The 72,089-nt window shown below is 39.6% G+C and overlaps 1 protein-coding gene across 2 annotated transcripts; it reads right to left on the minus strand.

Annotated features, from left to right (window-relative positions):
* Positions 1-10,018: 10,018 nt before the first annotated feature.
* LOC126416334 (ATP-dependent RNA helicase me31b) lies at positions 10,019-55,807 on the minus strand. Of its 2 annotated transcripts, none has more exons than XM_050084002.1 (11): positions 55,479-55,807; positions 54,761-54,926; positions 54,261-54,339; positions 53,953-54,187; positions 45,806-45,949; positions 45,622-45,716; positions 29,580-29,702; positions 18,246-18,374; positions 12,273-12,453; positions 11,983-12,194; positions 10,019-11,874 (listed from the first exon to the last, which is right to left on the minus strand). In XM_050084002.1, exons 2-11 carry the CDS (start codon positions 54,835-54,837, stop codon positions 11,797-11,799), a joined length of 1,353 nt encoding a protein of 450 aa, XP_049939959.1. In that variant the 5' UTR covers positions 54,838-54,926; positions 55,479-55,807; the 3' UTR covers positions 10,019-11,796. The 2 variants fall into 2 exon arrangements, with proteins under 2 accessions (XP_049939959.1, XP_049939958.1); XM_050084001.1 differs by having other exon boundaries at positions 54,761-54,931.
* Between the last annotated feature and the right edge of the window lie 16,282 nt (positions 55,808-72,089).

Below are 72,089 nucleotides of genomic sequence, written 5' to 3' on the forward strand. Positions count from 1 at the left end.
GTCACCTAGTGTCAGGTCAGAGTATTCGCACTGAGCAAGAGCGAACTAAGACCTTACAGACTTTGCCTCTGCCTACTGATAACTGTGGAATTGCTAGGTTCATAGGCATGGCGAACTATTTTAGGCGTTTTGTCCCCAATTTTTCTCAGTTCGCGGCGCCCTTGAACGAATTGCGCAGGAAGGGAGTGCGTTTCGAAGGGGACCTGCCCAGGCCACTTTTGAGCGTATTAAGGCAGCTATTACCAATCCTCCCATTCTCGGAGTACCAGTCTTTAATAAAAGGTTTATTGTCCAAACTGGCGCATCTAACGCTGGTATTTCAGCTGTCCTCCTCCAGGAGTTCGAAGGTCAGAGGCAGCCATTAGCTTACGCATCTCACTGGTTAACTGGTGTCGAACTTCAGAACTCCATCTATGAAAGCGAGGCGTTGGCCGTTTTGTTGGCATTAGAGAAGTACCGCTTCTACCTTGAACATCGGGTATTTCAGTCAGAAACCGACAATCAGGCTTTGAGCTGGGTGTTGACTAGGCCACGTAAAACTACCCGTATTGCCAAATGGGCGGTACGCATTTCCGCATTTCAATTTGAAATTAAACACGTGAAAGGCACTGAAAATGTCCTTGCGGATGTCCTCAGCTGGATGTTCGCCGAATTTACACCTAGTGAGGGTACCGGGGAGACAGATGGAGGCAGTCTAGGGTGTATCGTGTTGGGTGAAATTCCTCTTTTGTTTGATGACGTTGCGCAGCATCAGGATCAAGACCCTAAGTGGGGTCCGATTAAGCAAGACCTTTTGGCTGGGGAACTGTCGGTGAGTGTATTATTAAGAGTGGCATTCTGTGTAAAAGGGTGGGGCATGCGAAGCAGCTCAAGATCTGTTTACCAGTAACTCTGGTGCACCCGGTTTTTCGTTACTTTCACGATTCATTGGCGGTGGCCTCTTAGGAACTTATAAGACTCTGCAAAAAATCAAGGAGCATTTGACTTGGCCCTCCATGAACCGAGATGTCAGAGAGATAGTAGCCCAATGTCGGTTGTGTAATGTAGTCAAACGCGAGAATGAGATTTTCACTCTGCAGCGGAGTGTGCGCTGATATGAAACTTCCTGGCATAAAACTGTGAGCTGGACCGAGACTCAAACTCGGGACCTTTGCCTTTTGCAGGCAAGTGCTTGGGTAGCTCAGTTGGTAGAGCACTTGCCCACGAAAGGCTAACGTCCCAAGTTCAAGTCCCGGTCCAGCACACAGTTTTAATCTGCTAGGAAGTTTCAACCCAAGAATGCTCTTAAACAGGGTTTGTTGAGCTCCAAGTGTGAGTCCTGTCCTATTCACAAACTCTATATCTATTACCTAGGACCCTTACCTGGCATTAAGGAAGGTCACCGATACATGTTAGTTAGTATTGATGCATTCTCCAGATTTACTCGGCTCCTTCTGAGTCGTAACGTCACTCCCACTACCACTATTTCTCATTTAACTAATGTTTTCGGTGTTTTTCTCACCTAAGCAAGTTGTTAGTGATATTGCACCGGCCATTCTATCGGCTCCCTTTAAGGCATTCTGTTTTCAGAACTGTGTCAAGCATATCACAACTACGCCATATTATCTGCAGGGATCCTTTGCGAGAAGGTTAACCGAAATCTTGAATCTGCTTTGATTGTTTATCATCAGAAAATGCCTAGTAAGTCGGACTCTAGTCTTCCTTGGCTTGGTTTTGCCTTTAATACCGCCAATCATGAAGGCTTCAGAGCTACTCCCGCCTCTTTGATCTTTTCCTATCCTGTTAATTACCTTTTTTCGAACTTGTGGGGGATTCAAGATTTAATTTCGGTAGTTATTACTCCTCAAGTCATCAAGGAAAACTGGAACCGTGCCAGACATGATATACTCCTGGCTCATAATAAACAAGCTAAGCGTTACAATCGTAATTGATGAACCTTAACAGGAAGGCCAGGAGATCAGGTCTATGTCCATAATTTCCCCAGTAGGCAGGTGTGTGTCAGAAATCTGAGTAAATTTACTCCTCGTTTTCTCAAGCCATGCAACATTGTACGAATTTTAGGCCCAGTAAATCTGATGGTTAAGGATAACCAGCTCTGCTAAGCAATACCGGGTTCACCTTAGCCAGGTTAAATTCAGTTGGTCTGATGATTGAGTCACCCCTCCCTGGCATCGTGTTTGAGGGGGGGAGTCCTGTCATATCTTATTTCTTCTTCGGTTACCACCATAACCTTTCTGTCTTCTCCCCGTGAGTGGCAGCAGCAGTGTGTATCAATACTACTACTGTTGTATTATCTTTGAAGTGGCGAACATATATTTTGGGTGTGCGGTGTGTGGCAACCAGTCGGTTGGCGCAGAGTAGCAAGGAGGTCCCCATCGCGCAGAGTCGTGTAGGAGTCACTGTTGCCGAGCACATGCTGGTGGGGTTGTGAGGCACTTCTTGCGAGGGTTACAAAGTTTGTCATCCACCAATCTTGGACTCTGAAGTTGAGTACTAACTTAATCTACTATCAAGCCTCAACTGCTATCACTTCTCTTCATTTGCTCCTGGTTGTTGCTTTCTGCAAGATTCCCGCAAGCAACAATGTGTGTGCATCGAAGTCGGTTATAATGCAGCCGTTTTATTGGATGAGGTTTGACTTAAGTCACTCCTTCATTAATGAAGTGCACCAGTGGTATCTTCTGCCTTGTGGCCATTAATGTTATGGTTACCTGCCCTGAGTCTTGACAGTTTTTGGCAGTGTGTTTTCGTCGCCGTGTCGTTGCTGTCCAGCAAGGCGTGTAGTTCGACAGCTACTAGTTTCGGGCATTTATTCTGACTTGGCTGGATTGGGCACCAGTATCCAGAACATTGCGCTATTGACATCTTGTTGTCGTTTTGCACATTGGGTGGAGCAGAACTGATTTTGTTGGTCTGTTTGTCAGCTGGACTTCGGTTGGGTTGCCTTCCGATTAAGAGGTTGTCAGTCTGGCTGCCTGTCTCACCTAAATGTGCATTACTGTTACTTCGCAGGCCAACCCTTGGAACCTTCTGAGTGCCACTCATTGTGTTTTACATAGTGATTCCCTTGTAGTCTTAAGTACTCTGTGTGGCCTTCGGCTGAGTATTAGGTTATTAAAATTGTTAATTTCCTTCCTCTTTAGGCCTTAACCTGTGAAATTGTTTTCTCCATGGTGTGTGGCCTTCAGCCAAGTTTTAATCTCTCTCAAATTAAATTTAAAATATTTGTCTTGCCCTTAGGTCATAAGATTGGTATTCTTTAGTATGTGGCCTTCAGCTGAGTTTGCATGAAATGTTTTAAGCTAAGGCCCTCAGCCTGTTAAATTGAAAGCCCTTCTTCCTAGGCTTTAAGCTGTTAAATTGTTTGGTTGATATGCAGCCCTCAGCCTATTTAGAATTAACATTAAAAAAATCTTTGTTTTGGCCTTAAGCCATAACACTGTTCTTGCTTAATGTGTGGCCTTCAGTCTATTTTTATTGCAGTAAAAAAATGTTTTTTGAAAGAAGTGAAACTTCCAGAGCAACTCCTGTACCTCAGTTTGTTTAGGCCTTGGATTTTCGTATGTGGCTTTCAGCAGATTTAAATCAAATCTAAGGAGCTCTTTCATTAAAACCTTGAGAGATTTTAATTCTTGCTTATGGTATTGTGTGTTTTAACTAATAAAATTTATAAATTGAGCATAACTGACAGCAATTTATTTTGGCCCCTTTCCACAAATATAACCTCACTCGCTCTGTCCTGCTAGTCCAGGGATTTCAACACTATTCTCACCTCAGCCTTCACTGGACATAATTACACCACCAGCCTAGTTCAAAAGCAGATTTCCCAGGCCACCACATCCAATCCTGGTACTGCTGATCATTCCAAATAAAATCAGGAGTACACCACTTGCTACCCAGTATTATACTAGTCTTGAATGCTACTTCCTAAAATCATGCCCAGAAATGAGGTTCATTCTGTCAAACATTTTGCCCACCGCACCTAGAATAGTATTTCATCGCCCTTGCAATCTCTGCCAACTCCTCGTCAGTTCCTATGCCACTTCTGCACCCAACTTCCTACACTATGGCTCCTACCCCTTTGACTGTTCGCAATGTAAGACTTGCCCTATGCACCCTCCTACCACTGTATACAGTTCTGTTACTGATAACACACATACTATCCAACAGAGAGCTACCTGTGGATTGACACATCGTGTACCAGCTGTTATGTAAACACTGTTCAGTCTTTTATGTTGGCATGACTACCACAAAGAAGTAGTAGTAGCAGAAGCAGCAATCTTCAGTCCAGAGACTGGTTTGATGCAGCTCTCCATGCTACTCTGTCCTGTGCAAGCTTCTTCTTCTCCCAGTACCTACTGCAATCTACATCCTTCTGAATCTGCTTCGTGTATCCATCTCTTTGTCTCTCTCTGCAATTTTTACCCTCCAATACTAAATTGGTGATCCTTTGATGCCTCAGAACATGTCCTACCAACCGATCCCTTCTAGTCAAGCTGTGCCACAAATTTCTCCTCTCCCCAATTATATTCAATACCTCCTCATTAGTTATGTGATCTACTCATCTAATCTTCAGCGTTGTTCTGTAGCACCACATTTTGAAAGCTTCAAGTTTCTCTTCTTCAGAAACACTTTCCTTACCATTGCCAGTCTACATTTTACATCCTATCTACTTCGACATCATCAGTTATTTTGCTCCCCGAATAGCCAAACTCATCTACTACTTTAAGTGTCATTTCCTAATCTAATTCCCTTGGCATCACTTGGTTTAATTCTACTACATTCCAGTATCCTCATTTTACTCTTGTTGATGTTCATCTTATATCCTCCTCTCAAGACACTGTCCATTACATTCAACTGCTCCAAGTCCTTTGCTATGTCTGACAGAATTACAATGTCATCAGTGAACCTCAAAGTTTTTATTTCTTCTCCATGGATTTTAAATCCTACTCCGAATTTTTCTATTGTTTCCTTTACTGCTTGCTCAATATACAGATTGAATAACATCGGGGAGAGGCTACAACCTTGTCTCACTCCCTTCCCAACCACTGCTTCCCTTTCATGTCCCTCGACTCTTATAACTGCCATCTGGTTTCTGTACAAATTGTAAATAGCCTTTTGCTCCCTGTATTTTACCCCTGCCACCTTTAGAATTTGAAAGAGTATTCCCGTCAACATTGTCAAAAGCTTTCTCTAAGTCTACAAATGCTAGAAATGTTGGTTTGCCTTTCCTTAATCTATTTTCTAAGATAAGTCGTAGGGTCAGTATTGCCTCAAGTGTTCCAACACTTCTGCGGAATCCAAACTGATCTTTCCCGAGGTCGGCTTCTACCAGTTTCTCCATTCATCTGTATACAATTCGTGTTAGTTTTGCACCAGTGACTTATTAAACTTATAGTTCGGTAATTGTAACATCTGTCAACACCTGCTTCCTTAGGGATTGGAATAACTATAGTCTTCTTGAAGTCTGAGGGTATTTCGCCTGTCTCGTACATCTTGCTCACCAGATGGTTGAGTTTTTTCAGGGCGGGGTCTCCCAAGGTCTTCAGTAGTTCTAATGGAATGTTGTATACTCCTGGAGCCTTGTTTCGACTTAGGCCTTCCAGTGCTCTGTCAAACTCTTCACGCAGTATCATATCTCCCAATTCATCTTCATCTACATCCTCTTCCACTTCCATAATATTTTCCACAAGTACATCGCCCTTGTATAGATCCTCTATATACTCCTTTCACATTTCTGCTTTCCCTTCTTTGCTTGGAACTGGGTTTCCATCTGAGCTCTTGATATTCATACATGTGGATCTCTTATCTCCAAAGGTCTCTAATTTTCCTGTAGGCAGTATCTATCTTACCCCTAGTGAGATAAGCCTCTACATCCTTACATTTGCCCTCTAGCCATCCCTGCTTAGCCATTTTGCACTTCCTGTCGATCTCATTTTTGAGACGTTTGTATTCCTTTTTGCCTGCTTCATTTTTGTTATTTTCTCCTTTCATCAATTAAATTCAATATCTCTTCTGTTACCCAAGGATTTCTACTAACCCTCTTCTTTTTACCTACTTGATCGTCTGCTGCCTTCACTACTTCATCCCTCAGAGCTACCCATTCTTCTTCTACTGTATTTCTTTCCCCCATTCCTGTCAATCATTCCCCAATACTCTCCCTGAAATTCTCTATCACCTCTGGGTCTGTCGGTTTATCCAGGTCCCAGCTCCTTAAATTCCCACCTTTTTGCAGTTACTTCAATTTTAATCTACAGTTCATAACCAATAGATTGTTGTCAGAGTCCACATCTGCCCCTGGAAATGTCTTACAATTTAAAACCTGGTTCCTAAATCTCTGTCTTACCATTATATAATCTATATGAAACCTGTCAGTATCTCCAGGCTTCTTCCATGTATACAACCTTCTATCATGATTCTTGAACCAAGTGTTAGCTATGATTAAGTTATGCTCTGTGCAGAATTCTATCGGGCAGTTTCCTCTGATTCCTTACCCCTATTCCATATTCACCTGTGTTTCCTTCTCTTCCTTTTCCTACTATCAAATTCCAGTCACCCGTTACTATTAAATTTTCGTCTCCCTTCCCTATCTGAATAATTTCTTTTATCTCATCATACATTTCATCAATATCATCGGCGGAGCTAGTTGGCATATGAACTTTTACAACTGTGCAAGGTGTGGGCTTTTTATCTATCTTGGCCACAATAATGCTTTCACTGTGCTGTTCGTAGTAGCTTACCTGCACTCCTGTTTTTTTATTCATTATTAAACCTACTCCTGCATTACCTATATCTGATTTTGTATTTATAACCCTTTATCCGCCTGACCAGAAGTTTTTCCTACTGCCACCGAACTTCACTAATTCCCACTATAACTTTAACCTATCCATTTCCCGTTTGAAATTTTCTTACCTACCTGCCTGATTAAGGGATCTGACATTCCACACACTGATCTGTAGGACGTCAGTTTTTCCTCCACAAAGCTATCAGTTACAATGAACGTGCATAGGCAGAGGGTGTAAATTGGCAATGCACAATATCCTGTCACAGAGCATTCTTTACAAAATGACAGTCGTGACCTTGATGCCTGTTTCATCACACCTGCCAACTGAATACACCCCCCAGGACACCTGTTTCTCTGAACTCCATAGGTGGGAACTGGCACTACAATGTGTCCTTGGCTCTCGTCACTCATCTGGCCTTAATTTACATTACTTTCTAGTCTCTGCGTTTCTTCACAGTAACTATTCCTGCCTTTCAGTTTTCTACATTTTTTTTTCTGATCTGTATTTTTTGCTACCACCCTCCCACCTCTATCACATTCTATGCACTTAGTATTTGGTCCTATTAACTCATGCATTATTTGGCAGTAATGTGTCTCACATATTAAGCCTATCTTCCACCTTCAACCACTCATGTTTTCCAATCCATCCAGTGCAGTCTCCAAAAGTGTTTCCTTCCTGTCATGTGCAGTGTCTCCCCTGATCCCGAGGTCCTGGGCAATTTCCTGAAATTCACCAGTCCTTTTCCTTCGCCTTCAGTCCTGCCAGAAGGAACCACTGACTCCGAAAGTTTGCAAGCTTTAGTACCTTCTTTGCGTGTATTCTTCTCCCCCTACTTTCTTTTCTGTCCAGTTACATTACAGAACCACATTTCTGCAGCTTCAAAGTGAGCTTTCTCCTGCTTTGGTGATGTCAGTGTCACATCCATGTATCAGGACACTACTCATAGTTATAAAATCTTTTCTTCCTGTGGAAGCTGATGGGTTTGTTCAACATGTTCTTACTTTGTGTGACAGTGCCAGTGCTACTGTTCACTTAATTTCCTTGAAATATCCATTGCTTTCCTCCATATGCTACTTGGATAGTGAAATACACTCCTGGAAATTGAAATAAGAACACCGTGAATTCATTGTCCCAGGAAGGGGAAACTCTATTGGCACATTCCTGGGGTCAGATACATCACATGATCACACTGGCAGAACCACAGGCAACAGAGCATGCACAATGTCGGCACTAGTACAGTGTATATCCACCTTTCGCAGCAATGCAGGCTGCTATTCTCCCATGGAGACGATCGTAGAGATGCTGGATGTAGTCCTGTGGAACAGCTTGCCACGCCATTTCCACCTGGCGCCTCAGTTGGACCAGCGTTCGTGCTGGACGTGCAGACCGCGTGAGACGACGCTTCATCCAGTCCCAAACATGCTCAATGGGGGACAGATCCGGAGATCTTGCTGGCCAGGGTAGTTGACTTACACCTTCTAGAGCACGTTGGGTGGCACGGGATACATGCGGATGTGCATTGTCCTGTTGGAACATCAAGTTCCCTTGCCGGTCTAGGAATGGTAGAACGATGGGTTCAATGACGGTTTGGATGTACCGTGCACTATTCAGTGTCCCCTCGGCGATCACCAGTGGTGTACGGCCAGTGTAGGAGATCGCTCCCCACACCATGATGCCGGGTGTTGGCCCTGTGTGCCTCGGTCGTATGCAGTCCTGATTGTGGCACTCACCTGCACGGCGCCAAACACGCATACGACCATCATTGGCACCAAGGCAGAAGTGACTCATCGCTGAAGACGACACGTCTCCATTTGTCCCTCTATTCACGCCTGTCGCGACACCACTGGAGGCGGGCTGCACGATGTTGGGGCGTGAGCGGAAGACGGCCTAACGGTGTGCGGGACCGTAGCCCAGCTTGATGGAGATGGTTGCGAATGGTCCTCGCCGATACCCCAGGAGCAACAGTGTCCCTAATTTGCTGGGAAGTGGCGGTGCAGTCCCCTACGGCACTGCGTAGGATCCTACGGTCTTGGCGTGCATTGCTGCGGTCCGGTCCCAGGTCGACGGGCACGTGCACCTTCCGCCGACCACTGGCGACAACATCGATGTACTGTGGAGACCTCACGCCCCACGTGTTGAGCAATTCGGCGGTACGTCCACCCGGCCTCCCGCATGCCCACTATACGCCCTCGCTCAAAGTCCGTCAACTGCACATACGGTTCACGTCCACGCTGTCGCGGCATGCTACCAGTGTTAAAGACTGCGATGGAGCTCCGTATGCCACGGCAAACTGGCTGACACTGACGGCGGCGGTGCACAAATGCTGCGCAGCTAGCGCCATTCGACGGCCAACACCGCGGTTCCTGGTGTGTCTGCTGTGCCGTACGTGTGATCATTGCTTGTACAGCCCTCTCGCAGTGTCCGGAGCAAGTATGGTGGGTCTGACACACCGGTGTCAATGTGTTCTTTTTTCCATTTCCAGGAGTGTAGTAACTTTGAGCTCCTCATTGCCTGTTTGTCAGTCTTACCTCCACCTCATTTGTCTACTTTGCAACTTCTGTCATATTGGTATTTAGGTACCTCTACATGATTTTTCCTCTTCATCTGACCTACCATTGTCCTCAGCAAATCTGATGTGAACATTAATTTTGATTCCAGTGTTTTTCATTATTATTGGCAGATCTGAAAATAATAAGTAAGGTGACGGATGGGAGCCATCGCACCCCTTATTTTTTTGTTCCTTGCTACCATTAATATCCAATACGTAATGAAAATTAGCTGCCCATCCTTCCAGTCAGGTCCTATTCTGCACATTGCTTTGAATAATAACTAACCATATCAAATGAATTTTCTAGGTCACTGAATGCTATTTATGATTTTCTGTTTACTTATCCTCCCAAAATTTGACCTGTCAATATTTATTCTGGTTCCTTTCCCTGATCGGAAGCCCCAAACCTTTCATTGGCCAATTTCCTTTTCTTTTTAGTTTTCCTAATCTCTCACCAGAGATCATTTTTGTTCATGTGACAAAAGTAAGATTTCCTTTTTTAGTAACATAAGTATTTTCCATCTCAATGTTATCTTCCAGGCCTGAACATTGGATTTATCTGTTTTTGCATTACTGATGGATTGTTGCAATTACTACTTAAACACACACATGCACACGTATCAGTTACAAAGAAATGCACACTCATACAAATTGTGGGAGTTGGTAGATAATAAAAACTGCCAGGTTAGTGAAGGTATGTATATATTTTTTGTTTTTCTTATTTCAATTCACCTTCTGAGAAAACTGATTTTGAAATTTTTCATGATTTGACAAATAAAACAAACATTTTGAGAGAAATATCAGATTTGACAAAGAAAGTCATTTGTAACAAACAGAATAAATAAAATTTTAATTAAGATGCTATTTAATATGACAATTTTTCAGATTTCTTTCCACTAAAAATGCAGCCAATTGAATACCTTCACATTTTATGTATTTTAAAGTTTCTTTATGCCAATGTGCCAAAATGTAAAATTTTAAATTCCTGGCCAAAAAAGTAAATTTTGTTAATTTTTTTAAATGCCCTTTATTTGTGAAACCCATTTTTACCCAATGGCCATTTAACTGAAGAAGGAAAGCAATGTAATGCACATATACTGTAACCTCTGCAAAGTGATTTCTGATTTTTCTGAGGAGTTTTATGTAATTTTTTCTTTTCATACAAACCAAACCAATGACATGCAAAGGAAAGCTGTGGTGATAAAATCTGAAGAGGTAATTTTGGTATGTAGGCATTTGACACACAGTGTCTGAAGTATTAATCTTCAATTTTTTGTGTGCAGCTTATTGACAGAAATCCACTCCCCGGTCAGTAACTGGATTTCTAAGGCTTGCTGCACTGAAGCCTTGTTTGCTTTGGATCTCTACAGGTACTCATTACTCACACTTCAAGCTTCAGTATAGAACCTCCTATTTGCTTAGAGGCTCCAAGTTTCCCTGAATTCTTGAACAGCATTTTTCTTCACATACACAAATACTCACAGCACAATCACACATTCCAAACAATGCAGTATCTGTGCCATTTCTGACACTGAAGAACTTAACCGCTTTATAATAAACTAAATGAAAGAAACTCCTCCCAGCGACATTTTCACACACATTTGCATCTCCGTAATTTCAGACTATTACTTATTTACATGTCTCACACTACACGTTTCACAACAAGAAAATACAGTAGTCCTTCAAAATTAAAGATCTTCAGAAAGTGAAAGATCTTTGTTCTACAATAAAGACAATATTGCTTGCACTATGATTTGAGTTCTGATTTTTAACGGACAGATTATCCAGTCATTTCAAAATTTGCACTCAATATCTGGCTATGGAAAATTCTTCAAGTGTGCTTTCATTCAGAATGACTTTGCTGCACAGATGTTATGCATCGAGATCCAAAAGGTGTTATCGGGGTAAGATGTTACGTTACATGCATAGCAAAAAGCAGCTGTCATCTGGTGTGCTTCATTCTCCTGAAAGACTTTCCATAGCCAATCGACAATGTATATATAAAAATAAATTTACAAAACTATTCACTCTTTGTAGTTCTGGCAGTGGATCGAATTGGAAATTCCAGAATATATTTAGTTAAAATAAAAATTATGACTCATTATTCGTTAGAACGTTCAGCAATACAACTGATCCACTGTGAGAACAAAGCAAATAACAATCTAGAAATTTCTTCGGTCACTCCACGAGTGTAGATAGCGTCATACACTATATAAATCGTATAAAAAGTCTAAACAAAAATTCACACCGTCTATTCACATTCCACAAAAAGTGGAAAATATTCAAATGAAACTGTTTCCTCCACCAGGACGCAAGTTCATTTCGGCCTGCACTATGAGGAAGTAATGATTCTGTAGTATGTACAATGGGAAAAGACGAAACGAAACAAAAACTTCACTTTGTATCTAAGTGTCCAGCACTGTTACCACACTACTGGCACTGAAAATGAAATCAAAACTGAGTCTATTTGCTCACATTTGACTCATCAATTCCCTGAGTGTCTTCAATTTTCGTTGCAACATACAGCGAGGGATCAATCACCTGCAACAATAAGTTTTTTAAAATATTTTAAATGAATACTCACTCTGTGACTAAATTTATTTAAAATAGTGTACTCTTGTCACTAAGCTGTGATCACTGTTTTCTCACCTTGGGTATAGGTTTGATCTCTGTACCTAGTTCCTGTTCAATACGATGTAGTGCAAATCTATCTTCGTAAGTAATAAGATTTATTGCTATACCGAGATGGCCAAATCTTCCTGACCTACCGATTCGGTGCAAGTAAGTTTCGGCCATCTTTGGGAAATCAAAGTTTATTACTACATTCACAGCCTGAACATCTATACCTCTTGTGAACAGATCTGTAAAAAAGTAGAAAATACTTAGTTTATTCCATACATCTAACACTGACAAAGTCTGTCAATTTATAGAATGATTACCTGAACACACAAGATTTCTGCACAAGCCTGCTCTGAAATCGTGGAAAACACGATTGCGATGTGCTTGCGCCATTTTAGCATGAATGTAATAACAACAATAGCCCAATTCAGTTATTTTCTTGGCAAGCAACTCTACACGTTGTGTAGAATTGCAGAAAATTATGCTCTGGTTTATCTGCAACTAAATACAACAAAAAATTATGTATCAACAAGAAGTTCAAAAGCGAAAAATCTCTTAATTCTGAAAAGAGCTCTTTCACACAAGTTTTAAGTCTAATTTTTGTCAAGTACAACTTTCTATAAAAATCTGAAAAGCTGGTATCCGAATTATGAATTTATGCAAAAGAAATAATGAATAAATGAAATTTAGAGTTACTGGAAGTTCCAAAATTAAACTGTTACTAGAAATTTGGAACTACCACTTTTCTCAGTAACACTACCATTTATAGATGCTGAAGTAATAAACTTCTAAAAACAATATCTTAATTACCAAGTATCAGTCCATCAGTAAATGGAACTTTTACCATCAGTTAACTGGTTGCCAGATTAACAACTCTGCAATATGCTGCCTTTTATTTCATGGGAAACTTTATGAAAATAATGCCACATCTGTATAAACATCTATAAAACTTCAATGAAGAAGTGAATAAAAGTATCTTCAATCAGTGGATAAAAGGCTCTTTAATGCCCATTTTAGTCACATAGAAACAAGCAGTAGCTATGAATCAGCCATGACAACAATTGGAAGGTGGTATGGCTAGGACACAATGTCAAACTTAACCGGAAATGGATTGTGACCTTTTTGCACTTTGTTTTTGGGCAATTTTTGACTGCAGGGCTATCCAATTGTTCAGATGCATTCAAGATTGCATGTAGTTGACCTTCAACAAAATCAGTATTACTCATTTCGTTTTAGATCTGGTAAACAATCTTCTTCTGATGGTTTATGTGGCATATGTTTCCAATTTTTATTTTGAAACCTGGTAAGATGCATTCTGAATGTTGGAAAGGCAGTATTACCGACTTGGGAAAATTATTACAGATCTTTTAAAAAGACAGGAAAGAAGGACCAAGTGAAGGGACCTAAATAGGTCATATATATAATCTTTTTTATAAAATAGGATATCCACTTAGTCCCATTGCACAATATTTTGAAGAACTGATTTTGTCCTCAGGCCATTTTCAAATTCTATTGTTTGCATACTGAATTATGTGATCCCTCCCTAAGTCGTCGTCTGAAGCCGAACTGTAACATTTCAGTTCACCACGAGGATAAAAGCAGTGATGCAAAATTATAAACAACAATGTGGAGCAAACTTTCAAAAAATGGCTCTGAGCACTATGTGACTCAACTGCTGTGGTCATAAGTCCCCTAGAACTTAGAACTACTTAAACCTAACTAACCTAAGGACAGCACACAACACCCAGCCATCACGAGGCAGAGAAAATCCCTGACCCCACCGGGAATCGAACCCGGGAACCCGGGCGTGGGAAGCGAGAACGCTACCGCACGGCCACGAGATGCGGGCTGGAGCAAACTTTCTTCACATATTCACACTTACTGTTTTGATGTACTCTTTTTTTTCGTCAGTCTACTGACTGGTTTGATGCGGGCCACCACGAATTCCTTTCCTCTGCTAACCTCTTCATCTCAAGAGTAGCACTTGCAACCTACGTCCTCAATTATTTGCTCGATGTATTCCAATCTCTGTCTTCCTCTAGAGTTTTTGCCCTCTACAGCTCCCTCTAGTACCATGGAAGTCATTCCCTCATGTCTGAGCAGATGTCCTATCATCCTGTCCCTTCTCCTTATCAGTGTTTTCCACATATTCCTTTCCTCTCTGATTCTGCGTAGAACCTCCTCATTCCTTACCTTATCAGTCCACCTAATTTTCAACATTTGTCTATAGCACCACATCTCAAATGCTTCGATTCTCTTCTGTTCCATTTTTCCCACAGTCCATGTTTCACTACCATACAATGCTGTACTCCAGACGTACATCCTCAGAAATTTCTTCCTCAAATTAAGGCTCGTATTTGATATTAGTAGACTTCTCTTGGCCAGAAATGCCTGTTTTGCCACAGCGAGTCTGCTTTTTATGTCCTTGCTCCGTCCGTCATTGGTTATTTTACTGCCTAGGTAGCAGAATTCCTTAACTTCATTGACTTCGTGACCACCAATCCTGATGTTAATTTTCTCGTTGTTCTCATTTCTACTACTTCTCATTACCTTCGTCTTTCTCTGATTTACTCTCAAACCATACTGTGTTCTCATTAGACTGTTCATTCTGTTCAGCAGATCATTTAATTCTTCTTCACTTTCACTCAGGATAGCAATGTCATCAGCGAATCGTATCATTGATATCCTTTCACCTTGTATTTTAATTCCACTCTTGAACCTTTCTTTTATTTCCACCATTGCTTCCTCGATGTACAGATTGAAGAGTAGGGGCGAAAGGCTACAGTTAAGCTGATTGTGCGATAATTCTCGCACTTGTCAGCTCTTGCCGTCTTCGGAATTCTGTGGATGATGCTTTTCTGAAAGTCAGATGGTATATCGCCAGACTCATTCTACACACCAACGTGAATAGTCTTTTTGTTGCCACTTCCCCCAATGATTTTAGAAATTCTGATGGAATGTTATCTATCCCTTCTGCCTTATTTGACCGTAAGTCCTCCAAAGCTCTTTTAAATTCTGATTCTAATACTGGATCCGCTATCTCTTCTAAATCGACTCCTGTTTCTTCTTCTATCACATCAGACCAATCTTCACCCTCATAGAGGCTTTCATTGTATTCTTTCCACCCATCTGCTCTCTCCTCTGCATTTAACAGTGGAATTCCCGTTGCACTCTTAATGTTACCACCGTTGCTTTTAGTGTCACCAAAGGTTGTTTTGACTTTCCTGTATGCTGAGTCTGTCCTTCCAACAATCATATCTTTTTCGATGTCTTTACATTTTTCCTGCAGCCATTTCGTCTTAGCTTCCCTGCACTTCCTATTTATTTCATTCCTCAGCGACTTATTTCTGTATTCCTCATTTTCCTGGAACATGTTTGTACTTCCTCGTTTCATCAATCAACTGAAGTATTTCTTGTGTTACCCATGGTTTCTTCGCAGCTACCTTCTTTGTACCTATGTTTTCCTTCCCGACTTCTGTGATGGCCCTTTTTAGAGATGTCCATTCCTCTTCAACTGTACTGCCTACTGCGCTATTCCTTATTGCTGTATCTATAGCATTAGAGAACTTCAAACGTATCTCGTCATTACTTAGTACTTCCGTATCCCACTTCTTTGCGTATTGATTCTTCCTGACTAATGTCAGGAACTTCAGCCTACTCTTCATCACTACTATATTGCGATCTGAGTCTACATCTGCTCCTGGGTACGCCTTACAATCCAGTATCTGATTTCGGAATTTGACTGACCATGATGTAATCTAATTGAAATCTTCCCTTATCTCCCGGCCTTTTTCAAGTATACCTCCACCTCTTGTGATTCTTGAACAGGGTATTCGCTATTACTAGCTGAAACTTGTTACAGTACTCAATTAGTCTTTCTCCTCTTTTATTCCTTGTCCCAAGCCCATATTCTCCTGTAACCTTTTCTTCTACTCCTTCCCCTACAACTGCATTCCAGTCGCCCATGACTATTAGATTTTCGTCCCCTTTACATACTTCATTACCATTTCAATATCCTCATACAGTTTCTCTATCTGTTCATCTTCATCTTGCGACGTCGGCATGTATACCTGAACTATCATTGTCGGTGTTGGTCTGCTGTCGATTCCGATTAGAACAACCCGGTCACTGAACTGTTCACAGTAACACACCCTCTGCCCTACCTTCCTATTCATAACGAATCCTACACCTGTTATACCATTTTCTGCCGCTGTTGATATTACCCGATACTCATCTGACCAGAAATCCTTGTCTTCCTTCCACTTCACTTCACTGACCCCTACTATATCTAGATTGAGCCTTTGCGTTTCCCTTTTCAGATTTTCTAGTTTCCCTGCCACGTTCAAGCTTGTGACATTCTACGCCCCGACTCTTAGAACGTTATCCTTTCGTTGATTATTCAATCTTTTTCTCATGGTAACCCCCCCCTTGCCAGTCCCCTCCCGGAGATCCGAATGGGGGACTATTCCGGAATCTTTCGCCAATGGAGAGATCATCATGACACTTCTTCAATTACATGCCACATGTCCTGTGGATACACCTTACGTGTCTTTAATGCAGTGGTTTCCATTGCCTTCTGCATCATGTCGTTGATCATTGCTGATTCTTCCGCCTTTAGGGGAAATTTCCCACCCTTAGGACAAGAGAGTGCCCCGAACCTCTATCCACTCCTCCGCCCTCCTTGAGAAGGCCGTTGGCAGAATGAGGCTAACTTCTTATGCCGGAAGTCTTCGGCCGTCAATGCTTATCATTTATCAAAATTTAGGCAGTGGCGGGGATCGAACCCGGGACCGAAGACATTTTTTGATTATGAATCAAAGACGCTACCCCTAGACCACGGGTACATGTTGGTGATAAGTTTATGAATTAATTGTCTGAAGCAAGAGTGCCATGAAGTGCTCTTTACTTGTAATGGAGTCAGCTGGACGGATGGTTAACAAATTTCACAGAATGTTTAACTTTCAGGTGAACATATTGGACAGTTAAGGTTACAAAGCTCATAACTGAATAGATCTGATATCCACAATGAACACTGGGATTGAAAGAAAATGAACATTTGGGTGAAAATGTGTGTGCATTCTGTTGCTGCAACTACTCACAGTAGACCAATAATGGAATAGCAATAATCTGCTAACCTACTAGCTTCAAGTGACAAGTTGGTTCCCTCTCCTTTAAACTAAGGTAGTTACTGAAATTTAAGCTGCAATGTGGGCATGTCCTGGCAAAGTAATAACCACTTTTTAAGGATAGTTTATAATTAAGAACTTTTTCAAAATTTACTTCTATTGAACTTCAAAGACTTGCAGCAAAACCTTATACAAGGCTGCAGATCAGCCACAAATGACTAATTGTGAGACCTAAGATGCAAGTATTTCATGTACAAGAAATGCTGTCTGGTATTTTCAGGAGGCCATACTCTTGTAGGCCTGCTCCAGTCACTGCCCCATCCAGATTGTTACTCCAACACACTGGTGGATGGCACACCAGTTGAATTAGACCAGTTAGAGGCAGCCTTGCAATAAGTCAGACGTGTTGCATCATTAGCACTTATTTGCGTAACATCAGTCTGCAGAAATGAGCACAAACAAGCCTTACAAAGCAATAATAGTAGACCCATTCAGAGCCCATTGCCTGGTACCAGTATTTCAACTGGCTCTAACTGTTTGTAAGATTGAGTGGGTGATGCTGGGAGGCTTTCTGATGGAACATGGGTACATTTTTCAGGGTACATGAACTCTTGGAACACACTACACAATGGAAAAATAGCATTGTGATATGAAATTAGCACAACATGAATATTCAGACACTTTCCACTGACAGGTATGAACATTACACAGCAATTTTTTCACTGCACTATAACTAATGAAATTTGTTATTTCATGCAGGATGGAGAACACACTAGGCTACCAATCCCTGTACGACAGTATGAGTTGTCGATGCTGTGTACTAGTTATAGCTATTTCATAAAACTTATTCTTCAAAAATCTATCACAAGTAAAATGGTTCAAATGGCTCCGAGCACTATGGGACTTAACTGCTGAAGTCATCAGTCCCCTAGAACTTAGAACTACTTAAACCTAACTAACCTAAGGACATCACACACATCCATACCTGCGACCGTAGCGGTCGCGCGGTTCCAGACTGTAGCACCTAGAACTGCTTAGCCACCCTGTCCGGCTATCACAATTAACTTCAAGGTTTAAGCATTAAATTCTAGCACTGTCCGAACACTTTCTTATTAAGAACTATTACACTTATCCTTAACGTAGTCTATGGTAGTGTGACCAAATTACCTTGGAAAACAATGTGTTGAGGCAATGAACCTTCTGTCTCTCTTGTACGAAGGCATAGTACTGTGTGACACCCTTTAAGGTAAGTTCTTCCATTAAGTTAATCTCATATGGTTTCCGTAAGTGTTTTTCCTGGAAAAGAAAGTAAAAATATAAGAGAAAGTGAGTGAGTAAGGAATGGTGCTGATTCATTTTACTCAGCTTGTCTAGAATTCAGTACATGATATGCAGTCCATGGTTTAGTAGTTTGTACTCAATCACAAGTTCCCGACATTACTCTTGCCCTGTTGAGATATTTTTGGAAACATACTATGGACCTGTAGTTTTCTTCTAGTCATATCTTTATAAGTAATTTATCTAAACATAGAAGTATTACAAGCATAAAATACAACTATTACAAGCACCGACAGACAAAATTTCATTACTTACACACACATCAAGGAACAGGCAGGCAAAAGACTGATACAATTGTTACATGAAGTAAGAATATCACTTTCACCAGAAAGAATGACAGCAGATGAGCTGTTGTGGCTTTTCCAGCACATTCAAATGAGCATCACAATTGCTGATTACATAGAAAACTTACATTGAATTGCTAACTGAATGTACAGTTACTTTAACAAAGGTTGACACTGTTTTCATGGTTTTGGGTCCAAAGCTAAATTATATTCAGTTTCATTACTGGCTTAAGAACAGTTCTGTTTCTGAAAGATTACACTTGTGAAATAGACAAAGTGTTATTCGTTAAGTTTATAATCAACATATTTTAACTTTACAGCAGTGATTAGTTGGTTTGGTGGTTAGTGACGAAACAGCGACATCATTTGTGCCATTGGATTAGGGAAGGAAGTCGGCCGTGCCCTTTCAAAGGAACCAACCTAGCATTTGTCTGAAGCAATTCAGGGAAATAAGGATGGCCAAACGCAGGTTTGAACAGTTGTCCTCCCTTTATGGCAGTGAGACCAGAACTTTTAATGCTAAATTCATTAACACCCTTTATGTTTGTTCAGTGAGCAATGGGGAGATGCAGATCTGTAATCACCAAGGCAGATAACTGATCACGAAACAAGCTTAAGTTTAAGATACTCTGTTCACTCCAGCACAACACATGGAACATGTACTTAAGATGGATGACTGAATGAATAACACGAACAAAAGACATTCGATGCTGGATCTCAAGAAAAGTAAAGATAATAACTATAATTTAAAGAAAGGTTGGTAGGAATCATGCATGAGGAACAGGGATGCAATCTATTGTAAATTATGCAAGTGGCTATCATGTAACAGCGATTGTCAAATGGCTGTTGATACCACGTCAATATTCTTATCTATTTTAACACAAGCTACCATTTGAAAATCTTAATGGTTCTGACACTAGTAATTAAATATCTACAAATATTGCAATGGAATAACTTTTTACACAGGTTTTCTATTTTAAACTTTCTACCCTCAGCCTGTCACCTCATTGCTACATAGAGTTAATACAGTATGGAATAAAGTATCTATATGAAGACTGTGGTGTGGGTTGCATCTCTGCAGTTGGAATCATGGAAGTGAATGGAGGTATGTATCTGTTTCTCTAGCCAAGTAGTCAGCCAGTTCATTCCCTGGGATGGCCCCAAGACTTGAGACCCAGAGAAAGACAACTGAGCATGCAACACAGACAAGTGTAGAGAGGTCACGGATAGCAGAGACCAAAGGGCAATGAGAGCAGCATCGGTCAACAGCCTGCAGGCTGCTCACTGAATCAATACAAATTAGAACACTGTGGATGGAGGCCTGACACACAAAATGGTGAGCTTTGAATGGCTAGAAGCCATTCTGTGAACAGACTACATGATTCTGGCAATAAATGGTGTTCTAAGCCAGTAGGAGACTTGAAACCTTATCCCACCTTATCTACTGTTTATGTAGAAGATCGTGGCACCCTACAACTCTACAAGAATGGCATGTACACGACGCCAGAAAGCCGTAAGTGCAACAGAGACCTTAGGACCCTGAAAAAGGTTCGTCCTAATCCGTGGTCTAGGCACCATCCAAGGGGGAATGTGGGAGAAATACACAGGAGACATTCCAGTGAGTGGAGAGAGATCCTGATGGGGGAAGTGAGACACATTCCAACTGGCAATCCCACTCATGGGTGGTTATCAGGAGGGAGACATCCCTCCTCTGCAAAGAGGACAGGGTACATGGGATGGCCAGGGAACTGGTAAATGGCGATTGCGTGGGAAACCACGCGTTGGTTCTGTCATACTTGTAGAGGGCAAATCCCCACTTCTGTGAGGAGACTTAACAGGACTAGCATGAAAGGCATCAATAGCCAGACATCCCACAATGGTAGAAGGGTCAAGTATTCGCATAGTGGAAAGAGCTGCTGAGTCGTAAACCCTACAACCATAATCTAGTCTGGAAAAGACCAGAACATGGTAAAGATTGAGAGTAGCAGCATGGTCTGCACCCCAAGATGTATCGGTCAGGAGGCAGATAGCATTAAGCTTCTGTATACGTGTACTCTTTACATGGCGAATATGGGGTAGCCACAGCAAAGGCTGCCTGACATGGTGGCCATTGCTGGGAAGTTCAGATGCTTGAGGAAGACAAGTAACCACACCTTGGAATACTTGGGGAGGAATAGTTCAGGTATCAGTAGTGTAATCCCTGTGTTGTCAGGGGGCTAAGCCTGATGGGTACATAACAGCCCCACCACACATACTGGCTACACATGCTGGTGACCTAGCAGGGTTAAGGGGGGCTACAGCAGGGAAGGAAGAGGGGAGAGGAATCCACACAATTGATGCTAAGGAAGGAGTTCTTCCCCAAATGGCTCACACTAGAAACAGAAGATTTAGAAGTGGAGGTCACACCTCAAGCAGGGACCTAAATGCTGAAAAGAATTAAAGAACAGGCAGAAGGAACAAAATTAAAAGCAATACAAGAACCAAGTAAGTAGCCAGGTCAATATAAATCAGAACACCGAGGGGAAGGAGTGAGGCTAGAGAGGGAGGGGCAGGGTGAGCAAGGAATGGGCTACAATAGCTCGGGGCCTCATGAAAGAAATGAGCCGCCTGAGGGCCAGGAAGCAAGTTGGGTATCGGGATGATGTGGAGTCAACAGACTGACAAGACTACTGACTGCAGGAATCTTCAAAGAAGAATTCCATAGTGATGACTATCTGAAGACTTTGTAAATGTTATATAATTAACTAGCTGGAGCATCTGGCTTCACTCTGAGTTTATGTGAGATTGTGTGGCAGTTGGAATAAAAGGGTAAACTTTACAGTGTAACAGGTTAATTTTTTTTATTGAAAATGTTCCAGCTATTTACAATGCTTGTTTATAAACAACAGTTTTCATTTTGTTATCTGGGCTACATATGAACAAATTTTAGAATTTCCTACTCTAGAGCTATGTATAGCTGACAGTGAGGTAGGAGTCTGATGTTGATAAAATATTTTTAAGTGTGTCATTGTGCCTTGTTAACTGTAGATCTGTAGGCTAATCTGATTGGAAATCATAGTCTTTTCGATTGTAATGGCAGTTCAGTAGGGGTGGAGAAACTTCACAGGCCTTTTACCTTCAAAAGCATGCCCTTCAGGTAAAAATGGGACCCTGCATGGAAGGGGGGAGGGAGGAGGGGTGGGGGGGGGGTGGGGGGGGGGGCGTGTGGAGGGCTACCACATCATTTAACTCCCCTGATCATATCGGGACTTTTCCAAGTTTTAGTGACACACATTGTACACTTATAATATATACTGAGGAATTATTTCACACATCCATTTGATATGGAATGCTGTGAGCTACACACACATTATTAGCATATGGGTATATAAAGATCTATTACCTAGTTATTTATAGATTATAAAAAACACTGATTTAAATCTAAGGATTTAATTGTTTTTCCAACACACTTACTCAGTATCCATGAATACACATACTTCAACTTTACACATCCATGCTATTTCAGTCAGTTTTCTAACACTGTTTACTCTCCTTCCAATGCATTACTCGCTTTATCTGTGATCTGGTAAATTTGGAGTCTAGATAAATAATTACAATGTTAGAAGACATAATGCCACCTTGGTTTTATGCTACAATTTAGAAAATGTTGCAATAATCAGTTACTACAGTCTTGCTATGAACTGGACTACAGCAAAACTGATTGCAAAAACTTCATACATATTAATGTGTGACTCCACAAAAAGGGCTATAAAAGAAGCCTACAAGAATATTCTGTTAGATCCTAGTTTTCTATGAGAAAATTTAGGACATTGTGATCATATGTAAAATCAATGCAAATGTCCAAACCTTCCATTCTCTCATGGGTAAGTGTTTAAACAGAAGACAAAAGCAAGCAGAATATTTTAAATTCTGCATTTAAAATGTATTATGTATGTCTTCAATTATAGAGACTGAAATACCAATGTGTCACTGCTGCACAAACAAAGGTGATACTGATACAAGCAACTCTGGTATTAAGTGAAACCACTGTATGTTAGCAGGGCACCACATTACATTTCATGCATTGCCAAAGTGATCTCTTTCTTAGCTCATACAGATCTAGAATTTCTTGTGCAGTAACAGCCCCCCCCCCCCCCCCTTTAAGGAGATATGGAGTAAACTTTTCTACCACTTTGCTTGCATTACTGTTTTCCAGCTTATTTACAACTAACATAGATGCATGTTTATATGTGCTGTGCTGTTAATTTACATGTATGTTCACAAACTACCTCAATTTGGCATTTCATGGTCGCTGGCTTGGAAACGGAGGTCCTATTCCATGGCCTGTGAGGTCACCTAACGTGAATCCCTTGATTATTTCTTATGGGGATATCTAAAGTCACTTGTGTATGACACCCCAGTGCATATGGAGATGGAATTAATTGCCAAATTGTAGCTGCTTGTAGTGTGAATCTACACACACTAAGGATATTTGACAGGGCACATCAGAATCTTGTCCGCTGAGGCCATGCTTACACTGAGGTTGCTAGCCAACAGTTTCACCACATTTTGTAAGATACAGTACAAATGGTATGTTCGTTGTGTCAACGATGGCATTTGCAATTAACTGTAACTAATGTTAATAAAAAGTACACAGTCATGTGTTTTTATTCATATTCCCCTTAAGCTGCCTTTTCCGAACCCAGGTTTCCTACCTCAAACTGTTACGTGAAGCATCCTCTCCTCTGAATAATTTTTGAATGCTCTTACAGAAACATCGTGTGCAATTTGCCAATTACACTACAACTATAAAATGCATGTTTTCTGTTTTATTAAAATCCAGAGGCTTTTCTACACAGTGATAATTTTGTCATGTTCATCATGGAGAGGAGGCATGCGTGTCTAAACGTTCTTTTTTCTTGCCCATATTATTTACTTTCCTGTTAAGTAGTGTAATTACAGCAGTGTTCCAATCAGAATTGGATCTCTCCACCACTCATCCTTCAACAAATTTTCATTTAATTTTCTCATATCTTTTCTAAAGCATTTACAAATAGTTTCATTTAGTTAAGCATATAGTAAGCACGTTTCCATCATTGTTTGCATTCTTCTTAACATCTTTTTCAGTTGAGCTTTTCGTTGTTGTTGTAGTCTTCAGTCCTGAGACTTGTTTGATGCAGCTCTCCATGCTACTCTATCCTGTGCAAGCTTCTTCATCTTCCAGTACTTACTACAACCTACATCCTTCTGAATCTGTTTAGTGTATTCATCTCTTTATCTCCTCCTTTGATTTTACCCTCCACGCTGCCCTCCAATACTAAATTGGTGATCCCTTTATGTCTCAAGAATATGTCCTACCAACCGATCCCTTCTTCTAGTCAAGTTATGCCACAAATTTCTCTTCTCCCCAATTCTATTCAATACCTCCTCATTAGTTATGTGATCTACCCATCTAATCTTCAGCATTCTTCTGTAGCAACACATTTCGAAAGCTTCTATTCTCTTCTTGTCTAAACTATTTATCGTCCATGTTTCACTTCCATACATGGCTACACTCCATACAAATACTTTCAGAACCAACTTCCTGACAAATCAATACTCCATGTTAAATTTCTCTTCTTCAGAAACGCTTTCCTTGCCATTGCCAGTCTACATTTTATATCCTTTCTACTTCGACAATCATCAGTTATTTTGCTCCCCAAATAGCAAAACTCTTTTACTACTTTACGTGTCATTTTCTAATCCAATTCCTTAATTTTACTTATTTTCTTCACACCAGCAACACCTTTGTTGCAGAGTTGCCCTCAGTCTCTATGCCATCATTTTCAAAGATATCTAACTTTTGGTTAGTTTTATCTAGCATACATATTCTTATTTGTAATCTGCACCTTAGAAGTATATGGTCAGCTGAAATTTTGAAATGGTTGATAACTATTTGGTAAAGTATAGTCAACTTCATTTTTGGTTTCATTTAGTTACTTGAGAATGTTTTCTTCTGAAAAAATATATCAAGACAAACTTCTCAAACATACTCCATAATTAATGACCTGTTATTTCTTATATTGCCAGTGTCAATTATGGCTCAATATGGGCTGCCTGATCCTTGAAAAAAAGATGAAGTCACAGACTGGAGGTTTACTTGGTCTGGCACAGTTTTAATCTGCTAGAAATTTTCGAGCAATTGCTGCAGCTGTATGTAACGAACTGGGTTAACAAGGAGCACAGTTATTACTGTCTCAAGTATTGATCAGAACTTTCACCCTGAAGTGAACTGTTCTTGAATGTACAAATACTTTAGAGGAAGTCAGTATGCAATTGCTACTATAAACCAGAGTGACAGAATCAAGAGCAGAACATGTAACACAGAACTTAAAATTCAGACACATTGGAAAGCAGTGCCCCTGGCAGCTGGCAAAGAAGCTGCTTGACAGCTGCAATTCACTTCTTACCGTGAACACTGCACTCCCCAACTTGACACATGAGCCTTACTGGTTGGTGTCGACAGTTAACAATGGCACACAACTGCGTAGCTAACACTACATCAGCCCCTACAATGGAATTTTAGCTCTGTCACAGAATTGGGCAGGAAATGAATTTGGAGGCTAGGCTGGGTTGTGCACACTTTAATGTCGGCATTCGTCAATTGTTGACCCAGTGGTCAAGATTGTGGTGCTGGTACCAGAGGATGTGAATGTCTTGGTGCAGTGGATGCTAGTTCTTCCTGGAAAGTGTATGCAGCCTTGACAGTTGGTGGCAATAGTTGTGGGCTTTCTGTTACCACGACATCAATTGTCTGTGTGATTCTTCATAGGGTCATGCTATGGGCCAGACTACAGCAATTTCAGTGGTGACTTAACAGTGCCCATTCGGAGCATCATGTGCGAGTAGTTTTAAGTCACAGGGCACATAAGTGATTGGCGTACTGTGTCTTGAGGTTGTGGAAGGTCATTCTAGTGACATGGTCCCTTAATTGCCAAAAGAATTCCAGTTGAACTTGCTTTGCAAGGAGCTGACCTCAACAAATTTCTGTTTCTGTGGTGATATTCTCCACTTGTGTTGCCTCCACCCAGTACATAAAACAATATCATTGTGATCAGACGTCACTGGCTGTTCAATAGAGGAAATGCTCCTGTAATGTTTCGGTGCACATTGGCGAAACAAGATATTGCATCTAGAAAAACATACTAGCGTGTGCACATGACAGGACACTTTACACCACTGACATCCTGGAGGCATGTGCGTCCACTCTTGGCAACCTTTCCACCTGTGGCCAGACGAAACTGTGACAAGACTGAAAACTGCCAAAGACTTAGTGCTGACATGAAGTCAGCAGGGGCGGTCATGGCCTGACCTGTGGAAAGTCAATATAATTCAGTCTCTTTTCCAGGAATGTTGACCAAGTGCAGCTTGAATGCCAAAGTGATATTGTCGATCAAAGTCTGTAACTCTGCCTTCCTGCTGTGCCTTGGCCAGTACTGTACAGTCTATTGGTTGTAACACACTGCTGATGTGTCAAAGGTGTCAACCACCACCCTGTCAATGCTGGAAATGTGCATTATGTCCACGTCAAACTGGCTTATAAATCCCCTTCTGTACTAGTGGGGAGTGCAGCTGATGATACTCCACTTTAATGGCTTGTGAGCCTTTTAGATAGTGAATTTCCTTTCAATGTGTGGCTGGAGTTATTTAACTATCAAACACTGCCAGGAGCTCATGGCCACATGTGCTCCACTTCCATAGCAACAGCAACAATTTGCACATGAAATATGCAAGTGGTTGCCAAACATCATTTAACCATTGTTGTAGTGATGTGTCAAACTTAGGGTGCACGAGTAGTGCTCCATTTGCTGAACTGTCTTGCGGCCTCAAAAGTGGAATGTGTGTATGCACTGGCACAGTCCAAACCACTGAATACTGTTCAGTCATGCAGTGCATAATTTTAGTAAGGCAACAAAGGTGCAGGATCACCATCAGGTACAGCTCTGGCATTGAGGACACGATGATCACCGCACAGGCAACAGGCTCTTTCTTCGGGGTGAGCTGCAGTGCAGATGGACTATGGGCTACATGATGGCTGGCTTATTTCTTGAAGCATCATGTCAAATTCTGCTTTAGCGATGGCCAAATGACCAGTCCAAATGCCTGGGTCTATAAGATACCAGAGGACCATCTGCAGTTTTAATATAATGCACCATATTTCGTGTCGTACACACATGTGCAGTCAGAGGTCTGCTCAATGTCAGAAATTGTCACAGAGGCATACTCTGTGTCACCTGTATCATCAAAGCACTGCCCACTGATTTATCATGGTGAAAGCCCACTGCCATGTCTGACAACGCTGTTTACCAGCCAAGCATTTACTACGTCCAATAAGAGACTAATGTGCCAAGAGGTTGGTTGGTTCCTATAACTGGCTCCCCAACATCTGTTACTATGAACTCAAAAGTAAACGGATGGCACAATCCCAAATTCGACTATCCACTGTGTTCCATATGTAGAGATGGAAATGAGTTACTAGCAGTGGATAAATGGAATGCCCTCAGCAGTTTACAGCTGGGCAGTGAAGTTCTTTGTAGGATGCTTAAATCTGAGCCAGTGCCTATCAAATACTTGTGCCCAACTTTTTACTGAAAATGAACAGGCACTGCAACTGGGGCAGTTGCACCTACCACTGGCAGTTCGCTGTCATGTTGCTGTACATTTTCGCACTTCTCTGAACTTATAGTGGCACCAGCACATAGGTTGTTTCTCACTCAACGACACAGCATTGGTTGATGATTGGCTTCTGGATCTCCAGAGGTGGCACTAATCCGCATGCATAATTTCTCCACTTTGCTGATTTCCTCTAATCTGATTCGCGAGCTCTTTTACTATGTCCAACATTTCCATTAACGATGCCACAATCACTGACCTGCGGCAGTACTCTGCTCCTCTGGAGTGTGCTTAGTGTATCATTAGGAACAGTAACTGCATCCACCTTGCTCCACAAATTATGCAGATATTCCAACAGCTTACAATTACCTGTGTTGTCTTGTGTCAACACTTGCCAGATTTGCTCCTTGCCAAACACTGCAACTTTCTGGATTAATTCTGATTTATGTCTTCCATGTGAATTCTCTTCAGGCAGCACAGTAATTACATCTCTTACTCCCACGGCATTGTGCCAGTCAAGTTGACTCACTATGAGGATGAATTTCATCAAGTTGGGTGTAATCCCTGTCTATTATTGGTCATCTTGCATAACAAATCCAGTGGTGCTTTTCAACCTCCATAAGCTCAGACCGTATCAGGGCCACCACTTGTCTACGACAGCTCTATTTGGGCTGCACATCTTTTGCAAACTTAACACACAGGCTGGATGTTAACTGGAACAATCCACGACTGCAGCAACTCTATTTAACAAACATGGTGAACAGAGATCACAGCAATCATTGTCCGTCAAGTATTGACTGAAACTTTAACTCTGAGGTAAATCATTCTTGAATGTACAAATAGTCTAGTGGGAGTCTAAACAACTACTACTATAACACAGAGTGACAATCAAGAATGGAATATGAATCATACATCACACAAAAATTCACTGCAAGGAATAAACAATACACAGACATTCAAGAACTTGTTGAGAACATAGCACACACTGGCAGCTTGCACAGAAGCTGCAGTTAATTTACCGCACACGTGACACCACACCACTAAGCAAAGGAGTACCAGGGTGGCATGAAATTTACAATTGGCCACAATGGAAACATTTCACTGCATACAAGAAGCACACCAGTAAATCCTCAACTGATTCTTTGTAAAGAATTAAATTCCCACGTGTATAAAATAGCTTCAAACGTCTGGTTACTTTACAAATGAGGTAACGTGAAACTTCCTGGCAGATTAAAACTGTGCCGGACCAAGACTCGAACTCGGGACCTTTGCCTTTCCGAGTTCGAGTCTCGGTCGGGCACACAGTTTTGATCTGCCAGGAAGTTTCATATCAGCACACACTCCGCTGCGGAGTGAAAATCTCATTCTGAGTTAACGTGTTAAAAGAGCACTCTGTGGCTGATTGTACAAAGACTAGAAGGCAGTAGGACTGGCCTGCCAGGCACAGCACCAAGAAGCTGTGGGGGAGGGGAAAGGAAGGTGGGTTATGGGAGGAAGGGGGGTGCAGGAATGGGAACGGAGGTGAGCAGAGAGAAGGTACTGGTGGGTATGTTGTCAGAGGGTGACAATATGTGTAAATGGATGTGAATGTGAATTTGGGGGGGGGGGGGGGGGATATGATAAAACAGAGCAGAAAGGTGTGGGGACAGTAGGTATCAACTACTGTGCTCTACACACCTTCCAAACAGTTTCTGCCCCTTTGACCTATCACAGCCTCCCAATTCATATTATCTAACAATGTGTGCATCACTCTCTGCCAACATGCCCACCAACGTTTTCTCCTCTCTGCTATCTCATGTCCCCATTTCCTGTCCCTACAGCTTTGACACTACCTGGCAATCTTGTCCTGTCACTTAATACTCTGCAATCTTTCTCCCCTCTCCCATCCCTTCTCTGCCTCACTCATGATGGCTGCTTTTGTTCTATCTTACAGTCGCAGTCCATAGAACACAGGAAACTAACAGCACTGGATACTGAAGTGTTCAGCCCAACAATATTTAAGAAAAATATTCTACCCCCTATCAGTAATACTCGTCTTTAAATCCCAAAACCTACTCATGGGGCAGTAATATAATCACTGGAAAAATAAGTGTCCATTTATACAAAATGTTAATTGCAATGAAGGCATTAATACAGCAAACCTAAGACCATTAACACGTGACATTATTTAAAATAAGCACTTCTGTTTGAAATAAGCAGATTTTAAATTCAGTTACCAATTAACTGGATTAGGTGCTTACGGTCTTACCATGAACTGCTTCACTGAGAGGGGGAAAGTAGCGGAGTACAGCAGTATCTGCCTTTCTGATGGTAACTGTGCAATGACATGATCCAGCATGCCTTTGAAGTCTTGTGAGAGTAGTTTGTCAGCCTAAAAATCAAAGCAAAAAAATTTAATAATTACTACTACTGTTGACACACACACACACACACACACACACACACACACACACACACACACACACACAATAATATTTCTAATTTAAATTATAATTTGGAAAGCCCTGCAAAATTTTAAAAGAATGTAAGATTTTCTATTTGTGAGGAGATTTCGAGTAATGTAATGTCAATTGTAAATGTGGCAAAAAGATTTAAACCACCCTTCACAGAATATAATGCTTACTAAAATCAATAAAGTTGTTATACTCACTTTGGATAATTTTATAGGTGACTACACGTAACTGCTCACTTGCACAAGTGTGCTTTGGTAAGCATGCTCAAGCACGTGAGGATAATTTCACACGAGTGTCGCGATTGTACAAGCAGCCCGATTCTTGACAATTCCGATTATGCATGCTTGTGCAAATATTCAAGCATATGCATGCTTGTGTGTGTATGAAGAATGGGGAGGCTAGTGGAAGCCTTCATCAGTAATTTGATTTGAATTTGGTCCTGATAAATTATATGTTGTACAGAAGTTTTATTGTAATGTAGGCTAAGTCAAAGAATACAATATTATATGGAGAAAAAAGAAAAAGAGCAATACTGTGAATGTTTCCATAGCGTAACTCCCATGATTAGTTAATCTGGGAATAATATTTTCGTTTCTTTAACCACTATTCCCAGTATCACTTTTTTCCGTAATGGCAAAAAGGTTTTCAAAGCCAGTGCATTATCACCTGGGCTAAACCTTTTCTGATAAACTGATGCTTGTATAAGCATCCTTGAATCATGTGGAGATGTGCAGAACTGGTGTGTGATTGCACAAGCATGCTTGCCCATGGTTCTTGTCAAACATGCAGTTACGTGTGTCGCCACCATAAGAGATCACATTATATCTCAGGACAACAGAATAAGTAAATGATATACTAGGTTTGTTCAAAAATTTCAGAACATTCGTAATTTTGTGCCAATGGTGTGATGGTGTTGGCATCCCTGCACATGCCTGTGTTTAATGTGTTTTACATCTGTGGGTTATTGTTCAAGGCCGCATTGAGTGGAATCTTGTGTCACACAGTTCACAAATTTCGAGATGCTAGCATTAGAGGAGCAGTGTGTCTGCATTAAATTCTGTGTGAAACTCAATACCATTACAGATACACACGATGCTTGAAGCTTATAGTGATGAGTGCTTAATTTGTACTTCGTGTTACAATTTGTTCACATGGTTTAAAAATGGCCAGACAATGAAAGATGATGCTCTTTCAGCATGTACTTCGACGTCTACTGATGATACTAATGTCTGGATCATCATCAAAATTAGGCACGCCAATCTAAGACTGACTGACTGAAATATACAGTTGTTGTTGTGGTCTTCAGTCCTGACACTGGTTTGATGCAGCTCTCCATGCTGCTCTATCCTGTGCAAACTTCTTCATCTCCCAGTACCTACTGCAACATACATCCTTCTGAATCTGCTTAGTGTATTCATCTCTTGGTCTCCCCCTATGATTTTTACCCTCCACACTGCCCTCCAATACTAAATTGGTGATCCCTTGATGCCTCAGAACATGTCCTACCAACCGATCCCTTCTTCTGGTCAAGTTGTGCCACAAACTTCTCTTCTCCCCAATCCTATTCAATACTTACTCATTAGTTATGTGATCTACCGATCTAATCTTCAGCATTCTTCTGTAGCACCACACTTCAAAAGCTTCTATTCTCTTCTTGTCCAAACTATTTACCGTCCATGTTTCACTTCCATACATGGCTACACTCCATACAAATACTTTCAGAAATAACTTCCTGACACTTAAATCTATACTCGATGTTAACAAATTTCTCTTCTTCAGAAACGATTTCCTTGCCATTGCCAGTCTACATTTTATATCCTCTCTACTTCGTCCATCATCAGTTATTTTACTCCCCAAATAGGAAACTCCTTTACTACTTTAAGTGTCTCATTTCCTAATCTAATACCCTCAGCATCACCCGACTTAACTCGACTACACTCCATTATCCTCATTTTGCTTTTGTTGATGTTCATCTTATATCCTCCCTTCAAGACACCATCCATTCCGTTCAACTGCTCTTCCAAGTCCTTTGCTGTCTCTGACAGAATTACAATGTCATCGGCGAACCTCAAAGTTTTTATTTCTTCTCCATGGATTTTAATACCTACTCCAAATTTTTCTTTTGTTTCCTTTACTGCTTGCTCAATAACGAGATTGAATAACATCAGGGAGAGGCTACAACCCTGTCTCACTCCCTTCCCAACCACTGCTTCTCTTTCATGTCCCTCAACTCTTATAACTGCCGTCTGGTCTCTGTACAAGTTGTAAATAGCCTTTCGCTCCCTGTATTTTACCCCTGCCACTTTTAGAATTTGAAAGAGTATTCCAGTCAACATTGTCAAAAGCTTTCTCTAAGTCTACAAATGCTAGAAACGTAGGTTTGCCTTTCCTTAATCTTTCTTCTAAGATAAGTCGCAAGGTCAGTATTGCCTCACGTGTTCCAGTATTTCTACGGAATCCAAACTGATCTTCCCCGAGGTCGGCTTCTACTAGTTTTTCCATTCGTCTGTAAAGAATTCGTGTTAGTACTTTGCAGCTGTGGCTTATTAAACTGATTGTCGGTAATTTTCACATCTGTCAACACCTGCTTTCTTTGGGATTGGAATTATTATATTCTTCTTTAAGTCTGAGGGTATTTCGCCTGTTTCATACATCTTGCTCACCAGATGGTAAAGTTTTGTCAGGACTGGCTCTCCCAAGGCCGTCGGTAGTTCCAATGGAATGTTGTCTACTCCGGGGGCCTTGTTTTGACTGAGGTCCTTCAGTGCTCTGTCAAACTCTTCACGCAGTATCATGTCGGTAGTTCCAATGGAATGTTGTCTACTCCGGGGGCCTTGTTTTGACTGAGGTCCTTCAGTGCTCTGTCAAACTCTTCACGCAGTATCATATCTCCCATTTCATCTTCATCTACATCCTCTTCCATTTCCATAATATTGTCCTCAAGTGCATTGCCCTTGTATAGACTCTATATACTCCTTCCACCTTTCTGCTTTCCCTTCTTTGCTTAGAACTGGGTTTCCATCTGAGCTCTTTATGTTCATACATGTGGTTCTCTTATCTCCAAAGGTCTCTCTAATTTTCCTGTAGGCAGTATCTATCTTACCCCTAGAGAGATAAGCCTCTACATCCTTACATTTGTCCTCTAGCCATCCCTGCTTAGCCATTTTGCACTTCCTGTCGATCTCATTTTTGAGACGTTTGTATTCCTTTTTGCCTGCTTCATTTACTGCATTTTTATATTTTCTCCTTTCATCAATTAAATTCAATATTTCTTCTGTTACCCAAGGATTTCTACTAACCCTCTTCTTTTTACCTACTTGATCGTCTGCTGCCTTCACTACTTCATCCCTCAGAGCTACCCATTCTTCTTCTACTGTATTTCTTTCCCCCATTCCTTTCAATTGTTCTCTTATGCTCTCCCTGAAACACTGTACAACCTCTGGTTCTTTCAGTTTATCCAGGTCCCATCTCCTTAAATTCCCACCTTTTTGCAGTTTCTTCAGTTTTAATCTACAGGTCATAACCAATAGATTGTTGTCAGAGTCCACATCTGCCCCTGGAAATGTCTTACAATTTAAAACCTGGTTCCTAAATCTCTGTCTTACCATTATGTAATCTATCTGATACCTTTTAGTATCTCCAGGGTTCTTCCATGTATACAACCTTCTATCATGATTCTTAAACCAAGTGTTAGCTATGATTAAGTTGTGCTCTGTGCAAAATTCTATCAGGCGGCTTCCTCTTTCATTTCTTAGCCCCAATCCATATTCACCTACTACGTTTCCTTCTCTCCCTTTTCCTACACTCGAATTCCAGTCACCCATGACTATTAAATTTTCGTCTCCCTTCACTATCTGAATAATTTTTTTATTTCATCATACATTTCTTCAATTTCTTAGTCATCTGCAGAGCTAGTTGGCATATAAACTTTTACTACTGTAGTAGGTGTGGGCTTCGTATCTATCTTGGCCACAATAATGCGTTCACTATGCTGTTTGTAGTAGCTTACCCGCATTCCTATTTTCCTATTCATTATTAAACCTACTCCTGCATTACCCCTATTTGACTGTGTTTATAACTCTGTAGTCACCTGACCAAAAGTCTTGTTCCTCCTGCCACCGAACTTCACTAATTCCCGCAATATCTAACTTTAACCTATCCATTTCCCTTTTTAAATTTTCTAACCTACCTGCCCGATTAAGGGATCTGACATTCCACGCTCCGATCCGTAGAACGCCAGTTTTCTTTCTCCTGATAACAACATCCTCTTGAGTAGTCCCCACCCGGAGATCCGAATGGGGGACTATTTTACCTCCGGAATATTTTACCCAAGAGGACGCCATCATCATTTAATCATACAGTAAAGTTGCATGCCCTCGGGAAAAATTACGGCCGTAGTTTCCCCTTGCTTTCAGCTGTTCGCAGTACCAGCACAGCAAAGCCGTTTTGGATATTATTACAAGGCCAGATCAGTCAATCATCCAGACTGTTGCCCTTGCAACTACTGAAAAGGCTGCTGCCCCTCTTCAGGAACCACACGTTTGTCTGGCCTCTCAACAGATACCCCTCCGTTGTGGTTGTACCTACGGTACGGCTACCTGTATCGCTGAGGCACGCAAGCCTCCCCACCAACGGCAAGGTCCATGGTTCATGTGGGGTGGGGGGGGGGGGGGGGGGGGGGGGGGGGGAATATACAGAAGAATGTAAAATTTCATTCAGTTCGTGGCATAAAAAAATCCTGACACAGCATCTTGGAATGCTTCGTGTTGCCGCCCATGTTGTCCCACGGCTCACGAGTTAATACCAGAAAGACCTTTGCTTCACAATCAGAAGAGCTTCCAGATCACACAAACAACAACTAGATGTTCCTTAAGAGAACCATAACTGGCAATGAGATATGGCTCTGTGATTATGATGTTGAGAACAAGATTCAATCTTCACAATGGGTCAGACTAAAAAAAGCTTATCACGTCAAATGTCAAAGCCATGCTGATAGTTTCCTTTGTCTTTGAAGGATTAATTCATCATGATTTTGTGCCACAGGGACGAACTTAATGGTATTATCGGGATGCATTGTGACACCTGCAAGGAACTGTGAGAAAAACAGCCAGAAACATGAAGAGGCAATTCAAGGCTCTTGCATCATAATGCCCCCACAAATCATTCCCGTTAGTGTGTAACTATCGTACAAGAAACTAAATCACTGTGCTGCCTCCCAAAGTTCTCTCCAGAGCTCACTGCAGTGGGCTTATTTACATAGGATGAAGATTTGCAACGATAGACGAGATAAAAGAAAATTCACAGACAGTGCTTCGCATGATCCAGCAGGAGGCGTACCTAGACTGCTTAAGGGATTGGGAGCGGCGTATCAACAGTGTAGGAGAGTACTTCGAAGTAGACCATGCACAATACATAAGAGGTATGCAAAGAAAAATTGTGGCCTAATTTCTGGAATTTTTTGAACTTACTTCGTACTTCAATCCATGGTTGTTACAGCCTGTGCTGCATAAATTCTTTGACCCCAATATTTACTGAATTAATAGAGAAACTCAGTATATTCAATGTGGAAAGTTCCAGAACCACTCATACATTCTGTATAGTTACAGGAGGGTCATACAGGTTGTGCAAAAATGGTTGTCCTGCTTGAATATGAGAAATTCCACAAACCATGCACCTAACAACAGTTAGGTGGGTGTATGCCTCAAAAAAGAGAGAATCCATACCACACACACAACCATGCTGGAAGGATATCTGAAGAGGCAACAATGTTACTGAGAAAGTGCAGCATTCTTGCCAGTGGTTGCAGGAGCAATTAACTGGACAACTGACTGATCTAGCTTCGTAACACTGGCCAATATGGCCTTGCTATCTTCCTACTGTGTATGGATGAAAGCAAGAGGAAATTACAGCCATTATTTTTCAGGGTGCATTCAGATCTACTGTACAGCTCAATTATGGCATCCTCTTATTTGAATCAATCTTGAGGTAAAACAGAAACAATCCTTAGGCAAAACAGGGGGCGGGGCACTATTTGAATCTCAAAATAAGGAAGTTATCAGCAAAAACAAAACTGGGATTCTACATTTTGCAACATAGAATGTTAGCTTCCTTTATAGGTTAGATAATTTAAAAAATTTGTAGGTCCTAGTTGTAGTGGGAATTAGAGATATATGGGGGCAGGAAGACCAACACTCCCCATTAGGTGAATAGAAATTTATCCACACAAATACAATGAGAACCAATAATGAACATTAAGGAAAGTGCTCCATTAAATTCCAAGCTTGAAGCTGAATAAACTACATTTCTAATACATCAGTTTTGGCTATCTTCATATTAATTCAGTCTTCAAGCTCACTCTGAATATGGCCGAATGGTACAAGGCTGAAATATAGATTAAGTGGAATATTTGTAGCTGCACTCTTTAAATTTAATGAACAGACATTGTGCCACAAAAATATGTCATTAAGATACTCTAGCCAACATAATGATGGCTTTATTACAGCCAAGATAGATACAAAGCCAATACTCTTAATTTAGCTACTAGCTCTGCAAATGAAAAAAAGGATGTATGATAGAAATTATACCAATGGTTAAGGGAGATGAAAATTTAACACTACAGGAATTGAACAGTATGAAAGGGAAGAGAATGAACAGCAGGAGAACACTGACATTAGGAAAGGAATTAATGGGGAAGCCTCCTGGTAGAATATTACACATAGCACATGTTTTTTTACTAATATTTAAATTAACAATCATGAGAGAGGGCCAAATATGTGGAATAACCCAGAGACACCAGAGGGTTTTAGATTCTTATCACAGTATGACATTTTGAAACCAGGTTTTAAATGACAAAATTTTTGGAGGCAGCTGCTGACTAATTTACTGATTATAAAAACTGAAGAAATTGCAAAAAAATTAAGAAACTGAGGAATCTAAATAAACAGGTTGTTTAGTATGTCAGAGGGAGCATTAGGCAGCAATTGGTGGGAACAAAAGAAATACAATCTAAGACTAACATATTTTTGAGAGATTAAACAGTGAAGCAGCAGAGGATCAAAAAGACAAAGCCTAGGCCCTGTAGAAGTCACTGGATAACAGGGGATATTTCATTTCACTGGCTAAATAAGGAAATACAGAAATAGGCATCAACAAAGAGGCAACATGTCAAAATTGAGAGTAAGTGTGAAAATGAACATCATCAGCATAAGCCACATTTCTGAACCTTTCTTCCCTGGGGGCACACTGTGACACCCCTACATATATTTCCCTAGATGCACAAAAGCAGACATGAAAGTACATAGATTTTTATTATTATGGAATTACAAGTACAAATTTCACAAATTTATTATGTACAACTGTTTGATAGAAACATATCAACATAAGACCTAAAAAAGATCCCAGAAACAGACATGAGATTTGAAACTAGTGTGACTTGTCCAGCAATTTTTGCAATTCAGATCTATGTGTGAACGAACTCTTGACAGACACTCTTCTCACCGTCCACAACTAGGAGGGGAAACCTGCAGTCATGTTATATTCTTCAATGTAGAAATCCAGACTTGTGTCAGTAGGATGTGGAAAATGGTAGTAAGAGATTTGCTTTATTTGTGTTATCTGGGTATTCAACTTTGAAATCCAAAACACATCAGCACAGCATTTTCTTTAAATTTCAGTCTTGGGACTGTATTTGATGATATTTCTCTAACTTGCTATTTTTTCAGAGCTGTTTAACTCCTCTCTGGACAGCTTATCCTCATCAGGTGCAATCAATCACTATTGGCCAGTAGTCAAGATCAAGGGAACACATTTGGATATTCCTTCTTGTAGCTCTGATAGATGCACTTTTTTGTGTTCCTTCATCTAATTTTTTTTCTGTATTCGATTACTTGACGTGATGGCCACAGCTGGTAAAGTGATCATTCTCTCTTGTTGCATAGATCCAAAGATCAAGTTTTTTGATACTGTGTTGATTTTATAACTTTACTATATGATTGTTTCAAGACACTCCTATATACTTGAATTCAAAGCATTAAATTTGTTGAAAGTTTCTAAAAAGTAAGCCAGCTCACCACTTTGAACAGGTTTTTTTTTGAGGACATTCACAGTAATTCAAACTTCTTATTAGTTTCAGAAATGCAAGTAGTTTAAGTTTTATAGCTCTGGTAAGTATTTTTCCTTATGATCTACACATTTCTTTACAGAGTTTCTTAAACAAGAGCAATTTTACGCAAGTTTTTACACAGTTGAACACTGGAACAACCAAATAATTTCCATGTGTAATCTTTATCATTAAAGCATCTATGTAAAAGCAATGTAATCATTACTAATGGGTTTTTGTTCCACTCAAAAGTCAGAAACCCCTTTATATTTCCCATCATTGCAGAAGCACAAACAGTATATACAACAATGCTATCAATCCACTTTAGTCTATTATCTTTAAAGAAACTCAAGAGCAGCAAATACACTGACTGCAGTGCTTGCCATTTCCAGTTCTAAACAAAACAGTTTTTACTCAATTTATGACCCACAAACAAATTTCACAAAAGATGATAATGAGCTTTTCTGGAAATGTCTGTGCTTTCATCCAACTGTAGATTAAATAGCTCAATTGTTTAGTTTTGATAAATTACTTTGGATACCATAATGTGTCAAACTATCATTTGACAGAGGTATCTTAAGTAGCAACCATTTATGTGCTGGCCAAATTGGCTCTTTGTCCATGGGCAGGGCTTCGGTTTCTTGGAAATCATTGCAGCAATTCTGAATGATAAAATTGCTTTATCACAGCATTTGTTTTTTCATTATGAGAGAAGGGCCTGAATGAAAGTATACAAACACAGATTTTTTTTAAGAGAAGCTGCAGTAGTTTAGCTCCAAATAACTTTTCAGCCTGTTACGTACCACAGACTCCTTTGTTAACGCTGCACTCCACACCAAATGTTTTGGTCTAAGCTTATCCCGCTCAACTGCTTACACACATCCATAATTTATGTATTCTTCTTCATAGTGGCTGTTATGTTGGATCTTGCCTGATCCTGGTTTTAGACACTTCAGAAATCCCATGTATGGCCTCTAGAATGTACTGTCACCAGAACAAGTCATTCTCATCAACTAGCATTCTCAGTAGACCAGACTAGTAACAACATTTTACCTATGCAATTACTCCTTGGTTCATTGGTGTATAATGGCAGTCACATTATGAGGTGAAAGTTACAATGAGACCATCAGATACAAGAATCCTTTCATCAGGATGTGAAGGGGCATTATCAAGCAATTAAACAGCCGTATGTGGCAATCCTTTCCTCTTCTAGAAATGCCGAACACCTTGGACAAAAGTGTGAAACCGTTTTTGAAAATTTCACTATCCACCCATGCTTCTTTTTGGTTGTAATGATACACAGGAAGATCCTTAGCTGCAATCTCCTTGAATGCTCATGTTTTATTTCTCCACCAGTAGTTTCAGAAGCATTAGTGGTGCACAAAATTGTGATGCATTCTTTTGATGACTTGGGCAGTAGCCAGGAGCATGAACTTTGCTCTTAAAATCAAGGTTTCTATTTGGTAGGCATTTCCGATACAGACCACTTTCATCTATACTGTAAATTTGGTCTGGTGTGAAATTCTGTTCTTCCATATACCGGGTGCTTATAATGAAAGTTTCCCTATTTAATACATTATAGCATGGAAACAAACTACCATACAAGTACCAAACTTTGTAGCATTAACATCCAGAGGATGGGAGTGCACGATTTCTATGCATCTTAATGCCATCATTCAGTTCCAACCATGGCCACATGGTACTGTGCTCAGTCATCGTGATTCATAGTCTCAAATCTGACCAGTTACAGTGCACTTGTTTACGTGTCAACATGAACTTTGACAAAATAAGCAGGGCATTACTGGTAAAGCTCTATTATCAAAACAACAAGAATGCTGTAGCTGCACTTCGAGAATATCACCGGCTGAAAGGATTATGGAAGGCTCCTCTCTCCATCTGCTGTATGGAGCATGAAGAAGTTTGAATCAACTGGAGAACTGGGTGTCGCTCCAAGAAGAGGCCATCGACATGTTGCATTACAGGTGGTTGATAAAAACGCTGTTGCTATGGCAGACAATGCTGTACCCAATTCCTGATAGGCAGGCAGTGTACATGCTGTGTCATGACAGTAACACCCCGTGGTCCACTGTACAGAAAGTCTTCGACCCATTCTCAAATGGTACCTGCGCAAGATCCACATCTTAGAGCAGCCTGCACCACAGGACACACAATGACGACTTGACTTCACCCTCCACTTTCTCGCAAGGACTGAAGTTGATTAGGGCTGGCCCTGGATCATCCTCTGGACAGGTGAAGCTCATTTCTCTCTGACAGGTGGGGTGAAAACAACTGCTAAGTGTGGAGATTTTCACCTCTAGTCACTATGGATGAAGTTCCTCTGTATGCTGAACATGTCACAATATGTTATGGCTTTCCAGATACATTCATCTTTGGTCCATTCTTTGATGAATAGGTTGGCACTCAAGGATAAAAGACATGCAGTGAGACAGGCCTGTGTTACTGCAATATGCTTTGCCAGCATGTCATACCCGCCCCACAGGAGACATTAAAGGGGCCCCATTCTACATCAGTCATGATGAACTTTACCGGCTTCTCCAAAACACATTTGGGAATCGTCAAATTATCAGCCGATTATTTCCAAATGCTTGGCTGGCACAATCACCTAATCTCGCACCTTGTGATCTGGTTGTGGGGCTACCTGTAAGACAGGGTTTGCGAGGGGAACATTCACACATGTGCTGATATGAAGTGCAGCATATCAAGAGAGGTAGCCAGCATACCTACAGATTTGCTTCTTTGTTCTGTGCAAACTGCAATGTTGCACTTTCAGACTCTTATGGACACTGAAGAGCACTATACTGAGCCCCTTTTGTAGCAGTAACAGTACTGGTGTGTAATGGTATGCTGTACCATCGCAGCACATTAAAAGTGTTTCAATTGAATTGATTCTGCATTATTTCTCTTCCTGATGTTCTTGACATTAATGCTATCAAGTGTGGTTCTCATTCAGTAAGTAGTTTCTGTGGTAAATGGAGAAAGTTTAATTATAACCACCTGGTATTTCTGAAACTCTTACTGGAATTGCTAAATTGCAGCAATATTTGAATTAAGCTGCTCACCTTACACAGTACATCCACAAATCCAATGTCAAGCCATCACTGCCTTTGTTATCCTGCTGGCCATTTCCCATTTCCATTTCGGTTGAAACTAGTCTTTGCCACTGTTGTCTCGTCTGCTCTAAGGACATGTTCATACCAACGTAGGCGGCTTTCTCTCATTTTGTCTACTACTGGTGCAATGCCGTATAGCCTGTGAGCTTCATTATTTGTGACATGGTCATGCAATGTTAATCCCATGTCCACCTAAGCATTTTTTGTCTCCATAACAGCAAGTCTTTGTTCTACTTCTTTTGTTGAAGGCCAGCATTCAACCCCATACAGCACAACTGGACAGATTACCAATCGGTATGCTTTTGATTTGAGCCTGTTTGGAATCTTCTTGTCGCATAGTACTCCACTAGCTGAACATCATTTGAGCCATGCACTGCTAAGGCGGCGGATGGAGATTTCTGCAGTGAGATTTCCATCGGCAGCAATTGTCGGACCCAGTTACTTTCACGTCCTTGCTGTTGGGAGGTCAACACCATTGATTCTGATAGTTACAGAGTCATTTAAATCTGTGGAAAGGTAATATGTTTTCAACACACTGAGCCGTAGTCCTACATCTGAAAGCCAGTCATTCCAAGCTTGGACTAAGTTTTAGATCATTCTTATCTTCACTGGTCAGTAGCACATCATCAACATACAGTAACATTAAGGGTGAGGTTTTCTGCAGGTTTCTTGTGATGGTACCCACGATAGTGATAAACAGGAGTAGTGAGAGAGCAGATCCCTGATGAACTCCCATGGAAATATGGAAGTCGTCATAATCCGGCAGCTGACTGTATCCGGCTTTTCGGGTTCTGGTAGAGCAGCCTGACCCACCTAATGAGCTCTTCAGGTACTCCATGTTCTCACAGGGCAAGCCAAATTAACTTGTGTGGCACTCTGTCAAAGGCCTTTTTGAGGTCAAGAAAGGCAAAGTGTAGTCATTTTGACTTTTCACAGAGCTTTTCGATAAGCAGGTGAGCTGCATGGATAACATCTGTCGTCCCACAACCCTTCATGAATCCACACTGATTGCTGGAGAGACAATTTCTCAGATCCTTTTATCAATGATGTGCTCAAATACTTTCATGGTGTGCGAAAGAAGGTGTATTGGGTGGTAGTAGTTACATTCAGCTGGACTTCCCTTCTGCTTCCAAATTGGAACTGTTGTGCTACATCTCCAGTCATCTGGAATCCTACCCTCCTCAATGATCTGTAATCAACAAATTCAGCTAAATCCCAGTGTTTCGATTTCCACAAGTCTGCGGAATATGATATGGCCCCGTTGCATTTCCGTTTTTCATTTTCTGTAATGCTTTGACAACCTCATCCTTGGTGACTGATGTAATGGGTCCCTCTAATGGAGTTGACAGTAGAATTGGAGCATGTGGAAACTCCTCATTGCAAACTTCCTCAAAGTATTCCCTCCGTTGCTCTGCTACTTTCTTTCTGATGGTGGCAAGTTTGCCTTCATCACTGATTCCCCAGAATCTTTCAATGTCTGCAGTTTGTTTATGGTACTGCTTCGCCAGTCGAAGTTCTTGTTCTTCATTAGGTTTTTCTAGTTTATTGCAGACTTAGCTCAAGTGGGCTGATTTGGCTGCTGCAACTGCCTTCTTTGCTGCATTTATAGCTTCATGGTAATCCTTCCAGTTTTCATCTCTCAGAGGGGAGGAACCTTTGGTATAGCTGCTTTTTAAAGTGCACAGCCTCCTTCACCTCCTCAGTCCAGAGCCATGTTTGGCTAACGATTTTATGTCTGTCTTTAAGGGCGTCCCATGTTGTTCCTATGTCAGTAACAGGGGGAAGGGTGATGGATGAAATAATGTCTCTCTCTGCTTCTTTGAGTCACCACCATTTAGTATGTGCTGGGCCATTGCATTCTCTCTTCCTTTGATTTGGAGATTTGATGCACAATTTGAAAATAGCAGGCAGTGTTGTATAGCAACTGTTTCATACGGAATAGATTTTGCATCCAAAACAGTTTAGGTCACGTCGCTGTACAAGAATGAAATCTGGCACATGTTACCACTGTAGTAAGTCCAAAGGTGGGACATCCTCTTATTGAAGGTGTTTGTGATGACTAATTTGGGTGTTTCTGCAAAGTTCAATATTCTCTCCCCCATCTACATTTCTATGTCCAGTCCCATTACTACCAAGGCATCTGTCCATCTGCATTTGAACCAACATGACCATTGAGATCACCAGATATGACAGTATCTTCAGGTGGCACTTCTAAGATCTTATCAAGCAACATCCAACAGTCATCTTTTGTCTTGTGTGTGCAGCCTGTTTGCAGAGAATAACACACAAATCTCTGGATGTTCCTCTCATCTTTAGCCAAGACCACTTTCATCAAACTGTCGTCAAATTGCTCTACTTTTGTTACATAGTGCCAAAATTTCAAGCTAACAATCATACCAACCCCTTTGATTTCTGAGAAACTGGGAAAGCACAACATAACTGAAAAGTCACTGGTTCAGAGGGCAAATCCTAAGGGATCAAAGAATCAACAATTTGGGAATGGAAATTGACTGTGGGAGGCAAGGGAGTGAGAGATGGTCTTCAATTTTTACAAAGGCTTAACAACAGTAAATGGTTCAAAATACTGTAGTCTGCGTTAGCCAGAGGATTACATATTGTTCTGCAGAAGAAAACTGGAAAGAGAAGAACTGGCAGACTGCGATTAACACTTGGGTTAACACAAAGCTTGGAGTATGACGACTATACATTGTATGAATGTAGAAGTCTTATGTTCAGGAGACAAAATGGCTGGGAAATTAAGTATACTGTTTCTCGGTATTTCCTTATCTGCTTTTATAAGGAAAATTCCTAATTTATAGCACAACCTAAATCAAATTACCATGAATTCTTGTGCAGTTCAATATATCTTTCACAACTTTTCACATAGCATCATGAAAGAACTATTGATCATTACTATACCACAGAAAGTATCTGTCTAATTCAAAATCTATGATCTTTTCAATTTTAGAAGAGTGTTTCAGGGGATGCACAGGAAGGTACAAATTGATATGCCTCAACATTATACACTGACTGCCACCACTGATATCGTGTGTAGTGTCTTACTTAAATGAACCTACAGATATTTTAGTGATACAACACCATGAAAAATGTCAGTCTTTCAGTTAGGTTGTGTAATCACCTGTATCTACTAATTTGTTGTGACAACTTTCTGTTAAGCGAGGTCGGTCTGTATCAGAAAAGTTGCCAAATTTTGGGAAGTTTGTGTTTTACAGTATACTTTAGACAGCTACCCACAGAGGAAATGTACACTAATCTTCCATTTCAGCACTTTGCATTCCTACTTTGGTTAACAGGTACCTAAACATCATTAGCAGTAAGTAATGTCACTTATCCACCAAATCATATTGGTTTTTGTATTTATTCTACAAAATAATGTGTCACCCTACATTTCGACAGTACTATCTAATCATATAGTTGAACTTTTTCCCTGGAATTTCTTGGACTATAGCTGGGTTTGTCAAGGAATACAAACAACAAAGTTGTACAATAAAGGGAAATATTAACTAACTAAACCTTAGTTAAGGACAAAATGTTTCAGAAACTTTACAACAGCCTCTTTTCTGGGAGCAGGACAGGGTAATGAAAAACATGTTATCTGTATTTCCATTAAAAACAGATGTATTCAAATGTACCCAAAACTTCTAAATCTTCCCATGCTTTGAGATGGATAAATTGTTGAAGAGATCTGCATAATGCTTTTAGATTATACTTTCTAATCAAAGGGAGCAATATACTAAAACCTCATTTATCCATCCCTCATTAACCTGGGTTCCCTGTATCTGGATTCATTTTTGTTCCCTTTTCCTGTAACAGAAAAGTGCATACTGGAGAACATGAAACATGTATACAGAAGACCACTACTGTGTAGTTTCTGTGCTGAAACCAGGTAATAGAAAAAAAGGTTTTTTTTATGGTTGCAGCTTCTTGGGATCAAGTAACAGAACTACTGATTCTGAAGTTGTGGAAAACAGTATGGCCCACCATTTGCAATTCCATCACTAAAGTATTCAACACTTCAATTCTTAGAAATGTTAGAAAATATTCCTGGTTGTTCGGATATAGATGATAGTGATGAAGGTGCCTAGTTGCAGACTGACAGTGATTCTGCCTTATGGTATGATGATTAATTCTTTACTGCAACATGTTGTACTGCAGAGAATGGCAGTGATGGTGAAGTGGGCAATGGAAGTAGCATTTCAAGGGAAGAAATAATGCCTCATGTGGAGGCCACAATACAGATGGAAAAAGTTATGTTTTACTTAGAATGTCACCTGAAAACAACTTCAACTGAACACTTTAGTGAAAAGTCTAATTGACTGTGCTGTTCACCATGCCACACAAGTATCAGAAAAGGGTGTTACACACACTTTCAGTAAATAAATATGAATTCGCTACAGTAACTTAAGAGTTTATGTGCCAAAAAAGTGTTTCTTTTTAGTACCAAAATGGAAGGTTTGTATGCTGTAGTATATATTCTTTGCAATATTTCCATATTATCGGGGGTTTTCTTAATCCGGATTACAGTTGATTCTGAACGAATGAAGTTCTTACGTGTTGGTAAGTATGAACATCAGGTAATACACTGACCTCATCCAATACGAGCATACGGCAGTGTTCCATGTTGGCGACATGTTTATCCATTAGGTCCAATATTCGACCAGGCGTCGCAATTACAACGTGCACTGGAAATTTTACAGGTTGATGTTATTTAGGCTACATCCAGATAACATATATAAGTCTTATTTCAGAATTAAGATTTGTAACTTATTACCTGTCTGGTAAATCCTCATGATATCATCTCTCAGATTTGTACCACCAGTAGTTACCATAATTTTAACTTTCATGTGTTTTGCAAGTTCTATGCATATTTGACTAGTTTGAAGGGCCAACTCTCGGGTTGGCACAATTATAAGTGCTGTGAATAAAGAAAGAATGGATGTCACATGAAATTCATGCAGTTAAACATCAAATTACTAAAATCTTTCAACTGAAGATGAAAGCATTATTTTCAAAAATTTGGATTTTAATAATAATTGTTGAAAGTATACAGACACATCTTGTTACACATTTTCTTTATACTGAAAAACTGATTTTATCCCAATACAGAACACCTTCAGACTATAGTTTTAGTGCTGTGTGCAGAATTCATATGTCACTAAATTTATCAACATGAAAGTGTGACACTGTATTAACAGACATTTCACTAATGCAGGTGACCCGAGTTCCTCCACTTGACAGTACGTAAAGTCTTCTCCAAACAACATAATATGATTATCCTTGCACCTTGCCCCAACCTAAGATATGTAGAATTCTTAATTCCCTAAATTCCTTGTCCTGCATACGATGAATGTCAGACAATTGACAAACATAAAAAGCAGGTGTGTCTTGCCTACCTTTACATGATAATTACAAAATGTGTCACTTCGGGAGTAAATATTCAACCCAAAATCTCCACTCACTTCCCCAGCCCAAAAGCATAAACTGATTAATTTAAGACTTTAAATAAAGGCCGTAAGTGCCATAGTAAGGAATTTTATGGTTGCGTGTGAAATTGGAGCTACATGCCAAACCCAATAACATAAAAGGCTTTAACTGCCCAAAAATGTAGTGCCAAAAGCTATCAAATATAGTACGTGATTTAACAGCCACAGCTGTTAACGTAGGAAGGGCTCTATTTTCTGCACGGTTACTCCTCAGTGTTAGATAAAATGGCAGAGGCAGCAGATTTTTGCAACAGTTTAGAGTGGAAGGAAATGAGTAAAGGAGAAGGTACTGAGGCAGCAATGAGGAAAAACCTGAAAATGGAATGAACGAATACTTATGTTCATGCAATAAATGTATTCCTGCAAAAACTCGTCCAGAACAGGATTTAAGTCTTACTACTGATCCCTAACATACACCATAGATGGGCATAGTGTTTATACTTGAGTTACAAAATGTATTGTTCCAGAAAATGGAAAGGACATGGTGCAACAATCTAGATAAAAAGAGCCATTTACTGTCAGTCACATGAATGCATCTCACCTCTTAGATTTCATGAAAGCAGCAGATCGTAATACAAACATAGCACATCTAAACAAATCCAAAGTACAGTGGCTATGGTTGCACAAACTTTAGCCGCAAGTAGCAAAGACCAATAGAAGCTCAGATGAAACTGAGGCCTGGGAAGGTATCCCCATTCTGAGAAAATGTGTACAAGTTCAGGATGTCAAAAAATGCAACATCCTACCATGGATGTTAGGAGCCACATTCTTGAAGAAAAGAAGAAATATTTGATTGAAATGGCACAGTACCTGACAAATATGACAGCATACACACTTACAAAATCAGAATGAACTTTTACCATCTTTCTGCTGAGTACTGAACTACAGCACTTAGAACTTTTCATTGCATTTGCACTTCCAGGAAGTTTTTCGAACTAACTTCTTTTGGAAACTAAATCCATACTATGCTTAGCTTTTAAATAGAACATATGAACAGTGCAATTCTGAACATTAATTACCTTGTATACTTAAACTCATTTTCCTCTAATTCATGATTTTCACACTTAAGAGGTTTTTGTATTTCAAGTCTTCAATTTGTGGTGCAAACTAACTTCTTGCAAACAGGTTTTCAGTTAGTTCATTGTGATAATTATTGCTTCACATCCCTCTTAACAAGGAGCCCAGGTGACAAATTAAGAATTAGATATATACAGATAACTACATATGACCCATATTGTTAAACAGACTAGTTTTAGAAAATTTTTAATGGTTACAACTTAGAAACAGTAACTAGATAGCAGTTGGTTTGCTGGTTACTATTTTTTATTTTGTATATTTCCATGAATTTTCATGCATCTACTTCACCATCATCAATCAATAATATAAGAAGGTATAAAATTATTTAAATGAAATTAATATTTGTGAAACAAATAGGTCTTTTCTTCTGTGGTCCCAAACAGTCACAGTAAGGTGCTAGCAAAACTATACTGTGGAGTATGTAATAACGAAATTTAACAACAAAAATAATTATTGATAATATAATGTAAATGGATAGATAGAAAATCTACTCAACCAGTGGCAGCAGGGACACATGGGCACACAGTATCAATGAGCATGCTGTCCGTGTGCAGCAAGGAGGAAGCACATGATCCAAGTCTGACCGAGGACAAATTATGATGATAAAGAGGCTTGGCATGAGCATTTCATTTCATAAACTGCACGACTTCTCAGTTTTTCAAGTTGTTCTGTAGCGAGTGTCTTCGACATGTGGCAAAATCAAGGTGAAACCACTTCAGACATTGTGGGGCAGGGCAGCCACCCCTCACTACAGATATCTGACATCATAGGCTGGGCATATTGGTGAAATGGGACAGATGATGAACTGTGACAGAACTGACATCCGAGTTGCTGAGCAGAGTACATGTGCATCTGAACATAGTGCATCGAACACTTCTAACAATGGGCCTCCGCAACCAATGACCCGCCCATGTGCTAACACAATGACATTGGCAAATATAGCTGACATGAACACACGACCATCAGCACTAGACACTGGCACAGTGGCAGACGTGTTTCTGTTCATACCTATGGCAGGGCATGAATCCGTCTTCCAGGGGAATAGCTCATTGACACCTGTACTATGGGGCATTTGACTACCACGTTTCCCAATGGCAGTGGGATTTTGTAACAAGATGATATGGCATGTCACAAGGCTAAGAGTGTGATGGAGTGGTCAGGAACATAGTGGCAAGTCTCAATTGAGGAGCTGCTCCCCTCCCCAACTCACCAGACCTGAACATGACAGTTCATTGCTGCTTCCCAGAAATTACAGGAATTGGACGACTTGTGCATCCAAATGTGGTGCAACTCTCTCCAGCGAACTACCAAGACCTCATTGCTTCCACATCCCTGCTGTTATCCGTGCCAGAAGTGGACATACTGGCTATTAGTAGGTGGTCACATCTGGCTGATTAGTGTATTCTACATGCGCTCATGGCAATTTGTATCATCATTGGATTTAATTAAATATTACGAAAAGCTTGTGAATTACAGAGAATAACAAGTGGAAACAACAGACCATGGTAGTCCAGCAGAACTAATTGGTAACTAGAAAAATTATAGGACTCAAAATTTAGAGTAAACAAAAGTTTACGGCCAAAGAATGTTAGTATAACAGTTTTTAATACAAATTCAAAAAGATTGCAATGGTGAAATTACTTTCTGGAAGAACTGGAAATTGTTCTTTGACATAGTGGAAAGAATCTGATTTACGTAGTCTATGTTCTGTCTACATCTGCAACTATACTCTGAAAAACACCAAACCACCATCAGGTGCGTGCACGGCAGAGGGTACGTACTGCTGTACCAGTTATTAGGGTTTCCTCCTGTTACGTTCATGTACTGAGTGCAGGAAGAATGACTGACTGAATGCCTCTGTGCATGCAGTGATTATTCTAATCTTATCCTCACTATCCATATGTGAGCAATATGTAAGAGGTTGTAGTATACTCCTAGTGTCATCATTTAAAGCAGGTACTGAAACTTCGTTAATAGACTTTCCCAGAATAGTTTATGCTCTATCTTCAAGAGTCTTCCAGTTTAGTTCCTTCAATATCTGACATTCTCCCACAAATTAAACCTGGGACAATCCATGCTGCCCTGCTCTGTATACTTTCAATATTGCCATTAGTCCCGTTTGATATGGGTCGCAATATTCTAGGATGGTTTACGTGTTTTTTGTAAGTGGTGATCTTTGTAGACTGATTGCACTTCCACAGTATATTACCAATAAACCGGAGTCTAGCTGGCTGATTCCATAAGTGACTCATTGATACTGACTGATATTATACAATACAACATTTTTCCGTTTTGTGAAATGCACAATTTTACATTTCTGAACATTTAAAGAAGTTGCCAGTCTTTGCACAACTTTGAAATCTTATCAAGATCTGACAATATTTATGAGTCTTTCAGACTGTACATTATAGACAACTGAATTCGGAAAAGTGATTTTACTATTAATATTGCCTGTGGGGTCATTAATATAAAATATGAACAGCAAGGGTCCCATCGTACTTCCCTGGGGCACACCCGAAGTTACTTCTAAATCTGACTACTCTCCATCCACATTAACATGCTGTGTCCTTCCTATCACAAATTCCACTTGATAATCCATATGATCATACTTTTGACAATAAATGTAGGTGTGGTACTGAGTCAAACGCTTTTCTGAAATAAAGAAATACTGTATCTACCTGGCTGCCTTGATCCAAAGCTTTCAGTATGTTAGGTGAGAAGTGAGAGTTGGTTTCACATGATCGACATAAACCCGTGCTGGTTAGCTAAAAAAATGGCTCTAAACACCATGGGATTTAACATCTGAGGTCATCAGTCCCCTGCTGGTTGCTCACTGAGCTCAAAATGTGTTCTAAGATTCTACAATAAATCTATGTCAAGGATAATGGATGTTACGTTTTGTGGATCACTTCTTCTACCCTTCTTGTAGCTCCGTGTGACCTATGCCTTTTCCAAGAACTGGGTACAGTTTTTTGTTTGAGGGATCTACAATAGATTATAAGAGTCATAAGAGGGGGCTAACAGCTGTAAATTCGGTACACAATCTAAGATTTCATTGGGACCTGGAGCTTTGTTCAATTTTAACGATTTCCGCTGTTTCTAAACACCACTGACGCTAATACTTATTGCATTGATCTTTTCAGTGTTTTAAGGACTGAATTGCGGCAGTTATCCTGAGGTTTCCTTTATGAACATTTGAAAACATGAGTTACCCATTTCAGCTTTTGCTAGGCACTGGACACTAATGTTGGAGCCAATAGCAGCCTTTCTGATCAGAGAAATGGACACAGCAACTTTGAAAGAAACGTTCTACAATCTGATAAATGTACAAATAGTGAAGAAGCTATGGCATGTTTTTGCTGCAGTTCCTAATTTTACATGTGATTTTTCATTACCAGACATGGTATGCAACTGGTAATCTTAGTATCATGTAAAAACGAGCAGCACTAAAATCTAACAATGTGCTTTCAAATGCCCAAAACAAGACAGACGAAAAATAGTACTGAGTTACTGAAGGGAGTTCTACGTGGCTGGCTAATCTATCACCCTCAAAATTTAATTTAATTTAATATTTAAAGAGTTAGACTAACATTCTCAAAACAAATTTTGCTTATTTCAACCACTCCCTACCTGCCAGGGTTACTTTTTGCCTTAATTTTGTCCTTTGAATTGGCTTTTCATCTTATTGATTAAACTGTTACTCTTTATTTATTCACAATACTGGACCCACAATTCAGAAGACACCCATTTATATGCAAACAGATTTCCACTTCTCATAACCATGCACCATAGGTGACAAAATTCCTTAACATTAGAAACCACTCACCATCTTAAATGCTAAAAGTCCACTACTTTTCCTGTGTAGTTTATTTTCCAAGTAAAAAAGTTAAATCACTTTCATCACCTACTGTTACATGGAGTATTATTAACATAAAAACAAATGTCAGGCTACAAAAGACTATAGTCCCTATTACCTGAAACACCTGATTTTTAACAATTCATTTCTTTCTGAGGTTTGATTTTGCAAACCAACTCACCTACCATTGTTTAATAGGCTGAATATTATTAAAGGGCTATTAGTGAGTGAAATGAACTTTTGTCCTGCATCATTGCTGTGAGAGCTGATCACTTATTAACATTTGTCAGTTCATTCTGAGAATAGCAACTGCTGATATTTGAAGCGCGAGTGTGTTATTAACATATAGTACTGTTTATTTGTCCACAGCTCATGGTCTTGCAGTAGTGTTCTCGCTCCCCGCACATGGGGTCCCAGGTTTGACTCCTGGTGGGGTCAGGGATTTTTTTCCCTGCCTTGAGATGACTGGGAGTTGTGTTGTCTTCACCACCACCACCACCACCACCACCACCACCACCACCACCACCACCACCATTGGTTTCCTTGTATATTTACAGCTTGTTGTCTCTAATGAAAGTTTGCTTGTTACCGAGATTTTAGATACAATAAGATATAAAAATAATGGATAAAGATAAACATTTGATAACACGATCATGGACGTAAAAGCACTGACTGGCACATATATGTATTCATATCGTGAGATTTCTCTAAGATTGGGTGTATCAATCATCTGTCAGGCTATAAAGAAGGAAGCTTTTTTTGGTGAGGAATTAGTTCCTCAGAAGAAGAACAGGTGTGGCACGTCAGAGCACTCCTTGGAAAAGATATACCATGATAACTAATTCTGCTTTTACAAAAGAAATTAAAATGAAACTGCAACACAGTGGCATCACTGCATCTGAAAGAACTAAGACAAGCTTTCACAAATGAACTTCAAAGATTGTACACCTCAGCTGAAAGCCAAAATAACTTACTGTGATAAAATGTCCTGCATGAGGAAAGGACAAGCATCAAGATTTGGACATCCAGAATTCTGTTAGCTTCATTAGATAGTATTTGCCTTAGTACAGCAGCGACAAATTTTAAGAGTTCAGGGCTAATCCTAGAGCAAATCTCCATGGCTTTTTCATTTAGTTTCTGGCTTGCTATAACGACAAGCCAACATTTGAAATTTTTGTAAATAAATTTCTGTTTGTACAAAGATGCACTGGTGAGAAGTACCATCCTCACTATTTCATTGATTTCAATTTGCTGCACTATTTTGTGCAATAGGTGTGGTCTACCTAGCCATGCCTAACTGTATGTCAAAGTTAAGGTCTACATACAAACACCTCACCTAAGTCATGATATACTCATCGATGCCATAGGCACTGGAAATGTGTACTCTTGAGGGCAGGAAGATCGGTACAAGGAGCAGTTAAGGAGAAGGTTACTACCTCAAAAGAATGGCTTCCTAAAACAGAACCATTTGTGCAGGCCGGAGTTCCATGCCCCATAGCACACTCAGTAAAACCTTTTTGCAGGAAGAAAATTTCCCTTTGTTGCTCTGGGCAGGAAATTCACCCATAATGAACCTAACTGATATAGTTTGGGAGCTGGTGAAAAGAGAAGCAAAGGAAACAATCACCACAAAATTGTCTCGTTGGAACCATTATACGAGTCTGGTATCACCCAACAATGCAGGACACTGTACAAGCCCGTATTAATAGTACATGCAGGTGAACTGTAGCATTAATAGCTGCTAAAAGTGGTATGACAACAGGCTTTGTCCCACTTATTGGACTTTTTTAAAAACCACAATTAAAACTGTCAAGTTTGGTGAATGTTAATCTGTAATGTTTATGAAATTAGATCACTTCATTTAGACTGATTAAAATAATCTTAGCAGCTTTTTGTATCTCCTAAATTAATTTGTTAAAAACTCAATATGGCCAGGGAGTGTATATGGCATGAATCCCTACAGACTACTATTCAAGTGAATAGGTGTACACTCTGCACATTTGCTCTTCCTAAATTGTATCCACAAATGGCCACAGTCTTGAGAAATCCGTGAAATAACAGGAATGCAAATTCACGGCAATCTTTCAATCACAAGGAAAAACAAATCAGTCATTAATATCCTTCCACTATCACTTTTTAGTTAGTGAAAATGCAAAAGTGAATTCAGTAAACATAATCAACGTGTAACCACAGTAAGAGTTCTGTGAATGTTCCACATTAATTCTGAATATGACCTGGGGGACCTACAATTAGTAGTTATAGGATGAATAACACAAAAAATGAATTGCTTGTAAGTGGCCAAAAGCCTCCTGTGGAAACAAAAATATTGTTCCAAGACTCAGTCTCTCAGTACAGTCACAGCATCGCCAATACAAAGTTAAGGAAAAACACAGTTCTTGCTCCCACAAAAATAATGGTAATTTTAGTTCCCTGAAAGTACCTCAGGTTTCAGCAAAGCTTCCAATTTGGCTATTATGCCATTTGTGAACACACACTACTCACCTTGAATGCAATCTTTCTTGGGATCAACTTGCTCAAGAACAGGTATTGAATATGCACCAGTTTTTCCTGTTCCATTTTTGGCACGTGCCAAAACATCTTTACCAGACAGTGCAATAGGAATACTGGCTTCTTGTATTGGAGAGGGCTTTTCCCACCCTTTCTCAAATATTCCCATCAGCAATTCTCGTTTAAGACAGAATTCTTCAAATTCATTCCCTCTCGTGTCCGTAACATCCTACAGAAATAAAAATTCATTACATTTTCACATAAAAAAAAGCTGCAACTGTTTTTAAATCATTAATTCTTACACTTGTCTGAATCCGCCTGTCCTTTGGTGGAATTTTAAGCTTTGACTTCCATCCTTTATCATCTGTCACATCCATGTCCCTGTAACAATTGTTAATTTCAGTCATCACAAATAGTTTAAATTGTGTAATGCTTAAATTTCTTTGTCATTGGAACACAAGTGAAACACATGCTTTCAGCTGTTTCAATTTGTTGCAATATTTCGTGTAATAGGTGTGGACTACCTATCTAAGGGTAACTGTACATCAAAGTCACAACGAAATTGCTATGGACCTATGAACAATTATGTTCCGAAGTAGGTAATCAGCTCTAAATGCAACGAGTTAACTAGCACAACTGCTACATCATCTTAACTCCTAGGAACTTCAAAAATTTTGGAGACAATAGCTTGTAAAAGATTATGAAGGAATCCAATAAATTTCCGAAGCTTGGGTGGTGTTATATGAAACGAAAATAGTGACTACAAGTAGCAGTACGCATTTAAGACTAAACACATACTTACATTTTTTGATTATTTATGCTGTTTATCGGTGGTAACAGCGAGACATGATTGGAATTCACATGCGTTTCTGTCATCATGATGACTTCTTGTGGCCTCAACGTGTATTTAAAGCCTCTATGGAATACGGATCCTTTGGTCGTGTTGTCAATGATCTAAAACGCTGATCCTATTCTGCAACAAAACGTGAGTATACACGTCATTGAGAATTAATAAATTAAATTACATAGGGTATTCAGGTACAACATTCACAAGGTGGGTTTCAGTGTTATAATGAAGTTGCACTATATTGAAATGGTACCTGTCGTGGCGTTTTCTGTGTTATTTGTGCACAAAACATTACAACTTTCAACGTTACTACACAGACCTGAAAACTAACCTACTTAACTACCAATACGAAAAAAAAAAGTTATTTTCACATTCCTTATAAGTTACTGTACTTAACACTCTTAGCAATCACACTGCGGGCATATTCTCTGTCGAGAATAACGCCCCCCGAGTGAAACAAACTGAAGAAATCTAACCACATACTTGCCCGCTTTGTATAACCACGTTACACTTTTATTTAATGTAGTGATTAAAACACTGTGAAAGATCTACTAACATTGTGACAGACACACTCACAAATTTAAACGAAAATATGGGACGTAAAAGATGGCCTCTACGTCAAACTTAGGTCTACTCAGTTGCAAATTATCCAAACTATGTTGTAGCCTATTACCTTAACACGTAGGGCTCAACACACGTTACACTTCCCAATCTTCTCTCATTCAACACCAATACACCAGTAAACATATCTCATTCCCTTATTCAACCGCTAAAGCAGCTTCTGCCAGCAACGAACGTGCTTGCACACATCTAGCGGACAGTATTAGAAACACTCGACCCAAAAGGATATCAATGATGAGCTTTCTCAAAACTTTGAGATCATTTTTAAAATTCCTTCAATTCTCAGTTTTTTAAATTAAATTATAGGCACTTTCATACTGAAATCGTGGAGAAAATATTGGTTTCCTCAACTCTTGTGTCAATGACGCCTGGAAATGTTAACCAAAGAGTGTTGGAATAATACCGGAATAACCTTGATTTAGATGCGTTCGCAAAACAAGATGAAACTGATTGGGGTAAGTTATTTTAAGGGAAGGAAATGTATTAATTTCCTTTACTGTCGCAACAGCAATATTTCTAGAAAGTCTATGCCTCTTTTGGGAATTCTTTACTCACAGCTCAATACTAGCATCTGCGATTACGTTACGATTGGATTAATTATAACATTAAACCTAAGTTGCTTATTATATAATTGTGAAGATGAGTAGTAGTAACAGTTGTTATTTTATAGTGGTCTAATCATGAGCTATCAATCAAAATCATTTACTGTATACTATCTGTACGTAAAATCTTATGCCAACAAAGTGCTATCTGTACTCTCTACACAGTAAAACTTCAAAAATCTCTGTTTTTCAGTTTTAAACTATTGAGCCGCTGATAACCTGCGACTTCGCCCTTTATATTTTTGCATTTATATGGATATTCAATTGGTTTAGTTTTAACCCTGAAAGTTCCGGGTGCGATCTCTCAGCTCCCTAGCGCTTATTGTTACTCTGTTGCTAATGCTTAAGGGTAGGGCATCTAGTTGTTCTTTCCCGAAGCCATCGTGGTTTCCTTCGTCAGCAGCCACTTGAACGTGACGTGGACTTAAACTATTACTGCGTCTTTCGAGCTAGTGGGCTCTGAGACCGCACATAGGACTTTGCATTACGGATTCAGCAACGAGGTCTTCGTATGCGGATCATGTTACAGATCCTGACTTTGAGTATACTGTTTTAACATGATTTGAGGACAGTTGAAGTGATGTTGGATCAGATAAAGGCAACGAAATTGAAGGTGAACATAATTCAGAATAGGAACAGTGTATAGGGGGAAGACGAATTTGCTTTACCATCTGTAAATTCGTAGAACGAAACAAATGATCAAAGTGATGAAGAAAGAAGTGTAGAGATCGAATCTTTAGTTAAAGGATCTGCTTGAAATAGATCTGGTCGAAACAAATATCGCTGGTCGTCGAAGCCTCTTCCAACAATGGGTACTCACATTGTTTCTCAGCATGTTGGGCATAAGTGGGGTTAATTCGTTTGTGCTTCACAATTCCTGCAAAGACAGTACACAGATAAATCTCCTCAATTTTCTGAAGCAGCTTACAACTCGTTGGTGGCATCCGAGACTGAAAGTGAATAAACAACTATCACGTAATTCGTGAGCTTTGTGCATCCATTCACAGTGTTTTGGGTGTAGCAGAACCATGAGTTGAAGTCGTTGTAGACGGTTACTAGATGTAATAAAGAGAAGAAAAAGAAACTGCACTGGGCATATATTAAGAAAGAATGGCGGACTGATATAAAACAGTTTTAAAAGGTTATATAGAAGGGAAAAGGAAGCGAGGAAGGAAGAGATTCCAGATACTGGATGACATGATGGACGGTACACACGATTGGAAAAACGCAAAACGTGCTTAACCAATGACCCAGAAAAGGAGAGGAAGACGCCTTATATTTCCCATTCTTACAAGAAGCCAATCTAACTTGAATTCTGTACAAAAAGTTGTAACTAGTGGAAAGAAAACCTCTAAGAACGAAACTAAAAACCTAAAAAGTACTAGTGCCGTTATCGTTTTCGAATGTTTTATGGAAGTTTTTCGTGTTTTTATTATTACATCTATAATAACAATAAAAATATAGCAGATGTTAAATTTAGAATACAGGATATTTGAGAGCTTATAGCGTTAACATTATCTAGTAGTATTATATTAATTTTGTGCAGTTTTCTGTTTAAATACGGTTTTTCCTAAAAATAAACTTAAAAATGTTTTTGAATATATTTTTTCTGTGCTAATAATGTAACCTTTCGCATAAAAACCAAACTGTTTCATTGAAATTGCGAATTAAATTTTTGTGGGTAGTCAAATACACTGGTCTATCAGACCACACTTGGAACAGAGTGTCACAAAAAAATGATACGGTAAGCCAAAGGTTAACAAGATTTTGTTGTTGTTGTTGTTGTGGTCTTCAGTTCAAAGACTGGTTTGATGCAGTTGGCCATGCCACTCCATTCTGCACAAGCCTCTTCATCTATGAGAAACTACTACAAACCACATCCTTATGAATCTGCTTACTGTGTTCATCTCTTGGTCTCTCTCGACGATTTTTACCCTCTAAGCTTCCCTCCAGTACGAAATTAGTGATCTCTTGATGTCTCAGCATGTGTCTTACCAACGGATCCCTTCTTCTAGTCATGTTGTGCCACAATTTTATTTTCTCCCCAATTTTGTTCTGTACCTCCTCATTAGTTATGTGATCTACCCATCTTCTCTTCAGCATTCTTCTGTAGCACGACATTTCAAGCTTCTCTTCTCTTCTTGTCTAAACTGTTGATCATCCATGTTTCACTTGCAGACAAATACAACTTTCAGAAAAGACCTCCTGACACTTCAAAGCGCTCCGATGTTAGCAAATTTCTCTTCTTCAGAAATACTTTTCTTGCCATTGCCAGTCTACATTTCATATCCTCTCTACTTCGACCATCATCAGTTATTTTGCTGCTCAAATAGCAAAACTCGTCTACTTCTTTAAGTGTCTCATTTCCTAATCTAATTTCCTCAGCATCAACTGATTTAATTCGACTACATTCCATTCCCCTCGTTTTACTTTTGTTGATGTTCATTTATATCCTCCTTTCAAGACACTGTCCATTCTGTTCAATTGCTCTTCTAAGTCCTTTACGGTGTCTGACAGAATACCAGTGTCATCAGCAAACATCAAAGTTTTTATTTCTTCTCCATGAACTTTAATTCCCACTCCAAATTTTTTGTTTCTTTTACTGATTGCTCAGTCTACAGATTGAGAGATGGGCTACAGCCCTGTCTCACTCCCTTCTCAACCACTGCTTTCCGTTCATGCCGCTTGCCTTATAACTGTCATCTGGTATCTGCACAAATTCTAAACAGCCTTTCACTCCCTTTATTTTACCTCTGTCACCCTTAGAATTTGAATGAAAGTAGTGCAGTCAACATTCTCAAAAGCTTACTCTAAGCCTACAAATGCTACAAATGTCGGGTTACCTTGCCTTAACCTATCTGTTAGTATTGCCTTGTGTGTTCCTACATTTCTTTGGAATCCGAACTGATCTTCCCTGAGGTCGGCTTCTACCAGTTTTTCCATTTTGCTGTAAAGAATTCATGTTAGTATTTTACAACTGTGACTTATTAAACTGCTAATTTTCAAATCTGTCAACTCAAGCTTTCTTAGGAATTTTAACTATTATAGATATTTGTCTTGAAGTCTGAGGGTATTTCATCTCTTTCATACATCTAGCTCACCAGATGGCAGGGTTTTGTCATGGCTGGCTCTTCCAAGACCATTAGTAGTTTTAACTGAATGTTTCTACTCCTGAGGCCTTGTCTTGTCTTTCAGTGGTCTGTCAGATTCTTCATACAATATCATATCTCCTATCTCATCTTCATCTATGTCCTCTTCCATCTCCATAATACTGCCATCAGTGTATAGAGCCTCTATATACTCCTTCTACCTTTCTGCTTTCCCTTCTTTGCTTAGGACCGGTTTTTCATCTGGGTTCTTGATATCCATACAGGTGGTTCTCTTTCCTTCAAAAGTCTCTTTATTTTTCCTGTAGGCAGTATCTATCTTTCCACTGGTGATACAAACTTCAAAAGCTTTACATTTTTGTCCTCTAATCATTCTCACTTAGCCATTTTGCACTTCAAGCCAGTCTCAGTTTTTTGACATTTGTGTTTCCTTTTGCCTGCTTCATTTGCTGTAGTTTTATATTTTCTCCTTTCATCAATTAAATTCAATATTTCTTGTGTTACCCAGGTATTTATAACAGCCCTCGTCTTTTTACCAACGTGATCCTCTGCTGCCTTCACTATTTCATATCTAAAAGCTATTCATTCTTCTTCTACTGTATTCCCTTCCCCTGCTCTTGTCAATTGTTCCCTAATGCTACTTCTGAAGCTCTATACAACCTTTGGTTCTTTCAGTTTATCCAGGACCCATCTCCTTAAATTTCTATTTTTTTGCAGTTTCTTCAGTTTTAATCTACAGTTCATAACCAATCAATTGGGCTGGCCGGAGTGGCCATGTGGTTCTCGGCGCTACAGTCTGGAACCGAGCGACCGCTACGGACGCAGGTTCGAATCCTGCCTTGGGCATGGATGTGTGTGATGTCCTTAGGTTACTTAGGTTTAATTAGTTCTAAGTTCTAGGGGACTGATGACCTCAGAAGTTAAGTCGCATAGTGCTCAGAGCCATTTGAACCATTTTGAACCAATAAATTTGGGTCAGAGTCCACATCTGCCCCTGGAAATGTCTTACAATTTAAAACAATATCTATCTGAAACCTTCCAGTGTCTCCAGGCCACTTCCATGAGTACAACCTTCTTTCATGATTCTTAAACCAAGTGTTACCTATGATAAAGTTATGCTCTGTACAAAATTTTGTCTGGCAGCTTCCCCTTTCATTCCTTACCCCCAGTCCGTACTCATCTACTACTTTTCCTTCTCTTCCTTTTCCTACAGTCGCATTCCAGTGCCTTATCGACTATTAAATTTTTGTCTCCCTAAACTATCTGAATAATTTGTTTTATCGCATCATACATTTCATCAATCTGTTCATCATCTGCAGAGTTAGCTGGCATATAAACTTGTGGATATGGGATTGATGTCTCTGTTGGCTACAATAATGCATTCACTATGCTGTTTGTAGTACCTGATCTGTGTTCCTATTTTTTAAATTCTTTATTGAACTTACTCCTCCATTCCCCTATTTGATTTTGTATTTATAACTCTATATTCACCTGACTAGAAGTCCTGTTCTTCCGGCCACCAAACTTCAATAACTCCCACTATAGAAAATTTTCACTTATCCATTTCCCTTTTTAAATTTTCTAACCACATGCCTGATTAACAGAGCTGACATTCCACACTCCAATGCGCCAAACGCCAGTTCTGTTTCTCCTGATAATGACATCCTCCTGAGTTGTCCTAGCCCCAAGATCCAAATGGGGGACTATTTTATCTCCATAATATTTTACCCAAGAGGATGCCATCATCATTTAACCATATACTAGAGCTGCATGCTTTCAGAATAAATTATAGCTGTAGTTTCCCCTGCTTTCAGCCATTTTCAGTACCAGTACAGCAACGCCATTTTGGTTGATGTTACATGGCCAGATCAGTCAATCACCCAAACTGTTGCCACTGCAACTACTGAAAAGGCTGCTGCCCCTCTTCAGGAACCACATGTTTGAGTGGCCTCTCAGCAGACACCCCTACATCATGGTTGCACCTATGGTATGGCTATACATATCAATGAGGCACGCAAGCCTTCCCACCAGTGGCAAGGTCTGTGGTTCATGGGGGGAGCAGGATTTTACAGTCCACACATTAAGATAATTACTAGAAAGTACTACTGAGAAACTGCACTTTTATTATTGAACTTTAGGGATTCCTAACCTCTACCAAATGTATGTGGACAACTGTAGAATACCGAACTCTATTCTGGACTCTAGACATGGATCAAAAATCTATGTGGACAGTACTTCCACATTTTGTGTGTGATTCAGAACATCAGATATTGTTGTCAATAAAATTCTTCTGGCCTGTTGATCATATTACCAGTGTATAAAATTTTCCAACGTTTCAGCCACTTGCAAGAGTGGCTGACATGTTGAACAATTTTATAGATGGACAGTGCAGTCAACAGCCCAGAAGAATTTTATGGGCAGTGAGAATGGCCATGGAAGCTTATGCTTACATCACATATTATGCGCAATACGTTATGGTTAATTAGTCACAAGTCTCCTTAAATGGGTAAATGTTTTACCATGAATGTAAGACTACAATTGACGTTTCTGTGTGTCTGGTTTCCTTTTGGGTGTAATATTCCAATCTCTCGTCTTTGCAATATAATACATCACAATTTTTGCTGCATTAAGTGAGATGGTGCGCTCTTATCTCGTACCTCTTGATGTAACTTTCTGTTAACATATGCTACGAGATGGAGTCTCAGGGACCCCACAAAATCATTCGAAAATTTAAATTTTAGTTGTGTGACAAATTTTGACAATTATTTAAGTGCTGTTTAAATTCCCCTTGTTGATTTTACTGCACTAAATAAAGCCTGCAGTATTTTATATTTTTGTTTTATAAAAATCACATACTTTTGTGCAATTATTTAAATAGTATTGTTAGAAAAAAACGGTATTTTACATTCTGAAAAAGTATAACATCTTTGTAGCAAATGGATGTTCACACAAATCTAAATTTCAGTGATTAACTTGCACATAAAAATTGCACTTTATAGGTGCAAGTAGAAAGTCTGTCATTGCTCGGATCTACATTTCTCTTTACCAAAAGTATGAACACATGTGATTTTAAGTAACACTCTAGGTGTTTTATTGCAGAAACAGGACAATGCCAATCACCATTGTTCTGGAATCTTCCTCTGAATGATCCTCTTGTTTGAAAGCAAAACTCTTGTCATTGGTTATTGTAAATCGTCGCCTTTTTCGTCTTCTTCTTCATCTGTATCATTGGCATCTTCCTCCATCCAACAACCACCAATGTTATCAAGCTTAGGATCCTTAAAATCGACACATTCCTGCGAACCTATTTTGTTCTATACTGAAGAAAACTGGTACCCAGTTCACATGGCATGGTCTAGGAAACCACAGTACATGTTAAGGAAGTGCATCAACAAGAAGGTGATAATACAATCAACAATAAAATTTTATTGGTTTGGCGATTTTAGGAAGTTAGGGGCATATACAGTGTGATTTTTTCCACCATGTACAAACTCTAGTTATTGATCGATGAGAATATATGGAACAAAAATGGTCTAATGAACTTATGGCCGAAAATACATGGTTTCCATGCTAAATCATTTATTCAGTCATACATTGTTACAGAGATTGCAGTCTTGTATGCACTGCTGCATGTAGCCACAGTTACAGTATGCATTGTTTCCTCCCAGAAGGTGGTACTGTTCCTCACATATCATGTCCTGGCACCCTCTCCTGCTGTAGTAACTGGTAATGTTGTGTCCAATTCACTTCTCTTGCTGACTCACTTTGTAGTGGATGTGATGCAGCATTGTACACAATGGTTCCATATTAGAATTGAGAGCTTGCTGACTTCATGTTAGTTACAGAAAGGCGAAAGGCAACAGACAGCGGGCAGCAAGGTATACCAGGAGACCTATCCCTGCCATCAACAACCACAGCATTCAATGTTCGCAACAGTGATTCGCCATTTGTCTGAGACAGAGTCGTTTCAGGAAGGAGGAAATCATGAAGGATGTATGCAAAATGTTCGGAAACCAGACTTGGAAGGCAACTGCCGTGTCAGTACCAAGCAGTGGAGCCGCCAGTGCAGGGTAATCCAGATGGCCATGTGGAACATTCTCTATGACTGTTGTTACTACTCTTATCACTTACACCAAGTGCAGGGCTTACTAGTGACAGACTTTCTGCATACGGAGCAATTTTGTCACTGGTTTCTTCACCAGGCAACCACATTTCCGTGATTTTTGCCATCCATCCTACTCACAGACGGAGCCACCTTTATGCAGAATGACATCTTCAACGTTCATAACAGTCATCTATAGGATAGTATGCAGAACCACCATGATATGGTTACAGTGAATCATCAGCATCGGTGCAGCCGGAATGTGTGGGCTAGGATAAATGGTGACTGTGTTTTGGGACCAGTCTTCCTTCCACGTCGCCTAGCAGACTGGAAACTGTCGCTTCTTGTGAGTGACTTTGCTTCCCCTGCTGGAAGAAGTGCCATTGGTGACACGGAGGGTTATGTGGCTGCTGCATGATGGTGCTCCAGCCCACTTTGCCATTAACATCCGCTGCATCTCAGTTGTGTTTTCCCTGGTCAGTGGATCATACGAGAGAGTCGAGTTGCATGGCCTGCTCGTTCAACAGATCTTGCTCCATACAATTTCTGGTTATGGGGCCATCTCAAAAGTACCGTGTATGTAGAGCCCATTCTAGATGTGGGGACACTGGAGCAGTATATTCATGCTGCCTGTGTCACTGTTCAGATGCAGCCTGGCCGATGTGAACATGAGGGACAGAACATGCTATGGCATGTATACACATGTGTTGAGGCACATGGGAACCATTTTGAACACATACTCTAACTGTGGCTGCGTGGTACAGTGCTTATAATACTGTAGTCTCTGTAGCACTGTATGACTGAATAAATTGTCTCTAGCCCGGAAACTATACATTTCTGGACGTAAGTGAATTAGACCTTTTTTCCTCCATATCCTCTGGTGGAAAAAATCAAAACGTAGAAGCATTTCAGTAGAACTGACCTTGGAAAACGATGTCGAAAATTCATACAGTCTGAGAGACCACACCTTGTGAGTGAAGGTTTAATCTAACATATCTTGCAAATATGAGAGTTTACTAACATTTTTGTTTGCAGTGCAGTAAAATAAAATATAGCCTACATTTAATAAAAAAGAAGGATGGACAAAGGTTCTTAATACATTTTAATATGTAACACTTTGCTTGCTATCAGTCACTTAGTGATGGTACACTTAATGTTGAAGAACTAATCACAGAAACCGTTCCAAACTCGAATTATAATTTGTTGTTAATAAAACACTTAATACTAGAAGAAAACTTTGAAATATTTTGTAAGCCACAGTGTAAGAGGTCCGAGCAGATGTAAACTTCGATGTATTGTTCATGCGCTGCCTGCGATATGCAAGGTATAAGAGAATCTCTGACCAGAGAGCAGTGTTGACTGCAGTAGGAATTGTGTAGCTGTAGCAGTAAGTTGTTGCTAGTCTGCAGTGTGCTCTGGTCTGGTCTGGTGTATCGTGTTGGCTGGGCCGGTCGCGGTGCAGCGATGCCGGACCCTGAGTATTATTGTATAAGGTAAAAAGCAGCCTCGCGCATATGTAGTAATGTTATCTCAACTTCCATGTAAATGTTTTAAAAATCTGGTAATAATAATCTTTCTCATATAAAGTAATTTTTAACAACCATTCATTTCAATTTAAAGAATTTACTAATTTCTCCAATCCATGATTATCCCGATTATTCCAAAAGAAAAATCAGTTGTTTCCCTTTCATAAATGACAAATCTATCGGCCAGCAATGCACAGGGCTGTGCCAGAAAAATTTATTGTAAGAGCAGATATATATGCGTTATCCGGCGACTTCATTGAGGTAAGAATTTTTCTCTTTTTTATTCAGAATGATCTTTCAGGGCCATGACGCAGCACTGCTGACGTCCAAAATTTACCAGGTTAAATTCACAGTCAATTATTGAAAAGTTATAAGTGAGTGACAATTTAATTGAGAGGTTAGTTACATTGTATTATTACCAGGTTACGGAAATTATTTTGTTGGGACGTTACACTGAATGTGAACGACATAATTATAATTTTTTACTGTTGAGAAGTTTAGGAATTTTTCTGTTTTGAGGATACACTAAACGTGAATATTATTAATGTTAATATTTTCTGTTGGGAGGTTACACTAGATGTGAAAGAATTTTGTGGGGAGGTTACACTTGGCGACAACCAAGTTGTTGCTAGTCTGCAGTGTGCTCTGGTCTGGTCTGGTGTATTGTGTTGTATAAGGTAAAAAGCAGCCTCGTGCATATGTAGTAATGTTATCTCAACTTCCATGTAAATGTTTTAAAAATCTGGTAATAATAATCTTTCTCATATAAAGTAATTTTTAACAACCATTCATTTCAATTTAAAGAATTTACTAATTTCTCCAATCCATGATTATCCCGATTATTCCAAAAGAAAAATCAGTTGTTTCCCTTTCATAAATGACAGATCTATCGGCCAGCATTGCGCAGGACTGTGACAGAAAAATTCATTGTAAGAGCAGATATATATGCGTTATCCGGCGACTTCATTGAGGTAAGAATTTTTCTCTTTTTTATTCAGAATGATCTTTCAGGGCCATGACGCAGCACTGCTGATGTCCAGAATTTACCAGGTTAAATTCACAGTCAATTATTGAAAAGTTATAAGTGAGCGACAATTTAATGGAGAGGTTAGTTACATTGTATTATTACCATGTTACGGAAATTATTTTGTTGGGACGTTACACTGAATGTGAACGACATAATTATAAGTTTTTACTGTTGAGATGTTTAGGAATTTTTCTGTTTTGAGGTTACACTAAACGTGAATATTATTAATGTTAATATTTTCTGTTTGGAGGTTACACTAGATGTGAAAGAATTTTGTGGGGAGGTTACAACAGGTTTTGCAAAGGTGTTTGCTCTGTACTGATGTAAAAGTACCTCACTTCTATGTCTGGTAGCATTCTCAGATATACCGGTTGCATAATGCAGAGTAACTCATTATGACAAAACCACAAAGTTTCGGACATATTTGTGAGTCTCAGACGGGCTCCCCATATAATCAATAAATATTAATTTCCAACTATCTGTGTCACATTATGTAATCCAAAGAAGTAAGTGGCCAAGTACAAAACATAGCATGAAAACTATCAGTATACTGCATAATAAAAGAGGGTGTAATGAAAAGGTATGGAGAAACTTCCAGAAAGCTTTCCTCACACATAAAGGTATAAAATGTGTTATGTGGACATGGAAGCAGAAACGCTTTATTTTCAAGTTAGAGCTCATTTCCTACTTCTCTTTACAAGCAAATTAATAATGGAAAACACAATCGGTATGAATCATTCTTAACAAACAGAATGCAAATGCATATTTCAAACAATTTTGGAAGGAGAAAAAATCTTAGTGACAAGGGAGAAATCACGAAATGGGTTCCAGAACGTTCAGTTTTGGGCCCACTCCTATTCCTTATTAGGGAATGTCGAGAATCCTCATAAAATTTTGCAATCACATTATCAACAAAGATCTTCTACCAAAGTCCCAGTTGGTATAGTAGGTGCCTTTTTGTTAGGACCTCATATTCCTCCACCCAGGTGCAATGGAGAAACTTACCATACTTTACCTTCTGGAACTTGTCTCTTCAAAAAATTTATACTTTGTGGATAATGGATCTCCCCCTCATTTCAGTGTTGATGTTCATAGGCTTCTGAATAACAGGTTTTGTGGCAGATGAATAGGCATAGGAGGACTGATTGCTTTGCCTTCACTCTCTCCAGACCTAACCCATTAGACTTTTATTTGTGGGGGCATCTGGAACCTACTCTAAGTGGAACCCCAGTACAAGATGTGCAGAGTCTTCATGCCTTTTTTTGTGAAAGGCTGTGAATCAACATGTAGTTCTCCAAAGATGTCAGCACACCAGGGATTCACATTGATGGCAGGTTGATGCATGTATCCTTGCGAATGGTAGGTATTTTGAATATTTCATTGATTAATATGTTGAAGAGTTATAGAAACTGAGCTGTAACATGGAAATAAAGCGTTTCTGGATCCATGTCCCTATAACATATTTTCTTCCTTCATGTGTGAGAAGTATTTGCTGAAAGTTTATCTATACCCTTTTTGTTGCACCCTTCATTAAAGCCAGCTAAATGTGGTCATAATAATTACAAGCTAAGTCACTAATTTGAAAACAGCTACTGCTCTCTCAGAACAAATAATGGTCTTTTATCCTCTCTTAGTAGCATACTTGGTCGAACTACATCTGTATTGTTCAAATAAGACAGTCACCTAGACGATAGTTTATGATACACTACTACTTGTCATTTAGCTTTACAGTGAACAGAGTTATTTGCCATGTACCTAATAGGATTTTCCTATTCTTAAATCTAGTTAATCAGATAATCTGTAGGAGGAGTGGCTGCAGAGGTATTTTCTTTCAGTTGGCTGGGAATTTTGGTGTTAGATACGAAAGAACAAAACTTCGCTCTGAACTGTAGGCAAAGAGGCGATGTGTACATGAAAATTAATTTTCTTTCTTAGATTTTAATATAGAAATTACAGTTCAGCTGGTCTTGTGATTATACAAACTACAGTTCAGTGAAAACTCATTCTATTGTTAGTAACAAGAACATCAGGGAGTAGGTTTACAGCAATATTCTTAATGAGATATTTGCAAGATGTGCAGTTACGTATTTTATAAAATTTCCAGACTAATCTGTTTTGCTGAACAATCTCTATTTGTGATACATACAAAACTCCTTCACTAATTATGTAAGACCACAGGGAGTGAAAATATACCACATGAGGTAAAACATTTGTCTTTAGGTCAAGACAATATCTTTTAAGAGCAAAACATGAGAAAATGAGCTTTCTGATTAGTTCCACTATGTGTTGACTGCTTTTAACTTGTTATCCTACTGAAACCCTTCTGCTGGTCTCCTATAAACAGTTGTGGTTCATCCTGTGGCGCAACAGAGTAGTGAACCCCCGTAGAAATATTCGCATCTGAGAAGCTTTTACAGTGCATAAAGATTTTAAATTTAAAGTCATCCAGTCTCTTGCCTCTGTGAGAAATGATTGTTTAGTAATATATATGGAACTCTCCACCAATATCTATAGTCATGTTTGAAACTGGCGGTCAGCTCTCACACACTCACCTTGACACGTGCGCAAAATCATGTTCTGCACCCCTGAAGACCACATTTCAGCGACAGCGAGGTGTGGAGAGGGAGCCAGTGCAGCAAGGGTCTCTTACTTGTACTTAGGAGCAACACTCTATTATGTATTCACGAGGAGGCCAATGTGTCTCATAAATAACAGATTTTGAATCTAATTCGTATCTACACTATTCTGTAACTGATGATATCCGTTGCGTCATTGATCTCTGTGAGAAATTATATTTCTGAAACAGAAATAATATCAGGATTCTAGTCAGCAACAACAGAGAATTTTCTCTTGTTTGTCGTAGTTAAGTTACCAAAAATATGACAAGCTTTTACCATTTCTCAAGTCAGAAGATTCGATAGAGAGTTGTGAGTTCGAAGATTTGATTTCTCAGATGTGCAGTGTCTACAATAATAAGTCCATATGTGTGATGCTTCAGTGCAGAAGTTTAGGGAAACAGATTTGTTTTTCCTGTCACTTGAAGATAAGCTCCACATCAAGGAGTTACGTAGATTGACAGCACAAAACAAGTTAGCCAAGAAAACTAAAAATAAAAGTAAAGAAATTGTAAGAATTTTCAGACCAGACATTTACAAGAAAGCAGATTTGATATGTGGTTGTGATACCACAAACAAAGTGTACTGTTTTCCATGTTTGTTGTTTGCAAAAGAAAATTATGGGCATGAAGCGACTTTGATGCCAAGATGAGTTGACGATCTCGGACATTTTCCACAGAAGATAAAAGAGCATGAGTGGTCCAAATCATATGTAAGTACACGGCCAGGGCTCAATATAATAGGGAAACAGGGTATTAGACAACAGTCAGACGGTACTTATAGGCAGTCAGTTGAAAAACAATGATCACACTCGCAAATATTGTTACTACTCTCTAAAACTATGTGTTGAATTAAAGTTTGTGGTATTTCTGAGCTCACACTTGATGGCCGTTATGGACGCAGTGACTCATAAAATCTGGGAATTTTCTAGTGTTGTAGATTTCACTGTTGGGCTTGATGCTGTACTTTGTTTCCAAAGGCATGTGTAAAGATACTGAAAATCATTTGCTTTCCTGCATACTGGAGGTAAAACTTGAAAGGGTAAGAAAGAAATTTCTGCCACTCATATTGTTATCAGTTTTCGCTGATCGGACAACGCCACTCATATTGTTATCAGTTTTTGCAGATCGGACAATGACATTTCAACAATTTCACAGATTGTCATAGTAATCATATATGTTTTCTCTGAGAGTAAATCTGTAAAAAGGTTTTATACTTTCGTCATTCCTCTTGAACACAGTCCAAAAACGTTAGCAGAATGCTCAAAGAAACTCTACTGGACATTGTGTGTAATCCAAATAAAGATAGTTTTCAAAGTCTGAGGGTCCATCTGTTTGATTTTTCTTTGTGCAGGAGTACAGACTCTTCTGAATGAACATTTTAAAGATGTCTATTTTGTTCATTGTTATGCCCACAAGTTGTGTCTGATTTTAACCTAAGCAATGATTCAAAATACAGATGATAGAATGTTTTTAGCTGACGTTAGTGAGATTATTAGTGCCTACCATTGTTCTCCACAGCGAATAGTAGTGCTAATATTGACATAGTGAACAGGAAAGTTTTTCATGCTTCCAACATGAGGTGGAATCGTAAACCAAGAACCGAGCAAGTTGTGTATGAAAACAGAGTATCACTTGCAGAACGCATGGGGCAAACACTCCAGTTACTCAAGCAACAGGGCTACATCTGAAATTAAGGCATCCAGCATTTCAGCTTTGGTTCTCTGTATTTCATGATACTGTGCTGATCGTTGGAATATTGTATAGTCAATTACAAAAATGAGTAGTGGATCAACTGACTGAGCAACAAGAGATAGAAAATTTCAAAAATATAACACAGATATCATCACTGACATGATTTCCACATGCAGGGACCTGCTGCATCCTGCAAAGAGACAGAGACAAGGAAATGAATTCCAAAAACGGTTGTTGCAAAAGAAGAGTGAGATAAAATTATCGCTTAGCTTACAGAATGTTTTGTCGTTCCAGGGTATGTCGTCACTGCAAATTTATTTAATTACGAAAAATTTGCTTTGTATGCAAGTCAGTTTCTGCAAATGTTACTGCAGAGGTCTTGCAAAATACATTCCATCCTTAACGCAATAAGCTGAGAACAGAACCTTAAATACTACAGCGACGAGTAAGTTTAAAACTCTCCCAGATGCTGTTACACTTCTGCAATTCCCATTCGAAAATAAGTTGTAGAAGCCTTTTAGAAAAACAATGGAACTCCCGAAAGTGATGGCTACTATACCAGTGACGTCATATGAGACAGAGTGATCTCTTTCTACCCTGAAGAAAGCTTTCCTGCGAAGTGCTATGAGAGGCTAGTAGCAGTAGCAGCGCTCTTAATCGAGAAGGACTTCATAGCAGCGTTGTACACTTCAATGAATGCTTCATTGACATAATTTCTGCTTTTAATGAGTGGGTTTTCTGTGAGAACATTCATCAGAAGATAAGTGTATTTCCATACAGCAATTATTTTTATATTCATTATTAGCCCTTTTATGTTAATTATATGAAATTTTGTAGATCATCTTCTAGTGAGCCCCCTACAAAAACTCCATGAACCGCCATTGCTTATAAAATATTTTTAAAAATTTATCCAAATTTATCGAAACAGATCTAAGTAGACAACTAAATGAATATCAAGGTAGATTTAAAAAAGGAAGATACTGCTGAGAGCAGATATTTAATATGAAATCTACAGAATGTCACAGACAACTGAATTCATAAATATAGCAGTAACATTTACAGGTTTCAGGAAGGCATCTGGCTGAATTAATGGAGAAATCCTAGAAACACTAATGCATGAATTTGATCTTACATCTTTCAACAGTAAAGTGTCTGTTATAGTCTGTGTACTTAATAGATTCTTTGATTATACATGTTGTCTTTGAACTTCAAATAAATGAATGATATATAGATGTTTTCTGCAGGTTACTCTTACATGAAGTAATTATCCATTGTATGTTGTGTTGAATAAATACTATTTTCATATGACATTTGGTGATCCTGAGCTGCTGAATTATTCACTGGGTTGGTGGCACTGTATATCAGAACATTTGAGTTACAGGATAGAATGATAAAATCCTCCATACATAAGGTTTAGTATCAACTACAGGAAGCAAAACTACTCTGAAACTGTGTCACATAATCTACATCTCCCAAGACAGGTATACCAAATTCTGCATGCCCTGACTTACCAATAACAGATGTGATCCTCCGATTGCAGTGAAATCTTTGTCCTCCTGAGCAGACAATTGTGTTTTGCATAACTTGAAAGCCAATTTGTCTTATCCTACTTCATCTCGTCAGAAATACTGGTAGGTGGTGGCTGCTCTCTAAACAAAATGGCTACAAAAGTGTAAGACATCCTTTCTGTGCCACCAAATAACATTCACATGCTTATAACTTACTTCTACAATTAGATGCTAAGCCACTCATAACATTGCTCAGCACCGAAGAACTTGACAACTGGCTACAGCAACGATTACTACCTCAGGAGAAGTCACAGTAGTTTGTAGGTATGTCAGGTGACCCCAGCGCTGCAGGTGAAGCTAACCATATCGTCCCACTTACCACTCCAATGATGAGACGGCATTTCTTTGCCAATAGGAATTCTCCACTTGTTTTGTGCATGCATACAGGGCACTTTCCTCTTATGCTGCTCCTCTCACTCCTA

Source organism: Schistocerca serialis, chromosome 8 (genome assembly GCF_023864345.2).
Source record: "Schistocerca serialis cubense isolate TAMUIC-IGC-003099 chromosome 8, iqSchSeri2.2, whole genome shotgun sequence".
NCBI lineage: Eukaryota > Metazoa > Arthropoda > Insecta > Orthoptera > Acrididae > Schistocerca > Schistocerca serialis.

Coding starts and splice junctions, on each gene's coding strand:
- LOC126416334 (XM_050084002.1), bottom strand. CDS start 54,837: ATGATGACAGAAACGCATGTGAATTCCAATCATGTCTCGCTGTTACCA. Junction 12,454..18,245: donor TCAACACATTGTTTTCCAAG/GTAATTTGGTCA, acceptor TGTTGTATTTAG/TTGCAGATAAACCAGAGCAT. Junction 11,875..11,982: donor AGATCAAACCTATACCCAAG/GTGAGAAAACAG, acceptor TTATTGTTGCAG/GTGATTGATCCCTCGCTGTA.